The 69375-nt window shown below is 43.4% G+C and overlaps 2 protein-coding genes across 2 annotated transcripts; both read right to left on the bottom strand.

Annotated features, from left to right (window-relative positions):
• Positions 1 to 15840: 15840 nt before the first annotated feature.
• CHAT (choline O-acetyltransferase) lies at positions 15841 to 43468 on the bottom strand. The gene is made up of 14 exons (XM_009949803.2): positions 43406 to 43468; positions 41131 to 41322; positions 38811 to 38929; positions 37348 to 37401; positions 34500 to 34680; positions 33326 to 33503; positions 30120 to 30289; positions 28532 to 28632; positions 28208 to 28336; positions 26828 to 26950; positions 25201 to 25342; positions 22000 to 22062; positions 17858 to 17995; positions 15841 to 16110 (listed from the first exon to the last, which is right to left on the bottom strand). The coding sequence occupies exons 1-14, from the start codon at positions 43466 to 43468 to the stop codon at positions 15841 to 15843; spliced, it is 1923 nt and encodes a 640-aa protein (XP_009948105.1).
• Positions 43469 to 48741: 5273 nt separating this feature from the next.
• SLC18A3 (solute carrier family 18 member A3) lies at positions 48742 to 50319 on the bottom strand. The gene has a single exon (XM_009958345.2). It carries the CDS (start codon positions 50317 to 50319, stop codon positions 48742 to 48744), a length of 1578 nt encoding a protein of 525 aa, XP_009956647.2.
• Positions 50320 to 69375: the final 19056 nt, after the last annotated feature.

Raw genomic sequence — 69375 nt, 5'->3', positions numbered from 1 at the left:
AGGGGAAAACAATTGTAGTATTCACTGAAAATGTTGCATGAAACACTGAAATATAATTTCTGTTGCAGAAATATTTCCTTCCTATTCAGTAGCCCATAAATTCACTGATACTCTCATAAAGGACCACAGAGAACCTTTCTGCCCATGGCATACCCAGCCAGCATTATGTTCTCCTCCCCTTCAGGAGGGAGGGTGTGCTCAGACTATCACAAGTGAAGAAGCTCCACGTAGGAGCTCAGCTTGGCTCTCAATTATTTTCCCTGGATGGACATTAGACATTACCAGTATAATGGGTTTGTTTTAACAGTGGTTTAAGTGACCACATTTCAGTTGGCCTTGCAGTGGAATAACAGCTGTCCACATGGGGACTCGGTTGAAGGGCAGTGATGTTTACTGCTCTCATAGATTTCTCCCTGCACCTGTGATGCTACCTGGGGTAAAGGAAAAAGTGCAGGTCAATGTTAGAAGGTTAGAGGAGACCTTGGTGCTTCTCTCTAGTCTCCCAAAAGGACCTTGCCCCGGTTGCGAGACTACTTCTGCAGTGATGCCTTGGGTAGTCTTCCTGGGCTTTCCAGCAAAGCTCCCCCATCTGTAATAAGTCAGTTCCACAGCAGAGGCTGTCAAGTAAAGTGACTGGCCAGGACTTTGCAATGGTAAACTTAATTAGTAAAAAGCAAAACATATTTGAAGAAAGAGTGTGTTTCCTCACATTTGAGGAAAGAGTATATTTCTCCAACTGCTGTGGATAAAATAAAGAGGATAACATAAAACTGTCTAATATAGAACATGATAAAATGACTGTACATAATTCCCCATGACTAGAAAAAAATGTTTAACAAACTTCTCCCCATAGGCTTGTTAAAGATGAAATATTTATTACGGTATGTTAATTACAGGGTTTAAGCAGTACTTAAGAAAATTAAAGGGATTGGCTTCGTCTTGCTTTCAAGAATTTTCTGTGATTAAATCCTTCTTCATCAGTTGTTCTTTGTGCTAAAGTGGTTTGCACAAACATATTCTTAACTAAACAGTGTTTGCTATGTTGATTATATAGTATAGGATGAATAGTGGACAGTTTCCTTCATTAATTTCATGGCTCAAGCAAAATCAAATTCCATCAGAATTGATGTTTTTGCATGTGGACTGAAACACGATAGCTTTTCAAGTCTAAAAGAAATCTAATTAATATAGTAAAGTTATGCATTACTCCTGGGATATTAGTCTCTGACACTAACAGTCAGTTTTGAAGAGGTCTCTGTATGCTTTTTTTGGAGTGCAGTATATAAGAGAAATATATGCTTACCATATAAGTCTTCTTTCCCCTGAACAGCTTAAGATATTAGAAGAACCATAAATATTTTGCACCTTTACTCTTAAATACCGTTTTGTGCCAGCATATTTTGCACAATATTACTTTGAGGGAAATTTTTGTTTTATCAGAACTTCAAACTATTGTTGACAAAACTCTGCCATCTTAGAGCTTCTGAAGAGCTGAAGCGTTGTGCTGCTTAGGGACTCTTCATTGCAACAACCTACTGCCTGTTCAGAAGGAAAGATAAATAGAAATAAAGCAACTTAATCTCCAGTGGTTCTAAACGGTTCCTAGTTACACTCTTAGATAATTAACTTCTCCTGCGATGTGCTCATTTAATAGATACATGTGACCATATTTATTTAATGCACTCTGCAATATTTATACCACAGTACACCCTTCTTATTATAAAACAGACATTCTTTTATTTATTTACACATACACATTCTGAAGTGCTTGCTTAGACAAAACTCTACAGGCTTCAGGAAAATATATCTGAGCATGCACGCCAGTATATGACTGCACATAAATAGCTTCCACAGGGACTGTCAGCAAAAAAAAAAAATTAATAATTTTTCCTCCTCTTCAGCATCACTATTCTGATATTTACGTGCATTAAAAAATCAGGGACATGCTACGCAAAGTGCGATTATGAGCTCAACAGGTTTATGCAAAACTTTGTAACTTCGTGGTACCTGTCTCTGTAACAAAGCCCAAAGGGAAGTAAGCATATTCTGTTCCCCAGAATTAATTCCAAAGCCTATGACCAAGACCACTAATTTGTAATGTTTCCGGCTCTACTTCGTATGACCTTGGCGGATCCTGCGTACATTGAGATATACACGTGTATGTGAGCAAATATTTATGTGTCTGAATAGTGCCTACGTGTGGGTGTGGAACAGCCCTGTCCTTTCTTAAAACTGCCCTAGAAAATTGGTCAAAACTGAAAGTTGTAGCAAGTAAATGACCACATTTCAAATTCATCTTATATTAGTAATGCATCTTGTCTCTCACCTGAATGAGCCTATACTGAGTTATGAATCTTGTAAATATGGTCCTTGACAGAGCAGAAGAATCCAGCATGTATTCTCTTGAGCTCTTTTCCACTCATAACGTGTGTGGGCATTGATAGGGAATGTTCTCAGTATTTTAAACAAAAATACCTTAAAATAACAAAAAAAAAATCTGGCCAGCAACTGCTAGAAACAGAAATATCACTTTTTTTGCTTTCTTTTAAGCTGGGGGGTCGGGGGGGGGGGGGGGGGGGCAGTTACTGGAATAAAGCATTTCCCTGCACTAATTGTGGAGAGCCATACAACTAGTTGTACGGCACTTTTTTACTGGAGAATTGGAAAATGTTTTAGGGAACACAAGATCTCTGTGACTCAAAGCTGTTATCTCCATTTCAGATGAAGGAGATAGAGAAGTGATTTTCTACAGACTGTAAAGCAAATCTGCCACAGATTTCCTCTTAATATGTAAAAATGATGTGTGGAAGGTCTTAGTGCTGCCATGTTTAATACCATGTTATTGGACGACCAATATGCAAAATGAACAGGAAGAAAATTTAACTATGTATACTATCATTGATATTTTTTATTAAAAAAACGCACACAGCTATTAAAATAATTCAGCTTTGTTCCTCTAATGAAGTTTAAACTCTTTTCCAAGAACAGTGCTGATAACAGCTGTATGTTGCTTTGTTTTTCCAAGTGCATGATCAGAAGTGCACCCATGGGAAGTTGATGATTACCGTTGTACAGTCACTTTAAAATGAGCAAAACCTCTCTGAGAAAAAATCAGACCTTTCCAACTCTTCTTGAGTATTTGTATGGAGTGATTTCCTTCCCATGCACCACTTCCATCTCCACAAAAATGCTCCTAGGCCTTTACATTTTTTTTTTGATCAGTCTGGCCGCCATGGAAGTGTACCTCTCTGCTAGCAATAGCTGTGCCACTTTTGCATTAGCCTTCTGAGAATAAGCTACTTGAAAATTCAGTGCCTGCTGACTTTAATACAATAATGTATGGGATAAACACTTGCAGCCCTTGTGAGGGTAAATGTTTTGTTGCAATGTATGGCTTGCGCAACCACTGGGAGTGATGGCCAAGTGCAACAGCTTCCTGTCTGCTGAGAATGTAAAGAGCATATCAGTCGTGTGTTGGATAATGCCAGCTTGCTCCTTTTGAGATGTACTCCTCACATGAGGAAAAAGCTTCATCTCTTTTAGAGATCTGAATTGCTCTGTGGAGATGCCTCTCTCCATCAGTTACAGAGGTAGCCTAGGGCAAGCCAGCTCCTAAACTGACTGCTTCAATAAAGTGTCTGCAATTAAATGCAACAAACTCGGTCTTTGGAGGTGTGTTCTGCAAGGGGGAGTGGACTGGGTGCCACACAACCATGCTGCTGTGCAGCCCGTGCTTGGTGCATTGTTTTCATCTTTTTTTAATGTATCAAGTGTGGTTAATTTGCTGCTTGATAGTTAATGATTTTTTATTTTCCCTCACCTTTTGAAAAAATTACTGGAAAAACTGACACATTTTTTGAGCCATTTGCAAAACATAAGGAAACGCACATGATAGAGCTTAATCATGTTACAAGAGATTGTTACTCTAAAAGGCGAACTATTTTAGTTATATTGTGTTATTGTGCCATTAGTACCGTTTGACTGCCAACTGTGCAGCAGCAAGGCTCCAATCAACGGAAGCCTTTGTGTGTTTTCCATTGCAAATAGTGCCAAGGATAGGAGGGAGAGAGGCTCTTAGTGGTAGAATTTTATCAGTGATTAATAATACTTGAGATCCATTTCAGTGATCAGAAATGTGTCTTAATGAGACAATTAGTCAAACCATAAAAGCTGCACAGCAATTTAGTTGGTGTTACTACTGGAATAATTTGCTGCTGCTGTTTTCTTCCTCCTGATTTGACTTTATCACAATAGTTTGGATGAAAGTCACTGTAGAGAGGACTTGCAGGCTAGGTTCAGTTTTCAAATGGCCATGATTATCTGTGGGGCAGATAATCCCCTTAAAAATGAGGGAGGCTTTGAGGAAAAAAGTGGTTATTTCACATACAAAAAAATTAAATGCCTTTGTCCAAGTGGCTACTACAGTGCCTTTCAATACCCAGCTGCCTGCTAGTGCCATGGCAACTAATCTCAGGTAGTGTTTGGGGGATGGATACCAAACTGAAAGGGCTACTTCAAACTTGTATTTGTTTTTCCCTTCTGTAACAAAAGCACAATAACTGGGCCTGAGATCTCTTTATGCATTCTAGACTGCTGTGTTCAAAATGTCTGATGGAGCTAATTTTTTTATCTCACTGGAAGATATTTCACTGCCATATTAAAAATCTTTTCTCATCTGTCTCTGGTGTTCCACAATTTGGTCATAATATTACTCTAAAGCAAAGTCAGGGCAGTTGTTCTCAACCCATACTTGTCTTGAAGTTTGCAGCTCCTCTTTCAGACCTGAAGTCTTGTATTCCTTGTTTGTATTTATTCCAGCTAAACCCATTGATCTATCAAGGCTTAATAGCTCCCTACAAAACTGTCATTCTAATTTGGAGGTATGTTGGAAATGTCCTCCGAGTGATGTTACAGAGAGCACTGAACACAGCAAAACTAAAGCTTTTTTTAAAAACCAAAACTAGTCACACTGGTGAGTTCAGCTGCCTGGAGGGTTTCCATTGACATTCACAGCATTCCATGCTCAAGAAGTCTGGGGAGTTTAGTCTTCTGTTTTTGGGAGTAAATTCTGCCCAGAACTAACATTATTTAAACTAACTGAGTGTAATTAATTTGCACTTACCTGAGAGGCCAGTAAACAATTTACTGCCAGAGCAGAAAGCCATTTGTTGATGACTCACTCACAAATGCAGTAGCATGGGTATTTTTAAAGCCCGTCCCTGTGCTGAGGGCTGCACTGGAGCAGGAGGCTGGAGTTGGGCTGTAGAGCAGGACAGCCAGCTCAGTAGTTACAGGGTGACAGCAAGGTGTGAACTAACTCACTGCTGTTCAGGGCAGAACTGGAGCAGGGCAGATGCTGAAACCCCAGTCTGATGCCTGTGTGGGTGTCTGCTGCAGAAAGTGCCTTTGTTACCTGTGCCAAGCTTAATTGTATTGATCTCAATATGGTTCCGTCTGAATGTTCTCACTTTCTAATCTTGGTATATCAGAGTTGTAGAAAGCAAAAATGTTTCGGTCTTCTAAAAGGACAATACAGTTTCTGCTTCACTCAACTTTAACTATGAGTATTTTTTTCTCACTAAAGGATAGTGTTTTAATGCTTCTGTCATCTACAGGTCATTGGAAAGGGACTGTATTTGGACATAGTGATAGTGTTATTTTGACAATGCTTTTGTGTCAGATCAGTATCACTGTAAATGTGGTTTGGATATTTTTAACTGCAGCCATCTCCCTACAGATTACTGCTGATAGAAGATACTGAGTGATAGGTTTCTTTGTCTTTGGTTTTATGCTGGGCAGCCTCTCCCTCCTGCAGCCGCACTAGAAACTGCAGCTTTGCTGCCCAGCACTCCTGACCCTCAACAAATGCAGTGTTTCTTTGTTCACTTCACTCCATCAGGATGCAAAGACTAACCACTTCCTTCTTTCATAACTAATTATGAGACAAACTGAAAATTGCTCTGGGTACCAGCATTCTGGCATATGAGTATTTGCAAACTGATCAATTTACCAGGGACAGAAGTGTTTTTCAAAAGAAGCTGAGGTTGAGAGTATACCTTGACAGACAAATCAGGAGCAAAAAACAAGCTTCATACTCTAGTTATTGGGGGGCGGGGCGGATAGAGAGGAAAAGCAGCATTACTTTTGAGATACCTGGAATATCAGTTGTGCTAACACCCCTTCAGCTTTAATCCTGTCCTTATGGCTATGCCAACTTCTTTCTCTCTGTACCTCTGAGCTGTGTCTAATGATGCGTGAATCTCTGAGACAATTGTGGCCAAGAGAAGAGAAGAGCAGAATTAGCATATCTGTATGAATCTGTATATGTTGATCATCAGCCATGAATGACTTTGAAATTATTGACATAGGAAACTTTTAAAAAGTTGAAAGAATTCAATTTTATTTGAAATTTAATTTAAATCAAATTATGAGAACTACATGCAAGTCACAGTTCTACATGAATTTGTACATTCATGAGGGAGGGGAAGACAAAAAACCCGAAGAAACTAATGCCCAAGCAAAGACAAATATTTGCTATTTTGAAAGCAAAAGGATGCCTTAATACCTCTGTGGACTGAAACCTAGCAGGTTTATTTGTGGTTGTGTGCTGGTGCATGTGGGAAGGCCCCAAAGTGTGCTCTCCCAAGCATGGCCTTAACTCCCAAACCATCGTCTCTTCCTGACTGTGCCGTTAAAACTGGCTCAAATATAAAGGAGTGCAGAGCTTAAAAGTGTTAATGTTGACAGAACCTGGGCTGTTTATGCCTTAGGAAGCACTCTTTTCAAAATGAAGAGCTTTCAGCAAGAGACTGCAATGAATAAAACTCCGTAGTTGCCAAAATCCAGGTCCTTGACATTGCAGCAAATTAGAGTATCCCCATTGACCACCAGCTCTACGGTGTTGCAGTCTGGTATCTCTTCCAGGGTAAGCTGATGTCCATCTGCATGCAGGACAGCTGGAAAAGGGCAAAGAATCAGTGGCCACTACTGTAGTTGCTGGGTTTCCTGTGAACTCTGAGTATATCTAAGTTTTAGCACTTATGAGGGCAAGGAGCAAGAAACAATGTTAATGTAGTTAAGTGCTGTACAAAACTCCCCACAAATCCTATCAGCTTTAATCTCTGGCTTCACTATTATTACATTAATGGATCTCCTTTGACTTAAGCCTCCACCCTCTGTCATTTCTAGTTCTAGCAGTAAAAGGCAAGAAATTCATTATGTACTTGCATTTGCTATTAACTGGCACAGCAACTGTAACAAACACAATGTATTTATTTGTAAGTACCATGGAATAAGACTAATTTCAAAAGAAATCTCCAATAAACATTAAGATGGTGCTAAAGAACAGCTGGAACATTAAGTGAACAACCTTGATAACCCAATTGTTCATTGACGCATAATTCATTTTGCTTCTGCTGAAAGAGTAATTCTTCAGGACGTTAAAGACTGGAGATTTTGTGAAGCTAAGAATCAAACCAGAAGGGACAAAATCCTCTTTCAACCCACATATTTGTTTAGATGCATGAGGTGCTTTTTGGGTTTATTACAGTACATTGTACAGTGTTGTTGTAAATTAACCAGAACCGGGAAATAAGAGAACTAGCTGATAACGCAATTCCAGCAACACAGAAATGCCATGTGCTTCTGCCTGCGCCTCCATAGATTTAACTTTTTTTTTAAATTCACCCTATTCTGTTGACTTGTTTTAGAAGGCAGAAGCAGATTGCTGTATAGTCAAACATTCAGGTTTTTATCAGCGATGTGTTAAGGCTGAGACAGTGTACTGACCGATACACACCAGTTATTTTGGCACTTAGAGGTCCTGCTTCCTCTATCCTGGTGCCACTGTACCTGTATGAGTTGCAAGGGTCGATATTTCTCAAACATTTCTTAGAATCATAGAATGATTTGGGTTGGAAGGGACATAAAGATCATCCAGTTCCAACCCCCCTGCCATAGGCAGGGACACCTCCCACTAGACCAGGTCACTCAAAGCCCCGTCCAGCCTGGCCTTGAACACTGCCACGGAGGGGGCAACCACAGCTTCTCTGGGCAACCTCTTCCAGTGCCTCACCACCCTCACAGTAAAGAATTTCTTCCTAATATCTAATCTAACTCTCCCCTCTTTCAGTCTGAAACCCTTATCCCTCATCCTATCACTACACTACCTGATCAAGAGTCCCTCCCCACCTTTCCTGTAGATCCCCTTTAAGTACTGGAAGGTCATGACAAGGTCTCCCCAGAGCCTTCTCTTCTCCAAGCTGAACAACCCCAACCCTCTCAGCTTGTCATCACAGGGGAGGTGCTCCAGCCCCCTGATCATCTTCATGCCCCTCCTCTGGACCCACTCAAGCAGGTCCATGTCTGTCTTATGCTGAGGGCCCCAGAGCTGCATGCAATACTTCATGTTGGGTCTCACCAGAGCAGAGCAGAGGGGTAGAATCTCCTCCCTCGACCTGCTGGCCACACTTCTTTTGATGCAGCCAAGGATACAGTTGGCTTTCTGGGCTGTGAGCACACATTGCTGGCTCATATTCCATCTTTCATCCACCAGCACCCTCAAGTCCTCCTCTGCAGGGCTGCCCTTGATCCACTCATCTCCCAGCCTGTATCTGTGCTTGGGATTGCCCCGACTCAGGTGCAGGACCTTGCACTTGGCCTTGTTGAACTTCATGAGGTTTGCACGGGCTCACCTCTTCAGCCTGTCCAAATCCCTCTGGATGGCCTCCCTTCCCTCCATCATGTCAACTGCTCCATGAAGCTTGGTGTCTTCAAACTTGCTGAGGGTGCACTCAATCCCACTGTCCGTGTTGCCAACAAAGATGTTAAACAGCACCGGTCCCAATACTGACCCCTGAGGAACACCACTCATCACTGATCTCCACTTAGACATCGAGCCACTGACTGTGACTCTTCGAGTGTGACCATCCAGCCAATTCCTTATCCACCGAGTGGTCCATCTGTCAAATCCATGTCTCTCCAATTTAGAGACAAGGATGTCGTGCAGGACAGTGTCAAATGCTTTGCACAAGTCCAGGTAGATGACGTCAGTTGCTCTTCCCTTATCCACCAACACTGTAACCCTGTCATAGAAGGCCATCAAATTTCTCAGGCATGACTTGCCCTTAGTGAAGCCATATGGGTTGGCTGTCACCAATCACCTCCTTATTTCCCCTGTGCCCTAGCACAGTTTCCAGGAGGATCCAATCCATGATCTTGCCAGGCACAGAGGTGAGACTGACTGGCCTGGAGTTCCCTGAGTCTCCTTTTTTTCCCTTTTTAAATATGGGGGTTGTATTTCCCTTTTTTCAGTCAGTGGGAGCTTCACTGCCACAACTTCTCAAATATGATGGACAGTGGCTTAGGCACTTCATCCACCAGTTCCCTCAGGACCCGTGGATGCATCTCATCAGGTCCCACAGACTTGTACACCTTCAAGTTCTTTACATGGTCTCAAACCTGATCCTTTCCTACAGTGGTAGGTTCCTCATTCTGCCAGCCCCTGCCTTTGCCTTCTGCAACTTGGGCAGTGTGGCTGGAGAACTTGTGTGTGAAGACTGAGGCAAAAAAGTCATTGAGTACCTCAGCCTTCTCTATATCCCAGGTAACCAGTTCTCCTGTTTCCTTCTGGAGAGGGCCCACATTTTCCCTAGTCTTTCTTTTATCACTGACATAGCTATAGAAGTTTTTCTTCCTGCCCTCGATGTCCCTGGCCAGACTTAATTCTATCAGGGCTTTGGCTTTCCTAACTTGATCCCCAGCTGCTCAGACAATTTCTCTGTATTCCTCCCAGGCTACCTGTCCTTCCTTCCACCCTCTGTAGACTTCCTTCTCATGTTGAGTTTGTCCAGGAGCTCCTTGTTCATCCCCGCAGGCCTCCTGGCATTTTTGCCTGACTTACTCTGTCAGGATGCATTGCTCCTGAGCTTGAAGGAGGTGATCCTTCAATATTAACCAGCTTTCTTGGGCCTCTCTTCCCTCCAGGGCTGTATCCTGTGGTATTCTACCAAGCAGTTCCCTGAAGAGGCCAAAGTCTGCGCTTCTGAAATCCAGGGTAGCAAGCTTACTGTGCACCCTCCTTGCTACCCTAAGGATCTTGAACTCCACCATTTCATGGTCACTGCAGCCAAGGCTGCCCTTGAGCTTCACATTCCCCACCAGCCCCTCCTTGTCGGTGAGAACAAGGTCCAGCATAGCATCTCTCCTCGTTGGCTCCTCTATCACTTGGAGAAGGAAGTTGTCTTCAATGCATTCCAGGAACCTCCTGAATTGCTTGTGCTCTGCTGTGTTGTCCCTCAAACAGATAGCAGGGTGGTTGAAGTCCCCCATGAGGACCAGGGCTTGTGAACATGAAGCTGCTCCTATCTGTCTATACAAGGCCTCCTCCGCTCAGTCTTCCTGCTCGGGCAGCCTGTTGCAGATCCCCAGTATAATGTCACCTGTCCCTGCCCTCCCTTTAATCTTGACCCATAAGCTCTCAGTCAGCTCCTCAGCCATCCCCAGGCAGAGCTCCATGCACTCCAGCTGGTCATTGACATAGAGGACGACATCCCCTCCTTTGTGTCCACCTGTAACAGCTATTCGGAGCATTTTAATTCAGCTTCTACAGAAAATGTCTGAGGAAGGAGCCTGGTTCATGAAGCAGCATGCTTTCAGCTTCTGCTGCTGTTCTGGCATCCTCATCAGACAGCTCCTCCTGCTTCTAGAAAGCTTTAGTGGCAATCTCTGACCATTAATTCAAATTTATAAAATGGATGAAAGAGATCACATCTCTCTAAATCAAAAAAACCCCTCACCCTTACTAGTTTCCGTAGGTTGAGGCCTGGTCTCGGTCCCTGTCAGTTACATTGCAGTGATATAGCAACCCAAATAAGGGAATCTGAATGAGCTGCCGGTTGCATTAATTCATGCTCTTTGTAAGTTTTCAGTGTCAACCAAATAGTGAGCTGTCTGATACTGAGTATATCTTTCTTTTTTTGGATGCATCTATGTGATCTAAAGCCTTTATAATCACACAACTTAGCTTATTTGAATATTTTAGATCACACACATGCAATTTGATTTATCTTGCAACCTTAGATAATTTTGCTGGGCAGAAATTTTTATTATGTATCCTTTTATAGTTGGAAGGCATTAGAACAGAGGAATACTGTTGCTCATTCCCTAATAAACAGAAAATAGTCTACACCAATCCTTAATTCGTGATGAATCAGAAAAAAATAGCTACACCTTCTTTTGCGGGCGATACACCACTGCAGCTTTAGGTATGGCTAGCAAACTTCTGCAGTACTAGCTACCTCCGTAGTACCCTGAAGCACTGCGCCTCCTGAGCCCCTGGCCGGTCCCCGACGGAGGGCCCCCGGCTGGAGCGGGGCTGCGAGTGCGGTAAGTCGGGCAGGGCTCTGCTCCCCAGCGCGGCACAGCTCCCCCGGCTCCGGGGGTACCTGCCACCGGCCGCGTGTTAATGGCCGGGAATTATCGTTGAGCTGTCGGCAACAAAAGTTACGTTGTGCTCCCAAGTACTTTGCTTTAGAGCTAAATTCGAGCTTAAACATTTCCATCTTCATGAGTTTACTTCAGACTGTGTTTTTAATGAGGTTTGTGCAACTCGCAAAGAAACGTATTCACGCTGCAACACCAGCTTGCTCGACCGGACACAGAACATGGAGGCGTTCGTATTCCCCGAGGCGCGCTTAAGGAGCGGCTCCTTCCGCTGTCACACACACACCCGGCGCAGCGCGGCCAGCGAGAGCGCCACGCCGGCACCGCCGCACAACCGGCCTGCTGGGCTGGGCCGGGCCCGGCCAGGCCGCCTTCAGCCGCCGCCCTCCCGTCCCGCCCGCCCCGTCCCGTCCCGCTCGGCGGGGGAAAGCAAAGCGCGGCTCCTGCGGGCCGGCGCTGGGCACCGTAGCCAGAGGGCGGGGCCGCGCCGCGGGGTGGTTTGGGGCTTCGGCAGGTGCCGCCGAGCGAGCCGGCTGCTGGCGGGCACCCCGCAGGCCCTGCAGGCGCCGCGGCCGGCGGGAGCCGCTGGCAGTGCCGTCCCAGCTCCCCTCCGGCGAGGGGCCAGCAGCGGGGCGGTAGCGCGGGGCGCGGTGGAGGGGCGGGGGCCGCCCCGGGGCTGCACGGCGGCAGGCGGCATGTGGCGGTGCCGGGCGGCAGAGAAAGGCGACAAGGTCTTTCCTCTGGTAGCGTTTATTTGCGGTGTGGAGCTCCGTCTCTGCGTGAGCTGAGCTGGCGGTACCAGCGTACACTTCAGGTCACGTGTGTTAACATAGATAAATAGATCTCAATAGAGCACAAAGCGTAACAGAAACAAAATGAGCTATAAACACACATTTACATTTGTCATAAATCTAAACTATATTATAAAAATAAAAGTATTATTAAAATATTTTTACATCTTCCGCAACTCATAGGCCAGAAGTTCAGCTGTGTTGTCCCAACCCTGCCCTGCTCAACTACAGATGGCACAGGGGCTTTGCCAGCCCTCAGAAGAGTAAGGTCAGGTCTTACACCCTTAAACCACCACTGCTTTGAAGCCAAGCTTCTTTTGCTTTTGTTCACTGTGAATAACAGAAGTTCACAAAAATCGGCTTTTTAATTTCTACATCCCAGTACTGTGTGTACATGGGCGTACACCTATGGAGAGAGCAAAGCAATTGCCGCCTTAAAATTCTCTTGCAGGGGGTTTGTGTGTCCCGGGTCCCACCAAGGGGTCTCATTAAATCATTGCCACTTGTTACATTAATGTAATTACACTTAGTCTGTCAATCAAGATTTTCTCCCTTTTTTTAATGAACAATGTATTCTACAACTTTCTGGCTGGAAACATTTTGAAAGCTTCATAAGATTTTCATAAGTTCATGTGCACAGATTGTGTATTTTTAAACTGCAGAAGAGAACTTTGTATAATACAAATATTTTTAAATAAGTACCTAAGAAAACTACCTATTTCCTGAAATCCTTAATAGATGTAGCTGCAGCGTGGGATCGCACCACATAGGTGTAGGGGATTCTGCTAACTGAGAAGCAGCACAGTCCCTTATGAAGCTCCTGCTGGCAAACCGTGAAGTTTGTAATGCCCTACGCTGTGAATTTCATCCATCTGTAGTTTAATCAGGACTCTCCAATTTAAAGATACCTGAACTGAACCTGAAGTTTCTTGAACAAAGTCAGGTACTTTGCAGATACTACTTTTAGCACGGGTAATGGCTAAGAGTAAGCATGTACGCAAACGTCTTCCTCTGGGGGGACTGAGGTCATTGAAGCTGCTCATTTCAGATACTCAGGCCGAATACCAAAACCGGATCAGTAAGTATCTAAGATACAAGTATGGAATAGTTAGCTAAATAAATAGGAAGTATGAGTGGTCACTGGTTTCTTCCTTGAATAAAAATACGGTATTTTCCAGAGTTGCAGAATCCAAAACACCTGTTAGGGCAGCTGTAGAGAAGTAAGGGGCTCTTAATGATAAATTGGTATAAAACTTCAGGTGTGGTTGTAGTTTCTGCCTGAATTCTCAGTGACTGTGTGTTGATCACAGTGTCTAAGCTACTGTTAACATTCCAGCCAAAGAAGTAAAATGAAAACACAAGTAATATTTGCAAATAAATATCAGTACCTATAGAACTAGGAATAAAAAATAGAGTTATATATTTCATTAGAAGCAAATTAATAAATAATCAAATAACTCTTCACAGCATTTTTAAACACTTAAAATATAGTTATAAGTTTAAACATACAATTCTATGAAAAAAATCTTGAGATTGTAGTGCTACGTTTATGTTAAAAAATGCAGAATGCCTTTAGTGACATGAGACAGAATAAAGCAACATTACTGGAAGTGTTTGAAAGTGATTTTCATCATTATAGTACAGGACATATAGTATGGTCAAGTCGTATTTTGAACAGTATATTCATTAAGTGAATGTTTGGCTTTGCTAACAGTTTTCTTGATTTTTATTTTTTTTTTACACATTTTAACTTTGGGGCAGATTTTATGCCATAATATTATTTATATAATCAAAAAATAGATTTCATCTTTGGTTTGAACCACAGCTCATGGAGTAATCAAACACACATATTTTTAAATTAATGTATTGACTTTAAATAAGTGAGCCCGGCTCTCAATCACTGTAAATCATCATAGTTGATTTGCTCCAACATATCTGACTTGCTCCAATTGATTATCAGGCCCACTGTGCTTTTATATGTGGGGTTGTGGATAGCCTTTATCCAGTAGATTGCTTAATTGCATGTATGCAACTCCAAAGAGGCAGTAAAATAAGCACGGACATATATAACCTACTGAATCTGTACCTAGAATTCTTAGACAGAAACATATCTGCGCTTCTAGTTTATTGTTATAAATCTATTCTCCTGCTTTTAGGCTTGAGAGTGCTTACAAATGTGATTGTTCAGTCTACAAAGGAAGAAAAAATGTCTCCACTTCTCCATAAGCAAGCAAGCAGTCTCTGGCCAGACTTCCAACTGTGCTCCAGCTTGCTGAGCAAGGGATCTGCACTGGAGTTAGTAAGTGTCTTTAGTCAGTAAGTTGTATTCTAACAATGATGACTGAGCACCTTTAAGCAAGGCAACATACTTCAGCTTGAAAGTAACTGAAAAATCAGTCCTTAGAAGGATTTGTAGGGAATGAAAGAGATAATGAGAAATCCCTCAGGATAACGCTCACAGAATATGGAAATTACCAGATACCGTATTATTTTCTTGACTGAATTTACTGTATATTACAGAATATGATACGCTACATCTACTATTAAAAAATATAAAGTATAAATCCCTCTGCAGTGGGATGATGCAAAGCTAATATAAATACCAGTTCTCTAAAACCGGTATTTATAGCTCTAGCTTGGAGACTTCCTTGTATTGCAAGTTTGCCTCTTCATTCAAGTTAGTTATTGCTCTTTGATTTTGTGTGGTTGCATACACTCTCCTGCTAGTCACAGTGACTAAATCCACTCCTGTGCAAACAAAAAAGGTCTTAAGTAGGATTGAATTGCACTTACACTTTGTGCTTTGCCTCTCTGCCAGACTGGATTTTGCTCACTGACAGAAAGAAATAATTAAGTCAATTCATTACGGACAAAATTCTTCCAGTTCTCAGTCATGGATCTTACCTCCAATATGCTGCTTTCAGAACAGGACTGTGCTTGAGGCCAGTGCAAACCAGAATAAAGGCTAAATTATTTCTGCAGCATTTTTGAATTGGGGGAACATGCAAATACTAGTGTGATTTTCCTAAACTCTGTGGAAATATGCAACAGTCACTCTTAAAAAGAATTTGTTTTTCTTATGTAGTAAATAGCATCATGGTATTAAATACTCTTCATGCAAATTTTCAAGATCTAATGGCATCAGCCTATTCTTCACAATGTTTCTCTCCACATTCCTAATAGGGGAAATTTCTTTTTTTTTTTTACCTCCAAATCTTGCTGGTATAGATGTAAGTATTTTAGAACTACTTGCAGGGGATATTACTTAATTGGTGTGCCTTAGTATTTAATTTATGTCATATACAAACTTACTCAATTTTTTAGGTGATAAAATGGCATAAGGTAATTATGGCTATAAATGGTAGTACAACACATACTCATATTACTTCCTCCGTCATTTCAGCCAGTGAGACCAAACCTTTTTTTGCTGACTCTCAAGCAAGAAATGGTAGATTTAGTATGTACAGGGTTTAAATATTGGCCACAATGTAAAACAAATGACATTTTTGGTTCTACACTAATATATTACTACTACTACCTTGCCTTTAAACAACTATGTCATTGTTTCTTCATAAGGTGGATTCAGGAGAATAATTCCCACAGCCTCTTAGAGTTTGCGGTCACTCTTCAGGTGGGTGGCTGCTTCTTGTTTAGCAAGTGGCTTTGCCGTAGTAGAATTGCATTTGCTGCACAGATCTCTTATTTCTAGGAGACTTTCTTCCACGGCTTTTGCAAACACGTCTGAGGAGGTTTCTTTACAGTCTTTAAAGCTTGAGATGCAGAATAATAGATGTTCTGGCTGAGGGTTATAACATACCCCATAACCATTGGGCACCACAGGCCCATAGCAGCAGAACATTTCCATAGTAGTTGGAACCTGGTTGCAGGGAGAAGGTAAGGAAGGAGTGACCTTTGATTAATCAGGGCACCTGAAATCAGCTGGTTAGGAATGAGGAAAAAGATAAACAAATGCTATCAGGGCACCTGAAATCAGCTGGTTAGGAATGAGGAAAAAGATAAACAAGTGCTACCAGTGCTGGAAATATGGTGAATCTCCCTTGTAGAATATCACTTCCTTCAGAAGTCCAGCCCTGGAGCTGACACTTGGAGGGTGAAAGCTGATCTCAGTATAGATTTGTTTGTTCTGTTTGTCACCGTTTGAGAAGTGCTATTATTTGCAGTGGATAGAATACATTTTTTTTCTCACTTTATATAGACCTTTAACAGCTATAAGCTTTGAAACTGATAGATAGGGAATTTTTAAGGCTGTGTATAATTCTGATACATAAAACTTCTTTAAGGTTTTCATTTCTTAAGTTTATGTTAAACTTGTAATGTGAAGATTGTAATCAATTACAGAAAGTATTGTATTGTAATTGTTCATTTCTAATAATAATTTATAATTGTGATGCTTTCAAACATATTTTAATGCTCTAGGTGCTATATTTCTATTACACCTCAGTTTAATCATGGCATAATACAAGAGTGAAACACCTTCTCCCACAGAAAATAAAAGAAATCTTTATGTTTCAGATTTTGTGTACATGGGCCTTCACAAATGACATTTGGCTTTTTAATGGTGTAGAACAAGCCATTAGTCCTGCTAATAGAGCCATAGAATTGTCAGATAAATTTGCTGTGCACCAGCCGAAGGCCATAAAGCTATTCAGAAGCACTCTTTGCTCATGGGCAGTTTCTTGGAGAATTTATGTAGTAGTATGTTGGTTACATTCACTCATGTTTGAAAGCCTACAAACGTTATGACAAGATCAAATTACTTATTAAGGTTTTATGCTGTAGCATGATATTGTAAGTCTCTTTTGTTGCATAGTTCCAATCTGTGCAGTTGGGTTAATGTTTCAGTAAATGAATTCCTACATAGACTTCTTCTTTCATTAGGACTGCTACTACATGCAAGGAAACATTTAATTTTTAGGCTGTGTGCTAGAAAGGTGTTTCCTTATTCAGAATATTAAACGTAGGAATTATTGACTCAGGCTATCTTAGTATAGTGGCATGTACCTGTAAATCTGTAAGTGTCTGTCAATGTCTAAAATGTCTGTAAATCTGAGATGCATGCCTGCACAGGTTCCAATCTTACTCTGAATAACTGAAGACTCTTGGAGATTTCAAATGCAGCTACTTTTAAGAGTAAAATCTCCTCATGGCTCTTGGCCTTTGTTTCTCAGAGTGGCAGCCTGTCTGGCTTGTGGGTGTACTGTCACTGGAGTAAAGAATTCCCACTAGAGCTGTCACCTTAGGGGAAGGAGGATAAGAAAGGGAACGGGAAGGTAAGTAGTTTGGAAAGTGAGGAAACACTGAGACCTCATGTGAATTTTGCTAAGTTTGTGTGCATTTCCAGAATTTCTGGGAAGGGCTTTGGGATGTTGCAAGGGAAGTGATAACTTCAGTTAGTATTTACTGTGCTGGTTTTGCAGAATGAAGCAAAACTGGGTTAAAAATCTGGAGCATTTTGCAGATTTTTTGACAGTTCTTGATAGTATCAGCTGCTTTTTTTTTTTTTTTTTTTTTTTCCACATTGTTCTCACTATGAGCTACAACAAGGTCTGGCAGAACACAAACTAGCCTTTGCTTAGCAAGACCAGTGAAAGGGAGAAACTCACCTGGCTGGTCGAGAGGATGAATCGATTGCTTGTCAAATATGTCTCATCTGTAAATATCTCTGGCAGTTCCTTGAAGTGTTCCCGTGCCACCTCTCTGAGCCCTAGCAGATGATTATCTATTGCCATTCCAGTTATAGCCTGTGTACAACATGATAAGACACCAGCATTTAATGAGTGTGGATACATTTTCTTGGCTGTTACTGCCATGTTTTCTGGTCAGAGTTGATGGACTCAGTTTACGTGATGTAATGCCTGTAATGTTCAGATATTACTCTGCATATGTACGTTGCTGATAATCAGTAACTAGAAATTCATATGGTGCTTTGAGATGTAAAAATTAGGAAGGAGATGGTCTTGAGATGTATTATGTGCTGATGTTATCTGGCATTCTTGGGTGTTCCTCATCTCTCGGAGCTGAATATCATGGACCGGGCTTCCAAAGCTGCTGAGGGGAGCATATGAGGATACCAGAAATCTCTAAGCGTGTTTGGAATGTCCTGTGCGTCACTTGGATAATATTTCAAGATATGAGGGTCCAAAACACCTCCAAATTGGAACAAATTAATCTTTCATTGCCTTGCTGCCTGTGTCTCACTTTGCCGGGTAAAGCATGTGTCATTCCATAGAATTTGGATCCAAAGATCTGGTAGATGTCTGCAATAGATTTAACACTGATCACAGAGTAACAGTGATCTATCACAGATCGACTAGCATACCCCACTTGAGAAGACTGGGGTTAGGGACACAGATGCCTTCTCAATTTAATTCACTGCCCAAATATCCCAATTCCCTCCCCCATTCCCTGTGCTGGCTTCATTGCAGAGCTGAATTATCTCAGGGGCAGCCAGTACTTTAGCCCTCGCTCTGAGACAATTGAAAACAGTAAGTGTAGGACAGCGTAGTTGGATGGTATCAAAATCCAGGTACCGTGAGTCTAGAATCAAATTAAACAGGGTTTAACAAAGGAGAATAATGTGCTTGACAAGCAAGAGACCTAGAGCAGTCTACTTGCCATCCTGCTCGCCTGTGTTTCTGCTCAACATCATCCCCAGTGCAGAACTAGCCAGGCTTGCTCCCAAACCCTGCTCCTGAATGTCCCAGGTTTCCTCTCCTTTCTCATGGTTACAGGTGAGGTGATCAGCAGCATGTGCAGGGGCTGAATATTAGCAGCAGAGACACACTGGTGGCCAGCTCGCCAGCCGGCAACAACTACTGCTGAGCCTGCAGTAAATCTTTCTGCCATGAGTTTGCTATGCTTGGGTCTCTCTACTCAATCAAGCTCCCTAATGCTATAGGCTTAAGGAATTTATTAGCTTTAAGATTTTTGCCCTGCTAGCAAATGTGATTGAAGATGGATAACAGGATCAAAAGTCAGTAGTGGGAGATGGGCAGAAAGGGTAGTTACACAGTTCTGTTTCTTTAGGAAACCAAATCAAAATTTATTCCAACCAGGCAGGAATTGCCTCAGATTAAAATGTGCATTTGAAATCCTTCAGTCTAGATTTATTCTAGCTGGTGAGAGCATTGATTATGAGGACTGAGCTGTAGCTTATCCCCAGTAACAGGCTGAAGTCATGTAGGAAGGGAACGCTGAACAAGGGACATTGTACTACACTGACAGCAGAACTGAAATCCCTGTGGCACAGGCCCCTTGTAATGAGGGAAACAAGCAACCTCAGAGAAGGCAGGACTTAAGAAAGAGCAAAAGCTTGGTTTTCCTCTTAAGGGGAGAATTAAAAAAAATAAAAATAAAAACACAAGTTTGATTTTCCTTTTAAGAGGATAATTATTTTAACCACTAATAAGTGCCTGAAGCAGGGGGGCAGGAGTGCATAATCTTGTTTGGCTTATTAAGGAGTAGGCACGCATTGGTAAAGGGGCTATTCATCAACCCAGATGGAGCAAGGATGCTTGCAAAAACGTAGCATACATCATGGTAGTGTTTACATTGTTTTTCCCATTGAGGGAAACTGACTTGATAATCAAAGGAAATATTTTGCTATCACACAAGATTTATAAGGCTGTTAGCAATGACATTTTTTGCTACATAGATCAATGTCATGTCTGAAGAGAGGCCGAGACAGGCTAACGAAATAAGCTGTGAGTCAATGCATAGGAAAAATCTGTGCTAAATTGAATTTTAGAGCTCCACATTTAAGATAGCAATGCTACTAGTAAGCCCTAACAAGGGGAAATAAAATCATTAAATTGCTTTTTGTTTTATGAAGTAGATTTTTTTTGTTTTTCTTAGGCACGATTACATTTCAGTCTGTTACACACAATTTAGTCAGACCATAGTCTTGCCCATGGTTTAAAGGCATAACAGTCACACTCTGATATTCTGAGAAAGAAAAGGGACCTTGGTGAGTAGAAATACCTGGAGACCTTTTTAAATTTAAAGATAAATGAATTTTCCAATAGCAATTTTAATATTTTCCCATGAGCTACATTGGAGGCTGAATTTTATAACAGTTTCTGAAATGACCTGGAGGGTGGATTTTATGGAAATTTTTCCTTTTTTTTTTTTTTTCCTAAGAGTTGTTGTACAGAAATTCCATTGGTTGTGACCTACTAGACCTACAGCATGTTGTGTTCATAGTGAGGTTACCCTGAGATGGTTCAGGCGAGGCAGTTGCCTCTGCTTTAGAGATGATGTGGAGTCTCAGCTTCTAAGATGCGGGTTCCCAGCACAAGGCTTGAAACATAAAAATGTTTTTCTTCCCTGTTTCTTTTGTTTCACAGTCTTAGGAACAAATCCTGCCTGAAAGCAACACTTCACCTCTCCAGTGCTCTGAGTATACCTTTAAAACCACCTCTCGAAGTGAATGATATTTTGACTATTATGAATATCTAAACATTGTTAAGCAGCGGTCTGAGGGAAAACCACAGGTAGCAAATTCATTTAACATAGCTGGTTATTAACATTTATTAATTTCATGAGTGGTTTGACTAAGTTGTTTGTAGAGTAAGTCTGTGCTTTGCCTTGGCATGGTGGGATGTAGAGCATTACCCAGCCTGAATTGTCTCATTTTTGATCAACAGAAAATGAGTTGTATTTGATAATGAGCTGATTTCTTCACTGGAGGGCATCACTACTTTTTATGAGACACTGCATTCAGGTCTTTAAAAGAGAACTTACTGTAATCATTCCTTCACTGTTAATGACCTTTATTAGAAATGGCACTTTGGAATACCAGAATACACTTTCCAGAATTCCAGTCCGTCTGAGGATCAGGTTCCAGATAGGGACCTCTCTCCACCAGGGAAGAGAAACATAAGAAAATGCATAAATGGTTAGTTTTAGGTGGGGGGGGGGGGGGGGGGGGGGAAGTTCCTGATGTCTTACAGCTGTCTTGAGCTTATCTGTAATGGTATAGCTTATGGGTCTAAACACCTGTATATTTGGGGGATCTGGGGTTTGCCGTTGGTGTTTTATTTCTCATGCATGCTAACGGCAGTTAATTTGGTTGCTTTTAAGACTTGCTTACTTCTCATCCTGATAAGGCTCTCAGCTGTCCACTTGCCCCTATTAGAATATCCCATTGCCACTTTTCTTGGTGATCTTTATGTTGATCACAGGGTGCACAGAATAAAGGCTTATTTCATCTGGCTACTGTTCTCTATTGCAAACCTTTCAACATTTATAAAAAATCCCTTTATTAAATTTAGATTGCAAGGTCTTTAAGGTGGAGGCCATTTTTGAATCATTAATTTGTACAACACCAAGCTTAGTGAAATCCTAATTTGTGGCTGAGACTCGTAATTATGACACAGATACAAACCATAAATGTTTCACAGACACATATTCCCTGTCAATGTGTTGAATGCAGAATATCATGTTCCATGACAGTTCTAGGTAAGAGAGCTAATGCCCAAGAGTAATGGTCTTGCCACTGAAGTCTAATGCAGGATTTTGTTATCTTGCTTTCCTGGAGGTTTTTCTTAAGGTGAGATTAGTCGAATATGGCTATTTGGAGGACGTTTGGGTCATGAGAAATTTTTGTTAGTGTGACATAGTAGATACTTTCTGATTTAGAGATGCCTAGGTTTTCTGGTGCTTAAATAGTTAATGATTGTATCTTCGCACTTCTCTTGAAAAAACTTAACTAGTTCTTATTCTGACAAAGCAGTATTTTACTTACCAGAACAGTGTAATTAGTCTGAGCTGCAATTGCATCCTTAAATCTCTGCATCTTCTCAGAATCCTGTTGGGGGTATGAAAATTTATGTGTCATTGAATAAACTCTCAGAGAAACCAGCAGCCAAACAGCAAGCACTCTCAAATGTCCTTTGCTCCTGGCTCAGGTGCAAGTACTCTTTATAAATGAAAAGCCACAGGGATTCAATGTCCTGATCAGCAATGGTGCGTGGCTGTGCAAGGGTTGAACGGGTTTATTGGTGGTGGTTTGTTTGAAGTCAAGGAAAGACTTGCAGTGCCTTTCATGGATTCATTCCATGGATTTGGGGCACGTAGATAGACTATTACTAATTGAATCACTCTGTTTGAAGTAGGGAAAATAATTGCCTAGTGTAATTCAGTGTTTTCAAAACAGCCAGGCAGTATACCTTCTCCAGAATGGTTTATCTAGACAATGACAGTGATACTAATGAAACCCATTACTGATATTTTACTAGCCAGTCAAAAAATTTCTCCCCTGTGTGAAAGGGCATCTAGAATTTTCCAAGACTGCTCTACCCTCCACAGATGCCTCACATTTCAGATTACAAGCTAGTAAATTTTGACTCCTGTCAAATGGCAGCTTTTTATATTAAGGGAGCTATCCTAAGAAGTGCTGCCCTGCTGTACATCAAGTCCAACACTGCAACTTTGGGAGACCCTGAAACAGCCAGAAATGACTGAGTCTCCAGATAAACAGGGAACCTTCAGCTCCTATGGACAATGAATAATCTTTTGAACAAAGAATTCATTTCAGAAGCAATTCAAGGCCACCATCAGGGACCTTCAAAGTACAGAGTCTGATATTTTTTCATAGGGCTAGAGCTAGGCCTTAGTTCCCTTACACAGATTAAATTACCAAATACGGTCTTTAAATCTGATTAATTTACAGCTATTCAGGCAATCTCTGCAGTGTCAGTTGCTACTTCTTTTATAGCAGGTGTCAAATGCATGAGTTATTTCTCCTGCTAGAGAATCCATCTGACTCAATCAATCTTTGGTGACTGTTCAAACTATATTTTGAAGATAATTTTTATTAGCATCAGATACAAAATTGGTTTTAATTTGATTTGGCTTAACAACAGTTAACAAATAATATTTCGGGGAGTTCAAGGCTACTTAAACCAAGTCATGCATCTCTTTGTCCAAAAAATAGAATTAACCCCTTCATATTCCAAGGCAATCTGTAGGCCTAAAGAAATCATCTTGGAATAGGGTTGTGTTACGTGAATTTTGTTTCTAATGATTCTGTGATAATAATAGATACAGTTTTGAGTTGAAAGATAAAGATGTTCACATCAAAACAAGTATTTCTAAAAGTCTGTGGGACAGAACAATCATAGATCAGTTTAAATATCCTTTGCATCTCTCAGTGGACAAGAAGCCAGGAAAACTCAGTGGGTTGATTTGCATTATGATTGCAGGTTTTGCAGGGGGAACAAAACCATTATTGTCCCTATTCAGTACTGCCAAGGCATGCAATATACAGTTTTGGGGACTGAGGCTGAGCTCACTCTGGTCATGCATGGCATTCTTCTGCTTGCTCAGGTGAAGCAGTACAGTTTAGGATGCTGTGAAAGGTGGGCATAATCTCAGATTTGGGTGGTAAAACAGTGAGAAATGCTGAAGCTTTGCGAGAGCTGCAGAAGTCAGTAACTGTTGAATAAGGAAGGTGGGAAGATATTGTTGGAGGGAGAAAGAAGGATCTGGCAAAGCAATGTAGTAGGAACAGGCTGGCTCCCCCTCAGAGTACAGTCAGCCTGCAGCAATGTGTGTTGGGGCTGAGTGCCCAAGTCTGGAGGGGAAGGTGTGAACAGATGACAGCAGCTTCTAATGAAACAATGATTAAGAACTGTGTTGTCAGACAGGATGCTGATAACAAATAACAACAGACTCTTCTTGACTGCTGTATGGTAGTCACTATTATGTGTAATAGTATGGTCATAATCTGCCTTTAATTACCCACTCAGTGTAGGGAATTACTTCAGGTTTCCTTTGAGTTATTATTTTAACATGGAACTTATTTGAGTCTTGTTCATCATGAGCTAAGTTCTGGGCATGGTAACCTTAAGGAGAATTGAAGGAGCAGTGAAGGAACAAAGCACTTCTCTGGGCAAATTTTCATCATCCTCTGGGGCAGTAAAGCTTGGTTAACAATATTTCATCAGTTTACATTCAATCTACAGCCCAGCAATACTTCTAGCAAAGCTATGCTAGATTCTAAAGAACAGCCATGTGGGCTGTTGCCACTGGAGTGGGCTTACTGTGCAAAATAATCTATATTGTGGCAGAGTTTTGCATCTAAAAGGCCACCTGGAAATTCCCTGTACAGCAGCGAAGTGCAGTGGGTGGAAGCGGCACACAAAGAGATGTTGAGGGAGGCTCTCCAGGGATGGCGGGCAGGACAGTGTGCAAAGCTGTTTGTGCAGCGATAGTCACAGCTCTCTCAGCTGTGCCTCTTTTCATCCCCATCTACTATGCACAGTACTTGTGCTTCTGGCAAACAGATGGTGGTGTCTCAAAGCAAGGCAATTTAATTTTTCTTTTTGCAGGATGATGTCAGGACAGTTTGGAGAATTGTTTTATTAGCTTGGTGAAGTTTTTTCACCATGAAAGTTCAGCCCCCTTGAGGATCCTATAAAACTAACCCTGTTTGGGAGAAACATGCCTTTGAAAACAAAAAGATCAGCCAGAATTTATCCACCTTATGCAGAAATCAAAGCATGTGAATTATACCACTTCACACACTGCAATCTGCAGCAGAGCTATCTACTGCAGGGGAACTGCCAGGCAACTCCCTTGGTGTGGCAGTATAATGATCCTGAACTTTGCATGCTCAGACTAGATCTCTCCAGGGAGCAGAATTTGGATCTGATGACAAATCATGCAGAAGACAGTGCTAAGTCTAAAATCCAATGTTTTTTTTCTTATAATGTCATGTTTAGGTGCCTCTGGATCTTTTGGATGCTTGAATAAAAATAAGAAAATATTTATATTTAGCTTAATGGTTGGTTTGCACAAAGAGCAAAATCCTGTAGGGCTTGCTACCCTGCCCTAGGCCTTTATGTTCTCAATTAACAGTTAAAAAGTGAGAGACTGGGGATCATGAATGCATTATTTGCTTAGTGTTTTGCCAAAGAAGGCAGAGGGGGCAAGACCAACATACCAATAGAGCTGTCTTGTTATCAGTCATTGCTTTTACAAAAGCAAATGCTTCCGAGGTAGCAGACCTGATGTTGTCGACTCTGCCCTCATCAAATCGGCGTATGGAAGCACTTTCATAGGTAGGGACAAGTCTCCTGTGGCATCTGGGAGAATGAAATAGAGAAAGACAGAGAATAATTATTTTCAAGGAGTCATAAAGACTAAAAGAAATATAGGCTTGGTATGTTTTATTGTTACAGCTATGATTTTATTTTTTGCATAGTTTTCATCTTAATGTGGATAGAATTCTGTAAGAAACTTAAAAAAGATGGATGCTTACTCCTTTCTAATATAAGGAGCTGCATACAGCTGTATACATTCTAGTTATGCATTGACGATAAAAAATGACTTGCTATGTAAAAACAAGGCTAGTAAAACTAAAATTTACTGAAAGAGCTCAAGAAATGTTTTATTTGTACTGCATAATAAAATAATTGTGTAATTAATCATTTACTTATGGGCTTGAAATATGTTTTATTTAAAATGAGAAAAAATGCACTCTGTGTGAGAATGAAGAATAGAAAATTAAAAGGGGAAAAGGGTGCTATTTGAGACTGTGAGCTGGAATGAAAACCCACATAGCAAACAGAACAGAGTGTGAAGAGTATTGTTTAATTTGAGTCCAGGTATACAGCTAGTATTCCTCACTTCAGGAGACCAGTTGAAGTGTGGGTCTCTGAACATAACTGTCCCTTAAGGTTTTTGTCGTGTACATGGGATTTATATCATGTCTGGGATCCAGATGAAAATCTCAGACCAGGTCATTGTTGGAGTTTGGTTAATGGAGTACACAAAATGGATGTTTATCAGATGTTAATGGAGTACACAAAATGTGTTAGGCATCTCTGGTTTTGACTAGGTAAAGACCACTTCAGGATTTAATTTGACATGATAAAGAATTATTTGTGTAATGGGCTGTTCTGCAGGAAACCATGCAACCAATCTCTAGCCTGGAGCATTAGCTGTTCTGACAATGTAGAAAGAAGCTTTTAACTTTGATAATACTATGGAAATCAGAGGATATTATCAAATCTTGGGATGCCTGTGAAGAAGGAAGAAGCGGTAGTTACTATCCTGTGTAGGAACTCTGATCTGATATGCTGCTGTAGTATTTTTCCTTGTGAATGCTTTTCCCTGCAGTACACGGGATGCGTATGTGGTGAGCTATGGGTTACTGCCACGGTTCATCCCAAGCTACCCGCAGTGGCAAGGGAGTGTTTCTGCTCCAGGGGCTTGGACTCCCTAACTGCTTCTGCTGCAGTGGGTGGCAGGGCTGTCTGCTGCTCCTTGCCACATCCCATCACCCTTTTCTCTGTGCCAAGCTGTGGGGAGGATACTAGCTGGGAATGGCATGCCAGGGACATGGGGATGAGACAGAGTAAGGAGAGGGAAAGGGAGCGAAGGAAAAGAGTACTCTGTCTCAGAACTGGGTGGCAATTTCTGTCTGACCTACAGTCATGTGGCAAGATCACTTATTTCCACACAGGAGGCATTTGTTTGGGTGCTGAGGAAAAACGGACCCTCTATAAAAAACAAATTGTGAATCTCCTCTTGTGCTACCTTATTGCTATGATTTGAATTAACCTTACCTGTAAAATGCCAGCTGAAGTGCTACTTGAATGTAGGCATCTGGGCTAATCTTTTGTTTCTTAATAAATTCCTTTCCATAGTTCTCAAACTTGTAGGCGATGAAGTCCAAATTTTTTACTATCCTGGAAAACAAGCAGAGGCAGTTACTGCAGGGAGAAGTGCAAGTATCTCATGCTCCATTTCCATTTGCAAATAAACCCCAGAGATCATTTCCTGCCTGTACCTGCTCAGAGGTGAGTGGGCTTCTGCTCTGCAGACAGTTCTGGCCTTTGGTAACTTGTTCCTAGTCAGTAAATTTTATTCATAGAGCTTCTAGACTAGGCTTGTTATCCTGCAGCCTTAAGATGATGGGTGGCACTCAGGTCATTCTGTCCATCTGAGTAAAACACCTTTTTTTTTAAAAAAAAAACCCAAACAAAACTCAAACACCACCCCACCCCCCCCAAAAAAAAAAAAACCAAACCAAACAAAACCAAAAACACACAAAACCACAATATCAAACCACCAAACTCCTGAAGCCTAAGCCAGGGCCTCCTTTGTTCTCAAATTGCTATAAGATTTACTAGTGTGAGAAATAGGTGGATTTAAATCCTGACGAAGGCTGTAAGCTCCTTGCAAGTTTCAATTTAGAGGACTACTACCTTTATTTAAAAACAAAAAGGAATTACTCTACATCCTGAATGTTTTCACACTCTTGTGTATGCTTCTAGCTACTTTGAGGTCTCATCTAATGCAATCACACTGGACATACTTACAGCTGATCATGCAGACAATGTGTTAATTCTCGACAGAGAGGTCCCAAGCCTGATTGTTGAGATGAAATAACTTGAAACAAAAAACCTCTCAGTGCCATCCCAACCCCCAAAGATCATGCAAACCTTTTACAGTCTGGAAACACAGTCAGAAGAACTAACCTTTGTAGGAGCAACATGGATGTAAACAAATTACATTCCTGAATTCAAATTGTTTATTCAAACCAGTTGTATTCCACTGTCCCGTATATGTATCACCATTGCCCTGGCTTCGGCTTTAGTCAGGTCGAACCCATAAAGTGCATCCATAAAACCAGAGGACCTGCACTGTTTGCATCCTGTGCAAATAGGACTCTACTGTTTTTCCAGTGGTTTTTATCTTTCCTAATATTTACATGGAAGGAAAACAATGGTAATGCAATTCCTGAATACAGTGAAGTAGCTCCAGCCCATAAGGGTGCCATCCTGCAAAGATGTTGAGATGCTAGGTATGCCTAAGCTTGGGAAGATGAGGAGGAGTGGGAGGTCAGGAAGAGCCCTCTAGGAGGAAACCCATGCCTGTATACAATGTGCTGGGCAGTTCCCAGCTTGCAGTCATTGCTGAGAAAAATGAGGAACCTGTTCTACCTTTGGAGTTTTTCTGCTGATGATGCCAAATGTGCCTGAATTTCAGGGGAACATTTCCATCTTAATCTCCGTGGAGCAGGAAGCTCGCTCACTGAATCAGCTCGGACTAATTTCTTGGAGCTTTCTTTCCTGTTAGTATGTGAGAGAAAAGTCATTAAGATCACAGGAATAATCTATTTGTTAAACGCTGCTTTTTTAGCAGGTAAATGACTAGTTTCCAACAGTTACATGTGTCTTAGTGGCCCTGTGCACCAGGGGGAATTTGCCACTGGCAGACGCTTCCCAGAGGCCAGAGTACAATAGCTATACTGAAAGGGGACTCACATGTGCTTGAGCAAATGTTCAGTGCACTGCACCAGTACGATACCATCAAAGGGGGAATGTTCACACACAGTACCGCAGACTCCGTCTCTTCCTACAACAAACTAAGCAAGGAAAAGAACAAGTGCAAGATATATAGTAAATAAATCATGTTCTGGGTAAGTTACCCATGATGGCAACAAAAGTTGTTATTCTCCTGTGGTTTTCTTACTGGTCACATCAGGAACTTCCTTGACTTAAAGATCAGTGGGTGACTTAGAGATTTATTGTGGGAGAGTTTCTTGTCCTGTGAATGGCATTGCATTGGATCCCTTTCATGCTGCTATTTTGGACTGAGTGCCGCAAGAATGTAAATTTTAGCATTTCCCATTAGATTCTGGAAATTGGATTTAGCATCTGCTTCATGGTAGAAAAAAACCTGTCACTGGAAAGATAGCCTAATCTCCTTCCACATTTGGGGGCAATGAAAATTCTGTATCTAGGAAGCCCCTTATGATCACATTTTGTTATAAATATCATATCAAAAGAGCAAGTTCATCCTTATTTAATATCTTTCTCATAGCTTGTTTTACTGTCCTGCTTCCTCTTTACCTTTTTTTGCAGCATTTCCTTCATTTCCCTCTTGTCTTCATTCCTGATTTCATTGCATACATATGGTATAACTGGTGACACTTAACCTGCTGCACTGTAGTTCTGTGATACCCCATGTAGCTGGTTACTTCTGCATCTCAAACAAAAAGATGCCTAGGACCAAGCTGCAACTTGTCTCACATGTTTTCCGGACTTTTTCCTCCACTTCTTTTGAAGTCTCTTTGGCTGGACTTCTCCCACTCAGCTCACTCTGCACATTTGTATCACGCATATGCATCCTGCCTCTCTGGTTCCCATAATGTTTTCACAGAGTAAGTGTGTGATGCAAAAAGTTTACCTGGACGTTTTCTGATGCTTTACTGCATAGTTGAAGAAGTATATGGAGAGAAAAAACAAGTCCAACTGTGAGAATGACTTCCTACTTAATCTGCATTTGCATGAAATAAAATGGGATCTTTTTTCCCTAAGAACTTCTCTTTGCCTTTGAACTACTTCTGGCCTGAATACATCTGGACAGATGAAGCTTTCCCTTATACTATGCAAAAGTATTTGCTTTCTTGCTACCTTCTGATAGTAAAGAAAAAGAAAATCTTTTTTATTCCTATCTGCTTGAAGCATCTCAACTAGTGGCCCTGCAAATAACAGAGGATTCTAACTAAAGACAAATAGTTTCTTCTTTAAAAACACAACACTGGAGTCTGCTAATAAAATAATATGCAGTGGCATAAATCAGGAATGACTACTGAAATGTATTTGCACTGGGTTAAGTCTATGCAAGTGAAACTAATTTAGTGGTTTCTCTTTTCATGTTGCTGTTTTTAGATATGGCAAGAGCAACAAGCATTGCACAAGCAATGCATCAGTAAGGGTTTTTTTCAATTTTTCATGAGGTGTCAACATTGTTGACAGCTGGAGATGAATACATTGCTTCAACCTGGGTCTATTGCAAAATGTGAAAATAACAGTATGGCACTTTCAAATATGACAATCAAAATTTTACCTGCATAGGTTTGTCATACCAACGATTGGCCCCGTTTTTATGGTAGCCTCCTCCGTGTAGCAGTTGCAGTGCCATGTTTGTATCATTGAGCTCCACCCCGCTTGGGCTGTCCAGGCACACCAGGCATATGCACCGTTCAATCATGTCGAGAGAGTCGCGGTTAGTAGAGTCTGGGGATAAAAGAATGAAATGTTCACATCCTCTTACCTCTAGTGCAGGACTGGCTGGGGAACCCTGCTGCCTTGGAGAGCATTGAAGATCTGACCCTGACTCTGTAATGAGCTGGTGTCTGCAGAGCTCTCTCAGCAGCAGAACGTCTCGGTGCAAGGAAATGTTACACCAAGGCATTCATTCGTGTGTTAACTTTTGCAATATCTCTGTGTATCTTTCATGTGATTCAATAATACCTACTTCCTTTTTCTGCCTTTCCCTGAAGTAATTGTATTACAAAATAGATCTATTTTACTCTTAAAGCCAGCAATGCTTACTTATTTTATGTATAACAGTTACAGAGAGGACAGGTAGAAAATAAAGAATTTTGGAACTCACGCTATTCCTGCAGTGCTGCAGTATTCTACTCTAGAACAGCAGGGCATATACTGTGCTTGTGCTATTCTCCCATTAAAACCCTTTTCTGGACAAGGAACAGCAGGGCCGATGTTTTTGTGTTCTTGTATTAATAAGCACATGTTTTTGCTAAAAGAACTCAAACATGCAAGAAATGCAAAAGGTGTCAAAAGGAGAAGAGGCAAATGGTAGCAGTGGCTGAGAAGGAAGAGGGGGAGCTGTGGCCTCTTGCAGGCTGCAGTAAGCGACTCTACTGCTGTCTGGTGGCTCCTGCAAGGGAGACTTGGCAGCCATGGGCCTGAGTGACAGGGGTGGCCAGCCTGGCTTCTTGGAGGCTGCGTGGGGAGCTGGTGGAGTGCAGTATGTTGTCCTCCCTTGCCCACAGAAGCAGAGTTCTAGGGAGGGCACCTGGTGTTCCTGCCAGCTCCTGCAAAGACTTGAGCCAAGAGATTGTAATTGATAGGGCAATCAGATAGGTTGAGCTTTCTGCCAGTTATCTGTGCAGCCCTACAACATGTGAGACACTGGTGTCCCTATGAACTGTCTTCAAATCATTCAGAAGCTTTATAAGGGAGAAGGCATGTCCCTGTCCTCTTGGCTGTAAAGGTCTTCTAGTATCTGACACTTGAAGGGCTGACTGTAATTGTGGTATTTATTCCATTGATTGTCTGGGTACATCAATGCAAAGGCTGAAAAGATCCTTGTGAAAGGAAGTTGCCCCATATACATCAGCTGCTGGTATTTGTGGACAGGCACCTTCAAGGGAAAACTGCTTGGTTAGTGATTTACAAACTGCTCACAGCTTGCTCAGCATTCTGCTTTATGTTGTCTGATAGGTTTATATACATTTCATTGTGACTGCTCCCCACACATCTTTGACAGATAGGAAGCTGTTATTCTGACATGCGGCTTCAGGGTATCTTGAGTCTAGGTATTAGAGTGAATAAAATTAAGCTCTGCTAGAAACAGAAAAGTAAGGGGGAAATGCCCTTACAGAAGGAAACAGACATGTCCAGAAAGCTGATCAAACACTGCAAAAATTATCATGTAACGCAGGCAATGAACTGCACAAGAACTCATGAACCATGACTTGGGATGGAAAATCAATATTTCCAGAAAGAGCTAAAGCAGAGGAGAAGTGTGAGAACAAGCCTAAAGCCCTGCAAGATGTTTTTTGTCCTCCTTCCTTTCTAATGCACACAATTGCATTGAATTGGCCAGTCAGCTTTTGGTTAGTTGGGGTTTTGTTTTAAAAAGGAAAATAGGAGAAGACAGTTCTGAATCAAATTCAGATATGGTATTCATGGGACAGCAGTCCCTATAGCAGTAAGAATTCACTTCCTGTACCAAGGAGAGTTAGTTCTTAGGAGAGATGGTTCTGCTGGTTGTTGCTGATTTGTCTTTTTTTTTCTTTAGGATGATGTAGATTTACAAAGATGATTTTGCTGCAGGTTTTGAGCTATTCACTGTTTTAATTAAAAGCATGACATGAAAATAAATGATAAGGTGTCTATCTCTGTGTTTAAGTATGGAATCTTTTTTTTTGTTGTTTTTTTCTTTTCTCCCCTGCTTAAAAAGAAAAGATGGGGAGGGGAAGCCTAAAGATAAGACTGGTACCACATAATAATGCTGTAATAGTAGCCAGGATTTGTGTATGTGTATTTATCTATAGAAAGTTATTATAAGCACAGATAAATTTGAATTAAAAAAGGGAAGATCTTCCTTGGGATGGTAATCATATTTTGAGACTATTGATGACTCTTGTATATTCCAGGGCATTGGTAAAACAGGAATATTTTCTGTAGCATTGCCATGGGGTGAGTGAGCACATGGCCGTGTGGTCCTTAGTTGCCAGCTGGGGTTAAACCATGACATGGGGATAAAGAGATGAGTTAACTTTTTTTCAGGAAGGGAAAAATGAATACACAAGTTATCTAAAATGGCAAAAAGAGGGCATTTACATCACTTTGCTTCAGGGTGGAATATATGAGGTGTGAAGTGATAGAGTTGACTAATCCCACACTTTTTTCATCCGTTTCAAAGTCAGGCATTTGAGTCCAGAGTCGAAGACAGCTAGATGCTGCCTGTTTTTATGAGAGAGGGAGAACTATCTCCAGATAATAATCGGTGTCCCCTTTCCTAGATGCTTACTTAAGATTCAGATGAATCAGCCCTGGTACTTTCTATTTTTCTCCATTGAAAAGAGAGAGTACACAGCTACATTCAATAGGTGTTTAACTTCCAGATGCCTTTGTTAGATGAGATGAAAAATGTCTGATAGTTGCCAAAAGCTAAGAGGATACTTAATTCGTATTGGTACAAAATGGATGTGAAGAAAGAGACGAATCACGAAATCTGATGTAATAGAATTTATGTCATGAAAACCGGAGAATGGAGTGAGAGCTATTTACATGGCGTAACACTTAAACATAGACAGCCAAAGGGTCAAGCCTATCTGCTGCTTCCCTGGTTACAGACATGTCAACGCTTACAGGTATTGAGTTTCCTCCTGCTAGAAAAATTCAGCAGTGAGGTCACACATTCAGCCCTATATTTGCTGTAATGTTCACTCTCAGCAAAGAAAGGCAATGATGGTGAGGAGGAAGATGATGAAGAAAGCTGGGATTGCTGCTGCTGACCTTTCATAAGGATCGTCCTGGCCTCTGCCCACTCTGTTCTTCCATCTGTTGTCAGCAGGCCAATTGGAGGCAGCATTTCCTCTTCGTTCTCTGCCATTTTGGCTATCTTTCGTAACTGAGTGAAAAGATCTCCCTCACTGAGACGACGGAAATTAATGACAACATCCAAAACAAAAAACTGCAAAAAAATGACAGGAGTCAGAAGAACAGTCACAGATGGGCTGGACCCTTACTGGTCCAACATTTTGCTTTCGCCTCGGTAGGTGCTGAGATGCTGAAGTCCCGCCTGGAGAGCCAGGCTTGCAGGCAATGGAGCACACAAAACCACTGGGGACTGTCCCCAGGCTCACCCCTCCTGTGTTTTTACACCAGTGTAATGCCAGTTGCTTTAGGGGACTTGTATTGTGTGTTGGGCTCAAATAAAAGATACGTTATTTGAATAAGCTTAAAAAAACCCTGAAGAGATAAAATCTGGAAGTACGTAAATAATTTCCATGGCATTACTTGTTTAAAAATAACCTGGAGAATCTAGAGAACTTCCCATTAAGGTGAAGAACAGGACTTCCTGGAAAAGGGACCACTGGGATCTACCCCTTCATTCCAAGGGGGCCTGCAGGCATGGCTCCAGTACTGCAAATAGTTAAGCTGGGCTGTAAGGTACTCTGCCCAGCCAATATACTTTGCTGCTTGACAGCATTTATTGGTTGGAGCAGATTCACTCTAATGCTTCAGTATTTCCGCCTGCACCTGTGCTAACTTCTTCAGGCATAGCTTAGTCCCCCCCTACATGGGATCGTGGTATATATGCTGTGTGTTTTGTGCCAATACTTGACTGTCAAGAGAAAAGCATTTCCAGCAAATGCACTCTAATGACATTTTTCTTTCTGTGGTTTCATCTCTGTTTAGTAAACATTTTTGTTTGAATGAGAAAGCAAATGAGTTCTGCCACATTCCTCCTTTCTGCATCACTGTACTTGGAACATAATGTGGGCCAAGGACAAAAATGCTGCAGAAGCATTTTTTGGGAATATTGACAGCGAATGCTTGGTAAGAAGTGAGCTCATACATAGCACGGTAATTGTGTTTCTGAACCATGATTAAATTAGGCTCTTCTTGAGTGAATTTAAGCAAACTAAGAAATACAGAAAGGAATTAAAAAAGAACGCTCATTTACCTGATTGTTACAAGCAACAATGATGTGCTCTGGTTCTGGCATTACACTGCTTTTCTGGGCCACAAGGGTGTCTTTGGTATGTCCTGGAAGACGATAGGAAGAAAAGAGTCCATAGTATTGCTTCATACAGAGAGGATGACCAGACAGCTGTCCACGAGCAAAATCAACAGGTAAAGCATGGCTGGAGAGAGAGAAGGAGAAAAACAAAGCCAGGGGAAAAGAGGGGAGAGAGAGACAGAAAGGAAAAGAAATCTAATCTGTCCTTTGTTCTGTTACAATTAGATCAGCTATAACACAAATTGAATAATAAAATGAGATTACGGTATAAGGGAAATAGATGAATTCCCATCCCAAAGTTAAATACATCATTGCTGGCATCTTCATGCATATTCATTAAGCAATTACATTATCATCTAGTGGAAATGGAAGGAATAGCAGGTCACAAGCAGCTTTGCAATGTGCGTGGGAAGCTTGCCTAGACGGGACCCTGGAAGCTTGCCAGGACGGAAGTCAGCAGAACAGCTGGAAAAGACATAGCACCTTGGAAAAAAGTACGGATGACATTCACTGCAAATCACAGTGGCCCAGCACTGTGCAGAGTGGTTAGAGAGTGTGTGAGGGCCTTGCCTGATGAACAGGAATGACTGGGGCAATACAGAGGGTGTTTCTGTTTTCCACGGAGCCTTGCTTGTGGGCTAGTCTTTACTTAGACCTATGGTCTGAAAACCTATTCCCTTTTTATTGGAAGGCCTGTGAAAACAACACTTCTTAAAAGGCTTTAGTGGCTAGGAAAAAAAAAAAAGTTATCACAGTTATGATTATGGATTGTAAAATATCCCACTGACACTGCAGCAGGAAATAATGATGCTGTTGCTCGAGAGAGGCTGCAAAGACCACAGGAGGAAGAAGATCTTGTGGTGCAGAGGTTTTCCCTCAGCAAAAGAGGACTAAGCTTCTAGCCTGCCAGAGTGGCAGGGGCAAAGAAGCACAGAAGGAGGGTTACTGTCGTACACCTGATCTGGGGTAACATTTTATGCTAGTTTATCATGTTTAACTGTCTCTTTAGAACTGTTGCAGTTCTAAACCAGGGATATTCACTTTAGTTCCTGGCTTTCAAACTCTCTGTATCACTTATTTCCTTGTACAGGTACTTAAATTTTTTTGTTCCTTATCAGCAAAAAAGGGTTATTAGTGTTCTTCTTCCACATTTTGCATAATGCAGAAATCTTTGTATATTTAACAGTGTTTTAAAAAGCATCTATGATGATTGAAAATAGCGGAATAACACTAGATTAGATTTAGATAAGACAATCAACCTGTAATTATAGCACTTAAGAAAGGGGTTATTAACTCTGATTGATGGCACCAGAAAATCTTGTACTGATTTAGGAGATGTCTGTGTTAAGATTTTGTAACTCTTTTATGTGAGCAAGTTAGGCTTTGTTTGAAATGGTTAGTCCTGGCAGCTGCATGGAATATATGCATATTTAAAACTAAACTCCTGTGTCTGGGCTGGAATATTGTGCATCTGCATATGGGATGATTCAAGAGAAGCTAACAGTACGCTCGCTGGTAGAAGTCCTTAACAGCAACAAGGAACTGAAAATGTTACAATTATTGTGTCCTCATAATTATACACGAGGGGTGATAAGCAAACAGTAATAACAATGTGAGGACACAGTAGTGAGGATTTAAATGATTATTGATTTAAGGCAAGTAAATCTGATCACAGGAGTCTTTGGATCTAGAGTAGTGAGGTCAAAATAAGAAGAATTTAAATTATGTTTGAACAACGTGGTTTCTTTATCTTATCTCAGATGCTGTCACATAAAGATGCAACAAACTGCATTAGTATGCAATAGTGCTTCACAGCATGCCAGTACTGGTGTATGCAGCTGCATGGCATATCTTGGACAAAAGCCCTTGTTCTTAAGTACCTCTTCCATACTTTCTGAGTAGCTGTCAGACTTTTGAAGTGAAAAATCAAATTGCCTCTTCCTCTTTCTTTTACCTAATTCATAGATGATAGAAACTTGTTCCGATAAGGACTTCGCCTTCCTCACCCAAATGGTCAAACCATATCACATAGGCTTTTTGGATTTCCAGACAGGAAAATGACCCTTCCCTACTATGGTGCAGTGTCTTCTGTGCTTGGCTCTCCACTGTTTCTATTCTTTGGGGAGCAATGATTTCATCAGTAAACTTGAAACATACTAGGTGAGGTTAAGTGCTATGTAAAAAGCTTCTATGAGCTTAAATAATCATACATGACTTAAAGAATCATGGATTGTCCCTGTGTTTATACACAGAAAGTAACAATGGCATAAATACCTTCTTATTTTTACTAGCTACTGAACTTCCTCCTCCTGGTGGGATGTGTTATTTCTTTTTTTAGGGGGAGGGAGGTGGAGGGGCTGATGTTGTAAATGGCGGGTGCAGTACATGGAGAGGGTGCAGAACCCTGGCAGGTGTCCGGTGCCAGGGAAGGTGTGCAGGCTGTGTAACTGCAGTGCTGCTGCTCTTTGGGTCTGGGGAGCACAGCCTTCCTGGTGTGCTCTCAATACTCTGTTAGGCAGATCACGTGTGTCCTTTGGGCTGCACTGTGCATGCAACAGTGATGACTACCGGGCATCAAAACGGATCCTTCTCCAACCTGTTAGATTGCAGTAATAAAGCAGAGAGTGTATTAAAAAATTGCTGAAGCACTTGCCCTGAAGCATGCTGGAGCCCCAGCCCTTCCAAATGGTGGAGAGGTGCAATGCAGCCTGACTTTGGGCATGTTAGAGCACCCTTGAATCAAAAAGCCCTGTGGACATTCAAGCAGCAGCTCTCCTTCCAAGCTACTTACATGTCCAGTAAAGCTTTATAGTCTTGAACTCCTGAAATGAGATTGGCGGCAAACCTGCAAGTAGCAGATAGAAATGACATCAGTCTTTTGTCATTTGGCAACACTGTGCTGTTTGTGAGAGACAGAGGGGAGCCTGAATGACTGATGACTGATAAGGAAAGTCATCTGGATTGGCAAGAAGAGCCCCTTGCCCCCACCCAAAACCTAAACTAATTCATGTCAAGAGAAATAAGAAATCCTAGAGATGGTCCCTTCAAATGGTTAAACAGACTACCACAAGAGGAAGCCTGAAAGCATTTATTTAGAGAATGGGAGCAGAGGCTGAATATTTAATAGAATCCTTAACATGGGTTTCAATATCAATACTCATAAGCTGTCCAATTTCTTAGAGTACTTCCTGTCCTAAGCAGATATCCTTTCTGCAGAGCTGCGGACAGGTGTATTATTTCCTGACACCGCTCATTTGCACTGTGTCTGAATGGGAGGCTCCGAGAAAAATATTTCCTTGTTAAAGCACGTGCATTAGAAAATGCAAAGTGGAGGTTTTTCGAAAGCTGTGTGCACGATAAATGTGTTACAGTTATGTTTAAAGTAAAGTAAAAAGATACATGGGCTGTCTATGCAATACGTTAAAATAACACATATTGGCTTGAAAGTTCTGGCTGTTTTATAATATAAATTCACATGTAGTTAATTCTTGCAGAAACGAGCAGCTAAAGAGTGCTAAAAGCAAAGGTGAAAATTGCACTATATAAGGGTATATTTGATCTGGTTTACTGTTTTAAAAGGAGACAGTGTTTTGGCAAAGGCTGAAGAATAGAATCCTGTTTAAAGGTGTCTGGGGAGGTATATTCTGTTCTTGCCTACTTGCTTGCCTTTTCATTTTTTAAATTATTGTAAATGCCCACAACAGCTCAAAGGAGAAAGGTCACTTCAGGGCTGGGAAGGATGGGCCTGAAGGAAGCAGTGTTCTTGGGAAGGAATTAATTCTGAATTATTATTCTTAGATCCCCTGTGTTTCTAGTGCCCTTTTGGACACTTGAGTGGGACAATTTGATGCCAGCACGGCCTTTTCTGTTTGCAGGGTGGCTACAAGTCGTAGTGATGGCATGTTAAAGATTGTTTTCCTTTAAACAATATGTCAGAAATCAGTATTTCTTTTTTACATCACAAAATGTTTTACATGAATTGTGCAATGAAAAGCTTTGCAAATATTCCTTTAAAAATTATAAATGCCATGGCATTTTTTTTCATGCAGCAAGTGTAATAGTAATGACACTTTCATTTCTGAATATCAGTATAAGTAACCCCAAAAACACTGTCCTCAGTCAGCAGACCTAGTAGGAAATAATTTCATGATTACAGCTTTTATTGTTTAATGAAAGTTGATTGGTTTTTTGCAAAAGCAGTACATTTAAAATATCCTTTAATTTAGCAAAAGCTGCAAAGCCGTAGTACATTACCTCAGCTGGTCATTTACGTCCTTGAAATACTGACGAGCAAAGATAATAGCGGGGCTGGAATTGACTGGAAGAGCTAGCCGGTTGTTGAGGTACATGTCATCCAGCCAGTAGTTAAACACCTAAGGGAAGGGGACATGAAGTCTTAAAGCTATGAACAACATGCAAAAAGGCAGTCTGGGGGTGAGGGGAGAGCACTTGGTGCTCCTGGTGTCAGGCATGGGCTCTGATTAAAGGAGCTGCTGAGCATTTTCAGTCTGGGCTCTGTGACCTCAGCTCAGCTGAAATCAGCCGCAATTCCGTAAATCTATTTTTCAATCAATGGCAATTTACAGTGTGTTCCATTAAAAAGTAAACAAGCTCCATATTGTGGTGGCTTGGGTATTTCGTCGTTTGCTTCTCTCTCTAAAACAAAAAAATAAACGTTTGAGTACAACATGCTAACTGCTGAATCTTGAATAGTGATTGGGATGTATTTAAGAGAGGGGCAGAATTCTACTAGCTATGGCCTTCCTCAGGGGGCCTCAGATAGTTGGCACTGATGCCAAGGTGCTCTGTTGTTAGCCATCAGATACTGTCCTGTAGCAAGACAGAGTGGGTAAAGAATTTCCTGAGCCTAATGGTTTGGTCCTCCAGATACTGGCATATGGGTAGGACCCCTGGAGAATTCTCTCTGTGTCCACTGACACAAATGCAGATTACTGATGCTTGACCGAGACAGACACAGATATTAAATTTCTAACTGGTTTTATTGGAAACAGAGATGTATGGTAACCACATTCCTTTACATCTGAGCAGAGTTTGGAGAATCTTTTGGAAAATGGAGGCTTTCATAAAAAGATCAAATGGTCTTTCTGAGTTTAGTGGGCATGCTTTGCATATAGTAACTATAAACAACAACAAAATTATGCAAAAATAATTACGAATGCATGCATCAGTTGAAAAAGTTCTCCTCTGAGATATTTCATTGCTGCTAGAACAGATGCTTCCCCCACAGTCTCTGGAGTCTTCAGGAGAACAGGCTAGAGCTGTACTCCTGGCAAGTTAAATTCCAAATAAAAACGTTCATTGTTTGTCTTAAGAATCATGTATTCAATTCTAATAATCAGTATTTAAAGTTGAGACATTTCAGAAACCGCTTATACATCCTTCCTGTGTAATTTTCATGCTATAAGTGGTTAAATGAACAGTTGTCTCCTGGAACAGTATTATTTGGTATCAGAAACACTATTTAAGCGATGGTTAATTTAGCCACCAAACCCATCAAGTTCTATGATCAGAATAACAAAATGAGATTGGGCAGCATTTAGTGAAGCTCTCAGACTGTGGCAACAAGTAGTTCAGAAATTAAGCACTGCTTTTAAAATAAAAGAACTGCCAGTACTGTAGTCTTTTTTTCTGACTATAGCAGCAATTTGATGGAGTTTTCTTGAGGGTCACACAACTGAAAGGTTAAGGGACAAGGACACTTGACCGACATCAACCTGCATGATTTCACTGAATCCATGAAACTATTCAGTGTCTCTCTTCCTTGCTGGGATGGAAGGACTTCAATAAAATCAGTGTTTCTAGTTTTCAGCTGTCATATTCTAACACGGTTAATGCAGGCAGGATGAACTGTGACTTTGTGGAATGATAAAATCTATCTTATCTACGGCTGACTTAATTTTCCTGTCTTGGGAAGCAGAAAGCTGGACTTTTTAAAAGGCTGAGGTCTCAGTGTCTTCTATGTGATAGATATTTATATGTATGTATCGGTGTGTGTTCGTGTGCATATTCAGCAAAGTAAATACTTCAGAGTAACTACATTGGTATGGTGTTATAATGACTGGCAAATAATAGTTTAATTTAAAAAAAGAAATTCCTATCCTGAAGTATTCCATTCCAGAATAATTTGACTGGATCAGAGCTTTGGCTAGATATTTTATAGAGATTCCATAGCTCTATCAGAAAGCATTTTCATTTTAATAAAAACTCTAAATCCTGTGATTAAAGGGAAAGCAAGAAATTATCTCCAAAAAGGATGTAATATAGTGCTTCCTACAGGTAGGGCTGACACCTGCATGTGTGCACCTAAGGTGCATGAATTCCCTCATTTATGTCAACAAACGATCTGAAAACATAACCAGGACATGGATTTTGACATCATTTGAAAATTCTAGCCTATTATGTCTGAAATATTAATTCCCTTTGGTAGAATCTGATGTGATCCCTTTTTGCATTAACCCATGGAAAGAAAGAGGTGATCACATATAGAACATCACAGTTTGTAAATGAGAATCATCCAACACAGCAATTATTTTTCTTATCTGCATTCTCTTACCCAGTTTGTTGTCTTTTCCCTTCTTTCCTCGAGGATTTGCTGCAAGGATTCCCCTAGGCCTCCTGCAATTCCAAACTCCTCCACGATGGTCTTGGTCTTTCTAAATTGCTCCTCTGGCACCAGGTGTTTCATGCACTGTAGGTACATGTGTAAGGTCTGTTGCAGTGGTGGGACTGGAAGTTTCGGCACTGCCTAATCATTTAAAAAAAAAAAAAAAAGAGATTAGCAAGTAATTCTACTTGTTCCCAAACTGGCCTCTTTTTTTTCTTTTTTTTTTCCTTCTGTAGCTGATTAGTGTATTGCATATCTTTTTTTTTTTTTTTTTATCCACTTATTCTGTTTTAGCAGTTGAGACGCCTGATTACTGCAAATGCAATTGTGTGACTTCAGTGGAGTATCATTATGTCTTAAAGTGCCTGGATTTTAGGACACAGTATGCAGTTGTATGAGATACTGAAGCAGTGTTACCTTTCCAGCAGCTCTATTTGTAGGCCTTTGGCCAATGAGGATTTCAAATGGATAGGCCAAGAAACTAGTGGAAAACTGGAGACTATTCCCTGGTAAAAATTCTAGAAACCCTAGGACAAACAGGCAAATGGGCATGATGCGAGCATATAGTCTGAGCTAGACTCTAGGAAATCTTCAAGTACATTAGAGCATAATAAAATAATGCATTAAGAGAAGGCATTTCATTAGTAAAGAAGTGCATTTAGCTTGTGATCAGTAAAACAGTGGGTTAATACTTGTCTGACTGGTAATATGACTGGTTATAACATTGCAGAAATAAAAAATGTACAGGTCTACCTGTTTATTAGCACTGACTACATACAATCCTCAATAAACCTGTGTTTTACCCTGCCAAACCTCTGCTGTCAGCCAATCTGGAACCCTCCTAGGCAGCTGGATAAAACGTTTCTGTTTATACTTGCTTTATCCTTAACGGGTTTGGAGCAGAAAACCAATAGTATCTGGGAAGAAAACAATCTCATACTGTCCATGCAATTAAGCTTCCTTTGTTTTTTAATGTAGAAATAACCATGTGAAGTGTAATTAGTAATTTAAAAGCCAGAGGAATTATGGGGGCAATGGGAAAATCAAGCAAAGAGGTAATCCATGAAAGACTAGGAAATTACAAGAGGCTGTGATGCTCAGGGAGGTGGATGTGTCTCCCAGTCGAGCAATGGTCATCTAATTCAGCTGTGCTTGTCCATTAGTGGTTAGTGTAGACCATAAACTTTTGGGGCGTGTATTTCTCTAATTTGATTTTTGCCTGTCTCCTAAAACAGGTAAAGTTCAGGGGTTTTTTACTACCTCTTGATGTAATAGACATTCATTTTCATAGGATCGCAGGACCATAGCATGATCTCAGTTGGAAGAGATGTCTGGCAGTCACCTAGTCCCACCTGTTGCTCAGAGCAAGGCTAGCTGCAAACTTCTTTGCTAGTGCATGCAAGGGGGGAGGGGATGGAGGAAGTGCTCTGAACAGAAGGTAGGGACTGGGTGTCCTCTGAGCTCAAATAAGAGCTCTGCCTTTTGATGTCCGCAGAGCAGTCAGTGCTGCATTATGTTTCCCTATCTAGAAACTGAAGATTTCAGATACTCATAAAAAGTGTCATAGGATTAACTGTTGTTAATGGAAATGCAAAGCCAATTTAGCCTGTAGTGCACCCTGGATCTCAGAAACGAAAGAATGGTAATGCTACAGTTTCAATCTATATTTAGTCAGGCCTTATGTCTTCTGTCATTGATTCCTTGGCCAGTGGAAATAGAAGTGCCAAATAGTATTTCTTTTTGATACCTGGCATTGGCCCTGTCTTTCTGGGTAAGTTAGTGTACAGTTCATGACTTTGCTTAGGAAAAAACCTTTAAGCCCAAGGGGTTGACTGCTTATAGGCATACACATCCGGCATCTTTTAAACAAGCTTGAAAATGAATCATGTGTGATAGTTTGATAGTTCTGTACTATTAAGAAATAATTACATGCCATCTCTGACTGTGTAGTAATGCCTCTGCTGTTAACAATATTTCACTTACTGGAATTCTTCAGGATGTTGGGAGGAAAAGTGTATTTGGAAATGAGAAACAGTAGATCAAAGTTCCTGATCCTGCTGCAGGATGACTAGTGTTCCCCGAAATGAAGAAATCAGCTCTGGAACACGGCTTGGTTTACAATTATTATATTAATTTACATTAGTTTACAGCATTAAAAGCTGTTAAGTCATCTATATTCAACCTTTTTTTTTTTCTCTTTGTTTTCCTAGAAACAGTCACTTACTGTCTCATCTTTACTGCATGTATCTTTCTCTTTCTTCTGCATGTTTTTTTCTAGGGCAGACATTCCTGCATTTCTTTTGATATCTTTTGTTCAGGACAGAAATTGAAGCCACTTGGGGGCACTTATGGAGCCTCACGCCTTGGTTCTGGAAATAGAAAAGATTTAAAGTCCAGTCAGTACCCATTATTTATAACCAAAATGTACATGGGGAGTATTCCCTGCGCAAGCATACACAGAAGCTTCAGAATGCAAAACTGAAGAGAAATAGAAGTACAACATTCAAAAGTAGCTGAACTGAGCCCTGTGGAGATTGCTCTGACATTCTGTTTGTCTCATTTCACTATAAATTTCTTTATCCAGAACTATCTGATGCACATAAATGGTGCCTTCTCAGCATGGTGTATTTTGTCACTCTGATTTACTTTGCAATGAATTGTGCCGTGACCTGCACGATTTGTGTTGCTGTTATATGTTATCTGGAGGAAAGAACGTGACTTTTCTTTGAATGTACTTATGTCGACCCAGGTAATAGTAAGGTTACAGTATTCTATCTAAGGTTCTTATATGTCCTCCCTTTACCATTTTATTTGAAAGCACCACAATCTTTAAAGGTGTTTGTCATTGCATGGTTCCATGGACACAGTGAGGTGCTGTCATCTCTGCGTTACAGATGTGGAAGCTGTGGAAGGAGCTTGATGGAGACATGCCTTTGCTCACTGCAGGCTAGAAACTTGCAGGGTGCCATGCTTTTGGGCATAGCTGTGGGCTAGGGGACCCTGTGAGCCTGCCTAGGCTGGCAGGCTGGCTGTGAGAGGACTGGGAGGGGTGGCATACACTGCATTTGAGCTGCTCCACACAGCAGTCTTTCCAAATAGTGTATACCTATGCAGGGAGACAGCTTAACCTGACAAAAGTCACAGAAGTCATCTGTGACAGAGCAAATACTTCCACTTGTGTCTCTCTGGTATTGTTCTTATCCTGGGTTTCACTTCTAAAGATGCCTCTAATTTGTTTTCAGTATAGGAGAGATGTATTTTTTTCTGATGTAATAGTGCCCACACCAAGCAGCTGTTCCTTCAATTATGGGTGTACAGCTAAAGCAGTCTAAGTTCTATATGTTCAGTCAGGTCTTGACAGATCATAGGGGGTTTTTGTGAGGGTTTTTTGTGTTTTTTTTTTTTTTTTTTTTTTTTACTTTGCATTGCATTGCATGCATGCAAAATATAAAAGACAACACTTGTTGACTAAATAGAAAAGAACATCGTATTTACTTTCTGAAACCCTTGGGACTATACCTTTAGGGTATTTGAATTGTTCTTAAAAGCCGTTGTAGAACTAATTTGGATAAAAATCTACAGTTTATGAAAATGAGATGAAGAGTTTTGTTTAGCAATGGGCAGGGCTGGTTGTACATTATTCCTCTCCTGAGGAATCAGCTTGGCTATTCCAGCCTTGCGGCTTCAGCAGGGCTTTGCCAATGTATATGTGGTCACTGACACCTTGTGTTGATCCTGTCCTCTCCCTGTCCTGCACTGGTTGTCAGTGGGACCATGTGCTGTGAAGTAGGTTGTGTAAGGCTGAGAGATGTCCCTGGGGCCCTCCAATGAGCCACATAGCAAACTCATGTTGATCTGTCATCTGCTCACAATTTCAACCCAGGTGAGAGACAATTTCCCTTATGGAAAGGCCACATTAACCCGCTGTGCTGCTCCGCTCCCTCTTGTGTGCTGCACAGGTCTCATCACTTAGCCATGCACTCTATTCCTAGCAATGCAGGTTCAAAGCACTTCAAATAAGGAAAACATCCTGTAACCCTTGGAATACTGTGGCTTGCCCAGCTTTTTATGGGCTGGTCTCAGCTCCCCTCACCTGCGTTCAAATACAGAACAGCCATTTTGTCTTCAGAGCCCCTAAAACTGTATTCCCATAAAGGAAAAACCCTGCTGGTATTCCTCTTACTGGGACTTTGGTTCTTTCTTTCCTTATGTTTTTGGTCAAACTGCAATATGGAGTCACACTGGCTACAAGTCCATTGTAGCTCTGTGCCTGTAGGAATTGCTACTAAACAGACTTGTATATCTGTAACATCCGTGTGATAAAGAGTTTGGGGTGGTAGCCTGAACTATACTCTTCTCTGTCATGGGGATCAACTGAGGCTTTGTCTCTGGTTCAAGTGCTGCCAGCTTAGCGTCATGCCAAATCATCTATTTGCTTACTAAACGACACAGAAACTGACACAAGAGAAAATCCTGCAGAAATTCAAGATGACTTCAAAGTTGCTCACTTGAATGGGTGTGAGGTGCATTGTCAAAGTTATTAGGAAAAAAAAAAAAAAAAAATCCTAGCTGGTTTTATTTACAACTGGCTTAGCTGGAGGGCCAGGGTGGGCAGCTTAGCAAGGTGGCTGCGAGTCAAGGCAAGCTGAGGAGCTGGGTGGCCTTCTCCACAGCTCAAAGCAGCAGCTCAAATCCACAACAAAAGGCACTGATCTCTCTGTTAGCAGATAGCAGAGAGGGACTGAAATAAACCCACGTGCTTATACTTGAGTTCTCCCTGCACTGTGGAGGCAGCTTGCAGTATACAACGTTGTTGGGGCATTACACTGAGCCACTGTCTATCCATCCTCGCTCAGTGTTATTAGGAAAATAAGCTTAAAGTTCTCGGGAATCTATGCTTGCAGTTAAGAGGAATGTATGCGCTATCAGGAATACATATGCGAAGTGTGCACTGCTGCGGCCGCTGACATGACGAGAGGAGCCAGGAGCCGCCCTGTCGCTTGCCGTCAGCTCCCTGCGGGTCGCAGCAACGGCGGGGCCCCTCGGGGAGCGCTTACGCTCCGCCGGAGGCTGCCGGCGCACCCCGACACCTTCCCACGCCTCTGCCCCGGGGACCCCCTTCCCTCCCGGATCGTCCGTCGTGGCGGGACGCGCGGGCGGCGGCATCGGGGCGGTCCCGTGGGTGCCGCTGGTGCCGCGGAATTTGGCGAGGGGAGCGCTCTCGACTGCGCTCCGCAGGACCCTCTCCCTCGCTCCCAGGCCCGCCGCTTTCCACCCCCCGGCACTTGCAGCCGCGCCGTCGGGGCCGGGGGAGGCGCGGGGCGCGCAGCCCGCCCGCCCGTACCTGCTCGTCGGGGCGCTCCGAGGCAGCTGCCGGGCGGGCTCCGCACGTCGCAGCGGCTCTGTCCAAGGTACCGCCGCCTCCTCCGAGGGCCGGTCCCCTCTGGGCGGGGGCGTGCGGAGCGCGGCTCGTCCCCGCCGCCGCCTGGCTCCTCCCCGCCCCGCGCCCCGGCACCGCCCGGCCCGTCCTGCCCGCCCCTCCCGCTGCGCGCAACAGGCGCTGCCCCCCCCCCCCCCCCCCCCGCCGCCCGCCTGGGGCGCGCCGCTCTGGACGTGCCCCTTCTTCGGGGCTGTGGCCCGCCGTGGCACCGGCGCCAGCTCGCCCCCGTGCCGGCCGTGTCCCGGGAGGGGCCGGGCAGAGCCGGGCTCGCCCGCACCCTGACCACCGTCGGGCTCAGCCGAAAGGCTCCTCGAGGACGGCAAGGGGTGCCCCTGAGGGTTACGGCTCTCGGTGACCCGTGCTACCACGGGGGTTGTCGCCAGTGTCGGGCAGTGTCGCCGCGGGGCACCTGCGGCTCCTGAAAGCTCCGTGGCCGAAGAGGGGGGCGGCGCTGCCAGCGGGCCGCCGGCACCACGGACGGCCGGGGCGGCAGCGGTCCTGGGAGGAGTCCTGCGGCCCCGGGGCGGGAGCGGCGGCAGGCAGAACAGGCGCCGCTGTTGCCGCTTACCGCAAAGGCAGCGGCTGCGGTTGAGGGAAGCGGGGCTCAGCTCCTACCGCGGTGGCCGTCGCTCCTTCACAAACCCGCTGTGCGAAACCGCGGTCGCAGTTTTTGCAGGAGTTTTGCGCCGCGCGAGCAGCGACGCGACCGCCCCGGCAGGAGCCGCGGCGCGGCGGGGCCGCGCGTCCCGCGCTGCTCAGCGGGGCGGCGAGGGGCCCCCTGCGTGCCCCGCCCGGCTCCCCGGCGGCGGCGGAAGCCCTCGAATAGATGCTATGGCCCTTTCTATAATTTTTGCCCCGTCTTGTGACCGTAAGTCATTAATTTTGTTTCCCGATGAGCTAGGAATTGAAATAAACGATTTTCTTTTCTATCAAGATAAATTTCCAGGGCAAAATACGCACTCTAGATCCATTGTGGTTGGATCGAAGGTTTCCACTTTTTGCAAAAGTTTCAGTGAAGTACTTCACCCATCTTTTGTTTCGTTTCATCCTTGTCGGCTACACTGAGGTGGGTACGTTGCAATTAGGGCAGCATTCAGCACCAAGAAAAGCGTTTTCCAGTGTTGTGTCTCTAACTGCCAGTAATGTAATTTTTGGAATATTCGAAAATTGAAATTAATGATCATGAGAATTAAAATTAAATTCGCGTGAGAATATGAGGAGCTGCTTTTAGGCGATCGATAGCATGTTTGTAGTGCGATGCTGTTTGCTCGGCCCTGTTAACTTCTGTTTCGAAGAATGAATGAGAACATTTTGTACCGGGGTTTTCTCCTGGGCGATTTTGGTAACGGATGAGGTTTTGGTTATGAGGAATTGTCACTGTAGGGGCTACACTGAGCACAACCAGCTCCCTCCCTCAAGCAGCCTTCAAAACAAAACAAAGACAATCAATCCCCTTCAATTCCTTTTATTCAGATCGTATTGTTCTTGTTGGACTTCAACATAATACCGCATATTGCACTTACCGGAGAGCAGCACAAGAGAGAAAAAAAAGTACAATACTTCAGTTTATTCCCAAGGAAGAATAAGACATTGTGATAGTTGTTGCTCTTCCTAAATATATGAAACCAACCGGAAAATCTGAGTATATGTACACTAGATTTACTAAGTCCCTGAATATGCCATTTGAAATTTTACACAGACTTTTTTGCTTTTCTTATATTTTTTTACAGAGATATACAGTATGTCACACACAGTTTCAGCTTGAGAAAACTTTGCACAATTATAACCCAGCTATGAGGCTGTTGGGGTTTGTTTTGTTTTGTTTTGTTGTTGTTGGGTTTTTTTGGAAGGATCCCCCCAGATTTATGCCAATGATTATTCAGACAATTTTCTTCAGGATTGTCCCCCCATTCCCCAACCCCTCCACCTTGCCAGAATGCTGAAGGAAATACCAATTAAAAAGAAGTCTAGAAGAAGGAAGCCATTACATTATGACAAAGGTTAAACTGTATATATTGCATGTTGGTATAGAAACATAATGCAGTAACACTTTCATTCCTCCCTTTCGCTCTCTCTCACGTGCCCCTCCTTGCTCCTGGGGCTGGGCTGCGTGGGGGAACCTAACTGTACTCATAGTCCGACGAGTCCTCCTCGGACACCCCTGTCAGGTCTCTGCGGTAAGAGTCCATGCTGTTCTCCTCTGTCTCACCCGCTGGCCGGAGGCTTTTACTCATGCCTTTGTGTTCCTCCATTTTGATGGTGTCATAGAGTCCCTTAGGTCCTTCTTCAAGGAGGATGTTCCTCTCCGAGTGAGAAGGTTTCATTTGGCAGACATTTTTGAGGAAGAGGAGGAGAGGAGCATAAAGCACATTGGCAAGCCCCATGCCCAGGTTGAGCTGCACGAAGCCCATGGTGTGCACAATCTGGCCGGCCACAACGGGCCCCAGGGCATATGCCACACAGTAGGAGATGTCTGCGATGGCGTAGACACTGCCGTAGACAGACACATGGCGCACGTCCACCAGGAAGGCCAGGGTGGGCAGCAGGGCCGTGTCCACCAGGGCGATGCCGAAGCAGATGCCACAGAGGGGAATGATGACCTGCCCAAAATTCCTGCAGGCTGGCACGAGGCAGGAGCTGGCGCCGATGACGGCCATGCCCAGCGCCCCGTAAAACCACTGGAGGTGGGGATAAGCAGCGGCCAGCCGGACGGTGACGTAGACGCCCAGCACGTGGGGGAAGAAGGCAGGCAGCCAGGTGAGGCCCACCTCCCACTCGCTGGCCCCCATGGAATCCTTCATCCAGTTGGCAATGGTGGGCTCCAGGAAGGCCAGGGGGATGTTGCAGGTGGCCAGGGCCCCCGCCACCACGGCAATGTAGGGGTCGACCATGAGGCGGTGGATGGGGGTGCCGACGGGCATGTTGGCTCGTGCCCTGGTGGCCCAGGGCGGCGCCAGGGCCAGGAGCAGCAGCCCGTCGAGGAGGCAGACGCAAGCCAGCACCAGGAAGGGCACCTGCCTGCCAGCGAACCTGTAGAGGACGCCACCGAAGGGGGGGGCGGCCAGGCTGCCGAAGGAGATGCAGGCCAGCGCCGTGCCCAGGGCGCGGCTACGCGCCGGCTCCTCGGCGTAGCGGTCGGCGATGAGGGCGATGCCGGCCGTGTCGGCGAAGGCCGAGCCCAGCCCCTGCAGGCTTCGCGCCGCGAACAGCGTCGCGTAGTTCCCCGCGAAGGCGAAGGTGACGGTGGAGAGGAAGAGGACGGCCAGCCCGGCCAGCAGCGGCGCCTCGTAGCCCACGCGGTCGATGAGGGTGCCGCTGAGCGGGTTCACCAGCAGCTGCAGCATGGCCTTGGAGGCGAACAGCACACCGATCTGCACGTCCTCGTTGCCCCCCGTGGCCGGCGGGTACCGCGCCGGCAGGAAGCTCCCGTTGCCGCCGCCGCTCTCGTTGGCCCCCGCGGGCGCAGACGGGCCCGCGGCGCGCCCCCCGCCGCGCATGGCCGCGATGTATTCGGGGATGATGGGCACGATGACCATGTAGAGCATGTTGTCCAGCAGCAGAGCCACGCACACCACCAGCAGCAGCAGCCGCCGCGCCTCCCCCATGGTGGTGCCTAGCCACCGCCGCCGCTCGCCCACCGCCTCCGAGAGCCGCGCCACGGCGGCTCGCGCCCGGCCCGCGCCCCCCGCCTCCGACATCGCCCTCAGCGCCGCCGCCGCCCCGCCGCCGCCCGCATGGGGCACGGCGGGGGCGGCCCCGCCGCCTCAGCCACCCGAACCGCCGCCGCCGCTCACCTCCCAGCGGCCGCCGCCAGCCCGCGCCGCCGCTGCGAGGCGGCTCCGAGGGGCCGGCCCTCCATCACCACACTAATAAGCACCGCGCACGGAAACCCCACCCGCCCCCGCCACCGCGCCGGCCCCGCGCCCCCCCGCCGGCCCAGCGCCGCCGCACGCCCGCCCTCCGCTCCGCGCCCCGCCCCGCTCTACCGCACCGGCGGCAGCAGCCCTGCCCGGCCGCGGTAAGGGGGCCGCGGGGCGGGGGTGCCGCCGGTCCTTGCCCGCCCCGGGGGTGTGCCTGGGGGTGTTGGGGAGGCGGCCCCACCCCCGAGGCGGGGACCCGCCGGCAGCTCTCGCCGCCCCGACAGCGCGGCTGCCAGCGGGTGTCCGGGCGGCCCTGGAAGTGGCCCTGGCTCCCCCCGCAGCCTCCTGGAGCCCTCGGTCCACCGTTTCCCTCTGGGCCTGGACGGCGCAGGGGCAGCAGGCCAGGTCCGACGTGCGCCCGCCGGTGCTGCGGGCCCGTGCCCTCGCCGCCCTGCGCCGCCGTTGCCCCAGAAGGGCGCCCCGGAGCCCTGCTCGCCTGCGGGACTAGGCGGTTACCGGCCCGGCGCCCGTGCGGTGCGAGCCGCAAAGGCCCCCTGCCCCCGCGCCGGGGCCGCAAGGAACCGCCGCCCCTTCCCCGGCCGCCCTGTGCTCCGCGGCGCAGCCCGGCCCCACCGGCGGCCGCCGTCTAACCCGAGAGCGCCGGGGCCGGCCGGCAGTACCGGGCGCAGCTCCGTCGCCCGGGACGCTCCCCCGACGGCGCGGCCGGGCCAGGGCAGGGCGCGGGGCGGCCGGGGAGACTCGGTTAAGCGGGAACGGGGCTAGACAGGGCCGAGCTGGGCCCGGCCTCCCCTCAGGGGGTGCGTGCCCCGCCGGGGCCAGCGCTCCCACCGAGGAGACCACCGAAGTTGCGCTGGAAAGCGGAGAGCAACACAGCAACCATATTCCTGCGTGCGTGCGTGCGTGCGTGCGTGCCCCGCGCTCGGGCAGTAACCTGCTAGCGCGGTGGCGGTACGTGCTTCATGCGTTTAGCCAGGCCAGTGCTGCAGCTGGAAGCCCTGCGGAGCAAGGGGCCTCGCTCGGTGAGGAGGCTTTGGAAGACACTCCGGGCATAAAGCAGAGGGTAAATATCGTTACTCTTGTAGCAGAAATGGCACGTGGGCTGATCCAAGGAGGATCTCTGCAGAAGGCTGTCTGAAATAACTGGATCTCACAGCCGAGCAGTTCCTGAGTAGATGGGGAATTTGGGCGCCTTCATTTGCTTGCGTAGCTGGGCTTCCACGGCTGAAAGGGAGATGATTTATCTGTCAGTTGCTGTATCTTGCTCTATTGCAAGAAAACTGTCTAGATGGCCAGAAAGACTTTAAGATGGATCCCTGCATGGAGTGGCATACAGATCTGATTGTGCTTACACAGAAGTGGAGTCTTAAAGCACACTTAAAATAGCAATACCCCTAGACATCCATATTGTCATTGTACCATTATTTGTTATTCATTTACTAGCCCCACTGTAAAACTGCAGAAATACACCATCAATAACAGGGACAAAGATTTTAACCTGAGACTGTAATTAAGCTAATACACTAAATGCTTCAAAAGATCATTTCAGAGTGTGGAAGGAAAGTGTCTGAGAAGAGTCTTATTGAAGGTTATTGAGCTGAAGTCTGTGGCTGCTGCACTTTGCTGCATGGTTCAGGCTACTTGTAACCTGCGAGATTGATTTAGTTGGGGGAAAAAAACCCTGAACGCTGCAAAGCCCATCCTCCTCTGGTTCCTCCAACAGACCCTGAGGTAGCAGCCTGAGAATGTGTTTCTGCAAGGGACTGTGGGTGCAGGAGGAGCAGCTCCCAGGATGATAAGGAAACTGCCGAAGGATGCACCTCCTGTTTGGGATGGATATCACGTTTGCAGTAAGCGGTAATGGGTTGGGGGCAGATATGACTTTGGATCATTGCTGTACTGCAGTCAGGAGTATTGGAATCTTGGCTCTTGCTTGATGAGGCACTTTATTTGATTAAAGTTTCCCTTTTAATCAGAGATATGGTCATTTCCCGTCTCTAAAATGGAATCTGGCTCTGGGGGTCATGTCTGGATAATAAAGGGACTGGTTCTCTTGTCTCAGGGGAGCTGATATCAAATTTATTGCCATCAAGGGAAAGCAGAATTATACTTGTAAAATGTTGCATAATAAATTTAGGCTTCTTAGTAAATCAAATCAGCGGATACCCTTATCTGCAAGAGATGCGTCATAGCTACGTGAGCTTCTTTGACTAGACAGAACTAAAGAGGAGAAAATGTACCTTCAAATATGGTCAAAGTTGACAGACCCACAGTAAATTAAAGTAAAAAAAAAGTCGCCCTGGTGTTTGGCTTAGAAATTCATAATTTTATTTGGGAAGGGACTTCAGGGTGAGATGAGACGACTTTAAATTTTGTGCTCTTATCCCAAAGCCCGTAAGGTGTGACACTTGGTTTGAGAGAAGGAATGCGGAGGAGATAAGGTACTTGTCGTCTGTCCAGTGCAGAACATGCAGTTTTGGAAAGTCATTGTTAATGTCAAGGAGATGGAGAAGATTTTAGGTCTGTATAAAGAACAGAGTTGACTGCACCAGGTCTTCTTACCACTTTCTTTGTTCTAGAGGCTGTAGATGAAGGAAAATGCACCTCATGATGACTGTTTTGCCATTGAGAGGATGTTATTTTGAGCCCAAAGCAAACCTAGGGCCCGGGAAGGGAAATTACATTTAGGATCTTCAAGATTTCAGAAATAATAGAAAATATATAACATGCATATAAACCTACACATCTGATCGTGGTATCAGTTCAAGTTCAACACGAGAGGAAAGTGGGGTTTAGTATGACCAGTTGGTCACAGATCTAATGCTCTCTTCAGTTTAAAAAGAAAGACCTACTTACGTTAGGAATTTTTGAAAAATAAAGGTTTCTCTGAAAACATCAAAATAAATATCCAAGTAGTTAAACAGAAAAGATGATATGTGTACAATCTATGCTTGCTTGTCTTGCTACCTACTGAATTGATAGTCCTTGCACTTTGGAATGACAGTTGGTTTTGATGCTGTATCAGGGTGATTTTATAGAGAGAGAGAGAAGCAGAAACTGCTGTGATGCACTCTGCTGTCAGGAATGGACTTAAGTTAATCGTGCATCCTTAGGAGTCTTTTTTCCACAGGAGAAAAAATTTTTGCTATAAGGAGTCCAAACACAATGAGTCAGAGAGTTACAGTTCCTCATGTCTGCAAAATACTAATTTTCTTAATAGCCTGAGTACTTAATGTCTGCAATACAGAGCATGTCCTCTTAAGGATATGGCAATACTTTTTAGCACTTAGTAGTGAACTAATTATGTGTTTCTTTTATAATTTTAATTTCTGATTAGAATAACTGCTAATTTGATCCCACCAAATAGGACAGGCTCACCTAGTTTGACAAGTATGTGATAATCTTTAGAAGTGTGGTGGAGGAAAAGGGAGGAGATAGAAGGTGAAGTCCATTTTCAACAACTTAATTTCAAAATCATTTTTGTGCACAAAATGGTCAGGCTGTCAAACAGAGACCAGTAAATTATTGCCATGAGTGGAATAATTGAAAAAGCATTGGGTATTTTGCCTTAGCCATTAGCATATTCGTTTATGTCAGTGGTAGTCGAGCTTCCTGACCTTCCTGTTTGAGTCTTTGTTCCCAAGGCAGACAGACACATGCGTGCAGGCAGAGGCACGGAAAGGCACACACGGGAGCTTTGGAGAGCAGAGCGAAGAGGGAATCCTGACAGGGGCTGGCAAATCCCACGGCTGGTGGCGCTATGCAGTGGTACTAGGTGGGGGCCGGCCAGGCAGGGCTCGCTCCTGTGGCGGTTCCTGCCGGGCAGGTCTGGATGGTAGTACGGGCTGGACAAGCCTTAGCTTCTTCAGCCAACAGGGCTTTTGGCGTTAGTGGGAATAGCCATCAGCACAGCCTTCTGGGGAGAGTGTTGTAATTCTCTGTCAAAACTTCATGCATGACACAGGTGTGATGAGGGATGGGGACAGTACATGAAAATGTGCCTGTCCATTTCTGTAAAACCCGTGTTCAATAAGTAAAACTGCTCTTTATAAATCGTTGTCATAACCCATAACCTTTCTTTTTTTTTTTTTTTTTTTTTTTTTTTTTGTGGGGGGGGCAGGCTGAGAAATTATCTGGTTTTTTTTGTTTGTTTTGTTTTTTTTTTTTTTTGTCTTAGAGATAGACAGAAAAATAGATGAGAAAGAGAAGAGAGAAAGTAATTCAAGGGCTTGTGTCTAAGCTTATGTTAGCTCTAGCAATAGTTGATGTCCTTGTTCATTGTAATAGACAGTTGTTCAGTTAGTGTTAAAAAAGAGCTATTAAATTATAGTGTGTCTTCCAGCTCTAAAAGTACAGGGTATTCTCTATAATGAAGTCACATCCCTACTTTTAAATGACTGAGCGAATGGAGTTTCCACTTCCCCCATTGGGGAATACTTAGCTGTCCAATAAAATTCACGGCTTGAGTAGTCTCCTAATATTCAGTTTGAAATTTCTGTTCCTGTTTTGTTCCTGCTATGCCTATGTCTGCTGTGTGTGTCACCTTAAACCATCCTTGTCTCTTCTTTACGTCCTTCAAACATCCGCTCTGTCAGTCCCAGACTAGACGAGGACAACAAATGGTGTCCGCCTTTGAGCTGCTAGAAGCAGCTGTAAGATCTGGGAAGATCCTGCTCGTCCCGGTGACTGCATCTCTTCCTAGTACTTTAGCATAATTTTTGTCGTATCGTGTCTTTCATTGCTCTTTTGAGGAAGCCTGTCAAAATGTTCTCCAACCAAGCATTTTTTTTTTTTTTTTTCCAAAATGACCCTGTATTTCAGCTTTTCAGTTGTAAAAGCACAGAATCTATCCTTGCACAAAACCCTCTCAAGTTCATGCATGCTCTCATTTCTCATCCAATTTTGCAGGGAACAAGAGCTGAAGAAATGTTTTGGTGCTACTGATTCTTTACATGCTTCTCCACTAGCCACTCACATCTGCTCACCTTTTGAGGCTTTTCTGTAGCCCAAATCAAATTCCTCATTAGCTCCTCATTGCTTAACAGCCTCTCAGAACTAAGACAGCAGGAAACACATCTTCCACACACTCACAAATAGTTTCTGTGGCTTTAAAAGCAGTATCAGATTGGCAATCTGATTTGCTGACAGTTTAAATGTAGGTTTCCATCATGCTGGGCATTCTGCTTGTGCTGGCTACAGAAGGATATTTCAGATAACCTGTCAGATATTTTGGTTTGGTAATCTGTAAAGTGATGAACATTGTCCCAAGCAGAATGAATTGAACATGAATGTTTTATTTAGATGGGGAGGCAAATATCTTGGCAAAGAATTAAAAATGTGTTTTCAGGCTATATTGTATGTGACATATCCCAGTGACAGGATATAAGTCAGCTTGTATCTTCATACTATTTAAGTGAAATTTCACTGTCAAGAAGAGCTCTGGCATCTGTCAATTTTGTAATGCCTTTTTACAAAATGATTGCAAAGGAGACAATTCTGAGTAAAGTACGAAATAGGTGTTAGCATCTGGAGACAAACAACCTAATGTAGTGGATCCTACTTTTCTATGTGACTTATGAAAGTCAGAAAAGATAAACCTAGATAAGTACTCAGTGCCTTAGATATTTACTCATGTGCATTTGTTATAAACATGTTAAGTGTGGCTGTGGCAGAATTTATTTCCAGTCTTGCCCATATCTTCTCATTGCATTCTTTTGTTCATAAGAGGTTACATTTCTGTAGCTTTCATTCTTTGCCTTAGCATTGTGAATGGCTGTGGCATTTCAAAGGATTGAAAATGCTTGATAACAAGGGGAGAAAATGCTTCTTTTTGCAGCATAGATAAAATCAGTGGAGACTGGAGCCACCTTGTAGGCACTTGCAGGTGTGTAGGATTAGTATTCACACAAATTTAGGAAGGAACATTAGGTGTACATCATGTCTGGTTCCTCAGGAATCCTTCCTGTTAGGGAGGATGGGCTCAGCAGCAGGTGAGGCCAGTGTTGGGTTGGGACAAGCCAGTGTTGGGTTGGGACAAGCCAGTGTTGGTTTGAAGCTGCTGGTGGTGTGAGGGTCTCGGATGGGTTGTGGATAGAGGCAGAAGAGTGAATTTGGTAATTTCAAGATGCTTTTTGTCACTTGGAGTATCCGCTGAGATTTCTGTTGTTGGTGCTGCTTCAGAGAAGCACATGGTCCATGTGGCCCTTGTTAGCTGGGACTCTTCTTAGCAATGTACAAAGGGCAGTGGCTCCTGCTGGTGCTTTTAGATCTATCAAAGCAGACTTTGATATTTTTGAATAGAGCTGAATAATAATCCATACTTAATAATACATTAGATAAGGTTTTTTTCATCTTTGTTCATGAATCATCTGAAGGTGCTTCTACAGTTGTCTCGCTTATTTTGTTCGAAAATGTTGCTCTCAGCATGAAGGTTGTTCTCAAAGAACTTGCTGGAAATATGAGATACCTGACATTAGAAACCTGGACTGCGCTGACTGGCTCTCAAGGACCAGGTACCTCCCCTTGCATCTTTCCTGGGCTGGAAGCATGTGGAGTTAGTGCGAATTTTCTCTTTCCTTCCTGGTGTCTCATCCTCAGCATATCTATGCTGATGCAAGGCTTTAGGAAATCTTTCTTGGGGTTGATGCTCCTGGAGACCCTTGCTGGGCGAGAGCTGAGCTTGGCAGCGGAGTGGCAGGCAGTGCTGGCCTGGCTGATGCTCTGGGGGTTTTTCCTGCTCCCTGCCCAGGCAATCCTGGCCCCTGCTTAGGGGCCACAAGGCTGCTGCTAGCAGGCTTCAGGCTGCACAGCACTGATGGAGAGGCATTGCTGACTGTGGCCTGGCTGCAGGAAAAAGTCAGATGAGACAAGAAATCTGTGAAAGGTCAGGCATATCATTGTTACTTAGTTCTGGAAGTGTGTCCCTGTTTTGACTGTGTGAATGTTTCTTCCACCCAAAGCCTCTGCTGCTGCCATCAATTTGGTAATTTTTAGGCCTGGTTGTATTTGCTTTTCTCTCTTCTTGGTTACATCCAAATCAGCTTCCCCTCTGCTGTGTTTAAAAGGGTCTGAGATAGGTGTGGAACTCAGTTCAAGAGATAATTTCTGCAATTTTAAATAATTTTTTATCTAAGTTCCTCCCAGCTTGAATCTGAGAACAGTAGGCCATAAGTGGAATAAATTTCTTAAGAAATGCCAAGATCTGCCAGCACATGCAGTAACTTTGTGTTTAGAAATTGTACTGAAAGCTCTCTGGAGGATCTGCAGATCTGAGAAGATGAAGTCAGTTTGCTAACTAAGGCAGGACCAGCTGGGTAGCAGGAAGAGCACCTGGGAGAATCAGCTGAGAGCGCTCCTGTTCTGAGCCCTCTTGCTGGTGGGAAAATGCATGGGATTTGCTGTCAAAATGTGATGGGACTGGTGGTGTCCCGGTTGTAATCCCAAAGAATGTCTGGTTATGTTGGAATCCGAGCTTCAGTTTTCTTTAGCATTTTGGCAAAGTGGATGTGGAGGACTTTTTGTTTGTTTTTCTTTAGAAGCCCAAAGTGAGGGGACAAGTTTTTTTTGACTTTCAGTGAGATGGTGGCACCTGCAGGTGAACTTAATTCTTACTGAATGTATCTAATTGATTTAATTTTGAACACAGCAATGGAATGAAAAGTACCTTGGATCTGCAGGGTGTCCTATTTTTTCCAAAGGCTTTTCAAATTTTTATTGGTACTGTTGAGAACTCTGTTTTTCAACTGTCTCTGTAGTATCTGAACACTGTGTCTTCTGTGCTTTGCATGACCTAAACTGTATGAATGGAAAAGAAGGTTGTTCTATATAGGCTTCTGCACTATGCACATCACTCCAGTAACAGGGAAATGCAGGGAACACACAGCAGTGAGCTACAGGATGTTGAACATACACTGTGAAGGAAAGTGTCTCTTTAATTGGAGACAAATGAGGTTGCATTTGAAGGGAACTGTTTACCTCCTGACAAGGTTTTAGGATTTCAATGGGCTCCAATAATTTCCTTACAGTGAACTTTTAAAGAGATTTTCCACTTCCTTGATTGCAGCTATGTTTAAAGATGGCACTTGAGAATGAAGAGCAGGAGGCAATGACCTTGCCTCATCTGCAGTGCCAGTGGAAGCTGCCCATTCTTAGTGTGGTATGATTCTGCTCTTGCTGTGAGGCTGCCTTTGATTTCAAGGCAAAAGGCTAGAGCTCCCATATGGGACACTGTTGTCTTGCATTTCTTACAAGGCTTACATTAAATGGAGAGCAGGCATCTGATTAACATCCCTAGTGCTGTCATAAATCAATCTGTGTATGCTTAAACAAGTTACATCAGCCTAATGGGAAAAGATGTGGTGGGACAATTAAAAGAATTAAACGAGAGCAGGGGGGTTGATACCATGGAATAATCTGTTGCTGGAGTGTGACGGCCAAGCGCCATGGTAGTTCTGGTAGCCAGTCCCTGCAGGAACTGAGCCCTAATTTCTCTCATGAGGAGACCGTTGTATTTTCAGAGGATCTGGCAATGGGGCTCTGGGGCTTCTGAGTGCTTGAAGGCTGATGAGGTTTAATTATTTTTATTATTAATTTTTATTTCTCCGAGGTGGAAAGCAGCTGTGTATGAGCGAGTTCACTAGTGTGTGTGTAAATAAGCCAGCTCATACCTTTCCTGTCAGTGGAATCAGAGCATAAGCAGTAGGGTGCAATCAATTTTAGTGATTTAATACTGTCTAGGTAAGCTTTTCTTACCCACTGAGTCTTGCAATATTGTTCTTATGCTTTAGTGAGTTGCTTAAATCAAGCAGTGCAAATGGCTACCAATGGAAAACAGAAACTCAGACTTCTTATTAGATTTAGATTGCAGTGGTCATTATGGTGAATTTAATTACCAAAAAAAAAAAAAAAGAAAAAGGGGAGGGGGAGAGTTTCTAAAAGAGAAATGGGTTTCTTTTCCTTAGTTGTATTTTTTTCCCCACTTGTGAAACATCGTATTGACAGTGTGTGTCTATCGGACTTCTAACTTTAGAGCATGCATTGCGAGCTCCTGTTAAAGTTCAAGACAATTGCACAAGAGTCCTTGAAAAATGAACTCATGTCTTCCTCAGCCAATATTCATTACCCGAATCCAGTTCAACCAAGCCCTGTGCAAGTTAATGAAAGCCTCTGGTCTTCCATTTCCCTTAAGCCTGCTTGAGGTTTCCCTGGAAGATTTATTTTCTGTGAGATTAGTCATAGCTGGAAAACGCAGTCAGTGTAATGCACCTGGGGCCAACAGAATTCTACTTTTCTGCCAGTACAATGTAAAGACAGTCATGAGAGTCTCTGTCACGCAGGTATGTTTTGGAGAAAGGCAAGAGAGCCAAGACATCAAGAGCTGGTGCAAAGGGGCATTCCCAGCACTGTGGTTGTATACTTGACCTTTTTTTGCTGTGGATCTGTTATCTTCCTGAGGCAGAGAAACTTGTGCTCACAGGTCACCTTCTTTTCGGGTTATTCCCAAGCAGGAACAGCCAAGTGCTACTGGGGCCGTAAGGGGTGACGTAAGGACCACATCTTTGGAAGCGTGGTGGGAACTCTACCACGTATCTCGGAGCAAGTGGGGTTGACGTGAGTCCACCAGACCACCAAAGCTTAAAGGCTGTCAGTGGTTCCAAGAAATTAAGCTATCGTCTGTCTGACCCTTGGTTTGCTAAGTGTTTCTCTTGGGTCAAGGCAAATAGCTAGCGCTGAGACCCGCTTTGCTGCTGCTGCATTATGAGGAGGCAAGCAGTGAAGCAGCTAAGGGTGCAGTGTCCTCTGTTTCCAGAGAGGCCATGGCAACAGTTGTGAGGGAGCTGGCACTGCTCTGTGGGCTGCAGTGCTCAGAGGGTTGCTGGCTTGCTGCAGAGCTGCCCCGGGATTGGGAACAGGCATCTGCTACTAATTCTGGGGGGGATGAAGCTGGTCCAAATCTTCCTTTAGCAGCAGACAGTTAGGTCTGATTTTAAGCCCCATAAGAATACCCTCAAGATCAGGTGCTGTGTTTGTACCTGGAAGATGGGTGTCCTACTGTGTGGTGAGAAAGCAGTGGGTGTTGAAACATGTACAAGGGCCTCAACTGCAGTGCAGGCACCACTGTGGAGAGAACAAGAGTCTGTATGCTGACTTATTGCACCCTCTGTGTTAGGCACTGGCTAATTTAAAGCACTTTAGTCTGCCGTTCTGTAATTACCTCCCTTTCCCTGACAGCTGATAGGGAAGATGGCTATCCTTCCCCCTCCCTCACATATGCATGACTTAATTTTTGTGCGTGCTGTACTTAGATATGTTTTTGAAGGACGTGCTGAAGAGCAAAGGAAGGCTCTTGCTGGCTCAGGAGACTGGCAGCATGGAAAGGCTATTGGGAGATGCAAAATGAATACTGGCCCTACTTGCTCTGCTTCCTGTTTGCTGTTTTGAAGCATCTTAGCAGTGATAAGCTTTGTGGCTGTTTTTTAGCATGCTGGTTACATGTATAATGGATCTCAGCTAGGGAACCTTACCAGGACAGGGCAGAGGTAAGGGTTAGTGCAAACCTGGCTCTGACCCTCCCCTAGCAGCTATCCAGATGCATCTTCTAGCACAATGCCTTTAGAAAAGATCTATAATCATCGAACTTCTGACCCCAGTCTCCGAAGTAATGCCAAGTGTGTTTAGCACACATACAAATGAAGGGGAAATCATTACTGGCTTGCTCATGACCTGCTGAAAAATGGTTCCCCTCCAGGGGCTCCGTTTGCATTTCCATCAGTCCCTCTGAGCGCTCAATCTTTCAGCAGTTTCATGTGCTACAAACTGAGCATCACTGTGCTTTTGATCAGAGCTGCCTGCCATTGCCTGTTCACTCCAAACCTTTCTCTACCTTACATTTGCTCAAGCAGCAGTAATAGGGCTCACTCCCCTTACCCTGCCATGTTTATATTGTGAGTCCAGGTATGGCTCTTGACCACATGTAACTCATATGCTGAAAGCTGGTCTCAGTCTGTCCTCTCTGTCCCTCCACCACCAAGTCCCAGGCAAAGGAGACTGTGCTGATCCAGATGACTGGCAACCCTAATGGCAAGGCTTCTTCCAACCCTGAATTTTATTTCTTTGCTTTCCCTTAGCATGCACATACTCATCTTGTCTGGGCTGCCACATGGGTGCTGGCAAAGCTGATCTTTTCTTTAAATGTCCGTCACTGGAGCCCCTTCCTTCAAAAAACCTCCAAACACTCAGAAACCTCTAAATTATTTATCTGAAAGTAAGGAATAAAAATGTTATAGTTTTCTTTTTATTTCTCTCCCAAGCAAAACAAAGCTCATTGAGAGAATTGCTACTTGTTCTGTGTAAATACATAGTAATTCCAACACCTGGATTCTTTCTTGCTGGTGTCTCCTTTTGTGTTTGTGTGGAAATGATCACGGCAAGAAGGAAATCCCAGTGTTCACCTTGTCATCGTATCCTTTATTACAATTGGAATATCCTGAATGTTGATACTTTCATTTTGCAACTTTGGATGCTTACTTATTTTTTTTCTGTTGTACTGTTTAGTAATGGCAATTTCCTCTCCCAAATGGGAGGAAATTTTTGTGGGGTGGGGTAGCAGTAGAATAAAATAAGACTTCACTAAAAAAGAGTAATGTTCAACTCATTAAAAATGGAAAATGAAATAACCATGTTGAGCTACCATAATAAACTTTTTTTTTTTTTTTTTGGTGTTAAAAGTTCTTTTCTGGCAGTATGCTAGAGCTTGTGTTGAGACAGCCACTGTTCACGGGCAGAACACTATGTCTGCATCCTGTTAGCTGTCTAATTGGCAGCAAAGCCCTCTCCTTCAAAGAGGATTGCATGGCTGTGACTTGGTGTGGGGATGTGGCAGGCCAAGGGGAGCAGGACCCTGGCTCTCCTTCTCTACCTGCTCTGCTGTTTGCTGCAGTCTGCTTGGAAATCTTGCTGTTGCACTGAGGGGCAGCTTGGAGCTAGGCAAGCTGTGCTTGTGCATGTCTATGGTGCTGCTCATACACCCTGCTGTTCAATTCGTGCACACTGCAGGGATGAGTGTTACTTTGTAACAGTAGATTTACCAGGATATTCCCAGCATTTCTTTAACTTCTTTTTATGTCACAGGACAGGTCTTCGGTGCCTGTGACAGACAGCTAGCATTGCAGCCAGGGCAGTGCCTGCCCCAGGGCATCCCACTGCTCAGGAGTGCATATCGGCCCTGGGACGGAGGGGAGCAGTGCAGATCTGGAGCAGTGCAGGAGGGAATTGAGCCTCCTGCTCAAGTGAACCACATGGTGGAAACTTTGAGGGCTCTGAAGCAGTCTGGTCTCAGTGTGCAGGTGTGTCTGTGTGGGTTTTCCTTCCTGAAACTTCAACCATCTGAGAGAAGCTTTCAATATGAGCTTGTGCACCCAGGATACTTTCCATTGCACTTGGGTGGGTCTCCAGGCTGTGGACCAGTTACTGAGAACTTCTCTCTAAGGAAAACATAGGAAGCCTCTGCTTGGGCAATCAGTACATACGCACCCCTGAAGTTGTACAGAAACTGTAGGAGGGGTGAAGAGGCAGCATGGCCCTCAGACTTGCTGTAAACCAACAGAAGATCCACCCAAACCCCTGATTTCTATAGTGTGACCTTTTCATTGGAGATGACGTGGGTAAGGATCATGGGAACCTGTTCCTCTGAGATTTCCTTGAGCTCTTGAGGTGGTTCTCCACTGCTAACACAAGACAGTATTGCACTTGTTGTACACACTGTGGGATGTGGGATCCTTTGGAGTCCTGTAGTTTCAGTGGTCTTCCAGAAAAGGCAGGGCAGATATGCCAGAGGCTGGTTGCATGGGGGGAACAGACAGGAGGGAAGAAAGAAAGCATTTTTGTTGCCAGTGTAGCATGAGTTTGTTTTTTGCTATATTGCTGTAATTCCAGGGAGTTTGCCCAAGAGATAGTTTGAATGGCAGATTTGTAGCTGTGTGAATTGCCCAGGACTCTTCCCTGCTAGTCTCTGGCAGGCAGCAGTTGACACTTGGAGCGGATTTGTGGCAATTTAATGCCACCTCCTGGTTGGAAATATAACAGCAGAAATGCTCTTTAAAATGGGTTTATTGCTGACTTTGATAAGATGGAATAACAAAGTATGTAACTTCTTTAGTAGCTTTCTTGAATACTTTTATTTTAACGTATTTTCTGCCGAGTAACATGAACACTTTCCCTTGGATTACTATTTAAATTAATAGAAAGTACTGATAATAATAAAGTCATCATACTGTAATCTGCTGCTGCTGACCTTAAAGGGAGAGAGTCAAGGTTCCAGAAGAGGGCTTGCCATCCTTGCTACAGAAAATCTGCCACAGTGATTTCTGTACGTCAGTGGCAAAGACCTGGTTTTCAGTAGCTGGCAAATATTAGTCCTCCTGACATGTTATTTAATGATACGTTACTACTTAAAGTTTTTTCTGGTATTAAAATGGCTTTTTTTAACCAGCACAAGAGGTCTCTGTCCTTAGAAAAGGTAAAGAATTGAGTGATTTTGCAAGAACATGATCATAAAATAAAGAATTTTCATGACCTTCCCCTATTATTCATGAATCCTGTCTGTAAACTTTTCACTAACTGCAACAAGTCAGTAGAGGTGATGGCTAGAATGGAATTGCTATCACAGGGTTAAAAGAAATAAAATGTTTTAGGTGAAAACCAGTCGTCAGTAGTTAAATGTAGATGATGGGGGGTGGAAGATCTCCGTGGCAGGACTCTCCGGGATGTTTGCTCCTGACTCTCCCCAGCAGGGGGTGCAAAGGTATCGTGTATTTTGGGGGGGGAGGGGAAAGCCCTTTTTCATCTCAGCCCCAGATCTGGTTATCTACTGTCTAGCATTTAGCGAAGTTTTTGACAGCAAAGGAAAAAGAGACAGTAGAAGAAGCGGAGTGAAAGCAGATGGAGAAGCATTATTTGATAGAATTTCATTTCACTTTGCACATATGTCAGTTGCTATAGGAGATGCGGCCTGGCAGGGAATGGGGTTCGTTCTATTTACTGTAACTCACTTCTATTTACTAGATAGTGCTTTATTGTTACTGCCAGCACAGCATTTCTGCATGTCTTTTTGATGTGAAAACATATTTTATTTTCATATTTGAGCTATGGAGCAACTGCTGCTTTTTCATTCCTTAGCACAAGGACCTGACACCACCTTTTGCATGTAAAAAAGACTTGCTTTTCTGAAGTGAGGAGGAACTTAATTATTGGTGTATACCAAGGAATTAATTCTACCTTCAGGTCGACAGAGCTCATTTATTTAATATTTTTTTCTTGCATCTTAGAGCAATATAAACTTAATTCTTCATTACTTACCAGTGTAAGTCCTGATTTGCTGCTGCCTTTTTTTTTTTTTTTGGCTAGTGTATGCTGACACTGAATTCTGCACAGAAACATCAACTCTCTGACTTCATGCCTCTCAGACTTTGCTGACAGTTGTATATGTTCAGAAAATTTGTTGATAAATATTATGTTTTCACTAGATTGTGTATAGGGTAATGGCATGTATTTAGTGTAGATTATTTGAAAGCTATTAGGAATTACAAGACAGCATTTTTGTCATAAAATCTAATGCATTCCTTGACAAATACTGGTATCTTTGTGCTTGCTAGAATGTTTAACAACTTCTTCCTCCCACAGGAATTACCTTGAAGTTGTTGGGTTCAACAGCAGTTTTGTATGAGGAAGTCCTAGTTTTGTATTCTCTAGACATTCATGACAATCATCACAAAGTTTTCCTCTCTCTGAGGATGGGTACACAATGCTTTACAATCAACGGAGATATTAATTTGGTTGTGACATTGTCTCTTTTTTTTTTTTTTTTTTCTTTCCAGGGTAGCATCAGTAATGCATTAAGATGATGTCAGTGAAGATGTGTCACAATTTAGATGAATGTTGTTCAAATGATGTGTTTGGTGAACAGCAAACAAATACATGAATCTTAAAAATATAAGTTTCTTAGAGAAACAAATTTCTTTCTGGCAGAGTTTGTTTCCATTAAGGGCAATCTGCTCAGATGCTTGGGTATCATCGTCAGCTGTCTTTATTTGCTCCCAGTTTGTCAAACCCAGATTTCACAGTAAAATCCACAGCATTTATTCAAGAGCAGAAAGCAAACAACAACAGCTCTGTCTGGACTGCTTACAGCAGATTAAGCTGCAGTGAGGTGTGCTGCCAGTGGCCATCGGCCTGAAGAGACCAGACAATGAGCCTCCTTCTGGCTTGTTATAGTCAGCTCTGTCCCGTAAGTCTAAAATAGATAGAAGCTGAGCCGTGTCTGGGCTCCTTAGACAAGTAGCTGAACAGAGGGGCCAGCTAGGGCTTTAGACGTTTCAACTATTTTATAACTACAGTCTGAGATGCACCTTTGTACCTTGGCCTTCTTCCAAATAATGTTTTCTATGTTTTCAGGAATCCTTCTGGTGCTGTCTTTGAACTTAAACACCCCAGTCTTGCTTTTCATACAGTCTGGATGGGTGTTGAGTGAGGACAACCCGATTTCTGCAGGAAATCATGTAGTCCACTACTTCTGTAATCTAAAATCCGACAGAAACAGCCCATGCCTCTACTAAAGCTTCAGCAAAGACTGAAGGAAATGGCAGCTACCCCCTGTTGAGAGTTCATCAAAGCAACTTCTAAAAGTAGAGAAACAGTTATTAGAGACCTGTGGCTTTCTCTTCTCATTGCTCAGCTTTCTGCCACTTTGTGCTGTCAGTCTTGGACTGATGATTTACATTCAGCAGCTTTCTTCCACATAATGATATTTTTTTGAAAGGAGGCATAGCACTGAATGACCCTTTCCCTCTCCCAGCTGTGCATGTAAGTATATAGTCAGCAAATATTTGACACAGTGTATTTGGAGATGACCTTGTGGTGTACCTTTGAGCTGGCAGCGACAAAGGAAAAAAGCTGTTTTCTGCACTTGACCCAACAGAGGGCACCAGTTGGCTCCCAGGATCCATGCCAGATCCAAGCCCGTGTGGAAAGCAGAACTCGTTGTTTATGCATCACTGTCATTTTCTGCTACTGGTAAGCCACAATAGGGTTTGTATTTTGGAGATTATCGCACTTCTCGAGTGATTAAAGTCCAGAGGCAACCTGAGGTATGTGATAATCACTCAGAAATCCACTGCCAGGTGGATCTTACGATTTAAGTAGATCATGCCATTTCTTCATTCCTTTCTGTAGTTTTGGAAGCTGCAGCAACAGTCAGGTGCTACTATTGCTGCGAGAAGGTGGGATGGCCAGAAAAGTGGAGACCTCTGCCCAGAGCATGGCTCCAGCCACACAGGAGTGAAGGTGGCTTTCGTAAAGAGCTGGGCTGGCCACATCATGCTGCATCTGCTTCTCAGATCCTCAGTGTCTGCCAGGCTGAGCTAACTTGATTATCCCCAGGATGAGATTACCGACAGGTGATTGATTTTTTTTTTTTTTTTTTTTTTTTTTTTTTTTTTTCCCCTGCCCCTGCTGTGACAGGTGATGGGAACTGACTCTTCACCTTTGGAGTCGTGCTGATGGAATAGGATTTTCTTCAGGAAACTAAAGACTGTGTTTATTACCCAGGAACCATAATTGTATTTGTGTTATGTATCCCTTCCTGACTCATTTTTCTATATTTATTTCTCAGATCACCAACTCCCTGCTCCAAGCAGGGGCTGTCAAACTGTGCTGCTTGGCTATTGTGAGTGAGTGGGACAGTCACAGGGGATCTGTGACTGTGAGAGCAGCCCTGACTCCTGGCTCTGTGAGGGCATGTGCAGGCAGTGATGTTCAGGGTGGGCAGTGCCAGTCCAGTGTTTTGGACTGGGTTTTTTGTCTCTGATTCTGAAGCAGTGTATGTACCAGCATTGATAAGGATATATCAGTATCAGAACAGCAGACTTATACAATGCTTGATTTTAAAGTGAACTTTATGTCAATTAATTGATCATATTTAAAACAACTGTGGCAGTGCCTAGAAGAGGACCAGTGAAGGTGTTATGGGTTACATATGGTATCTAGATGTGGTCCTGTGTTGTCTGCAGTTCTGCAGCATGGTGGGTAGGTGAGTGCACAAGCTGGGGAAGTCGTCAGAAGGTCACGTGTGATGCATTAGAAGTCAATCTAATGATTACTGTTGCAAAGACTGTTTGCTGTCCTTTGATTAGGTTTTTCTGTCATATACTGAAACAATATGGGTTGTGTGACATTGGGGGTAAATATGATTTTGCACTGATTTGATTTTTGGTGTGGCATGCTTAATTACTGTAGAAAGATATGGAAGACCTTGAAAAAGAAAATTGTGTGATACATTTAGTAGCAGATCAACAGATCTCACAAAGAGACTTCCACCATACAGTGACACAGAATATTACACCTGCTCGATAAATCAAGTAATCAGTGATCAGAGTGAGTCTCTGCCCATGGCAGCAGGCCCTTGAAACTGTCTTTCAGTGACCGATGCTCCTTTTGCCTCAGTGCTTGATGCTAGTCAAAACCCTTGAGGGAGAGCATAGGTGAATAAGCCCACCTGGCTGGGCCTCTCCTGTCAACTGGATGTGCCCTCCTCCTCGAGGAAAGGGGCTGGTGGGGGAATTTGTATTTTCTGCTTCAGAGGATGAAATTAATTTTGTAAAGTGCGGCCTGTTCAGGACTTGTCTGAGATGTGCTCGCAGGGAGTGTGCATGTGCCTCTAATCAGATGGCCTGTAGAAATGCTCAGCTGTGGGGAATGTAGTCTAATGGTAATGAACAACCTACAAATCTGCCTCTAGTTGCATGTGCCGTGGCCACATCGTGCCACTTTCAGTGTCTGTCAGTGGAAGTTTCGCCCCAATTTCCTTCTGTGTCCCTTTCAAACAGTCATTCCACAAATGATTGTATGGAAAAGCTAGATTAAAAAGTCACATAAGCTGCTTTAGCAGCCATCAGATTAAATACACTCAGAGTAAACATTCACATGCCAAATCAATTCAGTAAATGGAGACAGGTCACTGTATTAAATGGACTAACGGATGCTCAGGACATCAGATCCTCTCAGCAAGTGATATAGGGACTGTTCTCTTTCCAGCACTCTGCTCTTACTAGAAACAGTCTATTGGGGAAATTATTTTATTTTATCATTACTTCTAAGTTGTTCCCCGGGTTAGAGAGGTATCTGGGAGATTTAACATGTCTCCAGGACTTGGAGGATGCTGCATGCTCCTAGGGAAGGAAGGTACCCTGGGAGTTGTGAATAGCTGGGTGCACTGGAGCAACCTTAGTGGATCTCAAGGAAACCTCAATCAAGACTGGGCTTTCTTTCCTTTTTTTTTTTTTAGTGGAATTGCTTTACATGTCCCTGAAGGAAACTACAGAAACTGTAGTTATGAAGAAGACTGGGGTTTTTTGGTTTAAATAAATAAAGAGGAGAGTAAACCCCTTGCAGCCTCCTTCATTTGGAGTGACGTGTTATTTCATACTATAGCTATGCCCTATAGTATCATTGCAGAGCCTAAAAAGACTAAACTAACCTGTATTTCATGAGGAAATGAGAACATAGATAATTGCTTAACTTGCTAATCTCTTTAAAAGTATCAGTGAGCAAGTTTAAAAAATTCTGCAGAATGAAAGTAAACAGAAACACTTTCTTCTAAACGGCCTGGTTTATGAAATCCAGATGACTTTTTTTCTAAAGTGTGTAACCTATTTGGGATGTTTGTCTACCACCTACTGTATGGGATTTGATCAGAGTCAAAGAGGTTGCTGAAGTCAAGAGTTGAATATGTTCACAAATTGTAATATAGGGAAACTGAAGAAATTTTTCCTCTAAATATGTGATTCTACCACTGTGTCCTTGTCCTTCGTCTTTGTATCCCCC

Source organism: Leptosomus discolor, chromosome 6 (genome assembly GCF_034619465.1).
Source record: "Leptosomus discolor isolate bLepDis1 chromosome 6, bLepDis1.hap2, whole genome shotgun sequence".
Lineage (NCBI taxonomy): Eukaryota > Metazoa > Chordata > Aves > Leptosomiformes > Leptosomidae > Leptosomus > Leptosomus discolor.
The sequence above is the reverse complement of the archived record's forward strand: the minus strand, read 5'-3'. Positions and strand labels throughout refer to the sequence as shown.

Bases quoted from the DNA above. Each gene is read 5' to 3' on its own strand.
- CHAT (XM_009949803.2), bottom strand. From the start codon at position 43,468: ATGTCTGCCCTAGAAAAAAACATGCAGAAGAAAGAGAAAGATACATGC. The intron at 33,504-34,499 runs GTAAATGAGCGT...ATTTTTTTGCAG, and splicing joins TTGTTGCTTGTAACAATCAG to TTTTTTGTTTTGGATGTTGT. The intron at 28,633-30,119 runs GTAAAATTTTGA...TTCCTTGCTTAG, and splicing joins GGTATGACAAACCTATGCAG to TTTGTTGTAGGAAGAGACGG.
- SLC18A3 (XM_009958345.2), bottom strand. From the start codon at position 50,319: ATGTCGGAGGCGGGGGGCGCGGGCCGGGCGCGAGCCGCCGTGGCGCGG.